General features: G+C 41.3%; 3 protein-coding genes across 16 annotated transcripts in view; 2 read left to right on the top strand and 1 right to left on the bottom strand.

The window, feature by feature from the left end:
• cngb1a (cyclic nucleotide gated channel subunit beta 1a) overlaps positions 1-19,657 on the top strand; it is a 24,855-nt gene extending 5,198 nt beyond the window's left edge. For 2 of the 6 annotated variants that reach the window (XM_053854584.1, XM_053854583.1), the window contains 27 exons: positions 1-9; positions 82-111; positions 1,640-1,700; positions 1,768-1,795; positions 3,230-3,312; positions 4,246-4,343; positions 4,703-4,840; positions 5,121-5,162; positions 5,856-5,951; positions 6,111-6,303; positions 6,861-6,891; positions 8,943-9,051; positions 9,280-9,369; positions 9,435-9,583; positions 9,652-9,864; positions 11,155-11,363; positions 11,436-11,486; positions 12,384-12,470; positions 12,544-12,608; positions 12,768-13,122; positions 13,296-13,455; positions 14,876-14,973; positions 15,061-15,144; positions 15,233-15,351; positions 15,815-15,961; positions 17,970-18,159; positions 18,559-19,657. The exon at positions 1-9 is cut by the window's left edge and continues 19 nt beyond it. In XM_053854584.1, coding sequence (XP_053710559.1) covers positions 1-9; positions 82-111; positions 1,640-1,700; positions 1,768-1,795; positions 3,230-3,312; positions 4,246-4,343; positions 4,703-4,840; positions 5,121-5,162; positions 5,856-5,951; positions 6,111-6,303; positions 6,861-6,891; positions 8,943-9,051; positions 9,280-9,369; positions 9,435-9,583; positions 9,652-9,864; positions 11,155-11,363; positions 11,436-11,486; positions 12,384-12,470; positions 12,544-12,608; positions 12,768-13,122; positions 13,296-13,455; positions 14,876-14,973; positions 15,061-15,144; positions 15,233-15,351; positions 15,815-15,961; positions 17,970-18,159; positions 18,559-18,765 — 3,142 coding nt within the window. In that variant the 3' untranslated portion in view covers positions 18,766-19,657. The other 4 variants (XM_053854586.1, XM_053854585.1, XM_053854588.1 and 1 more) reach the window with 4 other exon arrangements.
• An 830-nt stretch (positions 19,658-20,487) lies between these two features.
• On the top strand, positions 20,488-51,516 carry kifc3 (kinesin family member C3). Of its 8 annotated transcripts, none has more exons than XM_053854596.1 (24): positions 20,488-20,682; positions 38,386-38,506; positions 41,854-41,996; positions 42,360-42,395; positions 42,815-42,962; positions 43,332-43,408; positions 44,189-44,254; positions 44,468-44,617; positions 44,713-44,973; positions 45,042-45,215; positions 45,455-45,541; positions 46,281-46,428; positions 46,522-46,652; positions 46,730-46,841; positions 46,916-47,097; positions 47,421-47,525; positions 47,701-47,828; positions 48,525-48,648; positions 48,715-48,844; positions 48,905-49,134; positions 49,204-49,350; positions 49,444-49,573; positions 49,901-49,947; positions 51,003-51,516. In XM_053854596.1, exons 2-24 carry the CDS (start codon positions 38,425-38,427, stop codon positions 51,009-51,011), a joined length of 2,847 nt encoding a protein of 948 aa, XP_053710571.1. In that variant the 5' UTR covers positions 20,488-20,682; positions 38,386-38,424; the 3' UTR covers positions 51,012-51,516. The 8 variants fall into 8 exon arrangements, with proteins under 8 accessions (XP_053710571.1, XP_053710565.1, XP_053710567.1 ...); XM_053854590.1 differs by lacking the exon at positions 20,488-20,682 and adding an exon at positions 29,154-29,875; XM_053854595.1 differs by lacking the exon at positions 20,488-20,682 and adding an exon at positions 32,243-32,399.
• Positions 51,517-51,529: 13 nt separating this feature from the next.
• Positions 51,530-61,586, bottom strand: katnb1 (katanin p80 (WD repeat containing) subunit B 1). 2 transcript variants are annotated; one of them, XM_053854598.1, is made up of 20 exons: positions 61,439-61,586; positions 60,307-60,439; positions 59,423-59,553; positions 59,237-59,354; positions 58,977-59,077; positions 58,835-58,876; positions 58,272-58,355; positions 58,037-58,152; positions 57,507-57,578; positions 57,055-57,205; positions 56,768-56,958; positions 56,481-56,635; positions 56,355-56,405; positions 55,527-55,588; positions 55,251-55,460; positions 54,528-54,677; positions 54,378-54,454; positions 54,116-54,190; positions 53,929-54,045; positions 51,530-52,103 (listed from the first exon to the last, which is right to left on the bottom strand). In XM_053854598.1, exons 2-20 carry the CDS (start codon positions 60,344-60,346, stop codon positions 51,962-51,964), a joined length of 2,085 nt encoding a protein of 694 aa, XP_053710573.1. In that variant the 5' UTR covers positions 60,347-60,439; positions 61,439-61,586; the 3' UTR covers positions 51,530-51,961. The 2 variants fall into 2 exon arrangements, with proteins under 2 accessions (XP_053710573.1, XP_053710574.1); XM_053854599.1 differs by lacking the exon at positions 61,439-61,586 and adding an exon at positions 60,670-61,407.
• Positions 61,587-70,455: the final 8,869 nt, after the last annotated feature.

The raw sequence follows: 70,455 nt of genomic DNA, 5'->3' as shown, positions 1-70,455 counted from the left end.
GTTGGATAAGTAAGTTAAGAGACATTTAGGCACAGTTTGATTGATGTGTCATGAGCATGACCAGTTTTTATGGTCTCGCAGATCTTCCAAGGACCCAGAGCAACCGCCAAAGTAAGAACATCGTGGTTGTGTTTTTGTTTATGTTCTGTTTGACGCCTGTTGACCTTCTTAGACGCCTGCACTTGTGATGTGATTCACTTATTAGTTGAACTGTCATGAGTTTCTTTGTTCACTCATGTTGAACTTAAACTACATCACAGTTCAGCTACATAGCGTAACTATAATTTGCTGTAACTGCATTGGTATTTTGTGCTTCATCTGCCAACTGTTTTTGGGATCATTTTTAGTATCTAAATTGCTCAAGGTATAAACTAAAATTTTGGCCAGTAGCATGATTTATTTTAATTTATCTATTTATTTATTTTAAATGAAAAACATCAAATGTTCTTTCTGTATTCTACTGAAATGAAACAAGTGGTAAATGCAACAAGCACATCATGCGGACTAACATGGTTACTACCCATTCCCTCCCATATTGGAGCGTGTACATGATCGTAATATATGCTGTTAATGCATCTACAGACCGTTTATTTTTTCATAGGCTGTTATAATTTCCTTTACTGCTTTATATAAACTTTTTTTTTTTTCAATCATAGGTTAAATTAGTTGTTGTATTTGGCTGTCGTTTTACAATCTAGATTTCGCCAAGAACAGAAATGCAGCTTGCTCAATGTACTGCTTTCCCATCACTGCTGGTGAAGGCTCTCTGCCAAGTTTGGATCGGATCAAGAGATTCTTTGTTGTGACTCACAAGACAGTCATGCAGTTCAATATTGCATGGGTTTGAAATGTACTTAGCAGCAATATTGGAAATTTATTTAATTTCTTGTTTTCCTTTATCACCCAAATCCATCGTCACCCTCAGCAGCAGGATGACCTCATGACCTCATGTGCTTCCGTCTGTAGGTTATAAGGCCGGAAGGCTATGGAGGCTTCTTGCTGACCTCAGTGAATTCAATTCTGGAACAATTGGTGATCTTTTAAGCTGCTCTCTTTAACCTCCTTGTGAGGCACAAAGGCTGTTAGCATGTTCCAGGACATCAAACCTTTATTGCAACGTGGGCAAGAAGAAAAGAACACTTTGGTACCTCCAACCAGAGGACTGTGGCATTCTGGCTCCTAGAGTTCAACCTAATTTGACTTTCTCAATGAGTGAACCAAACCAGCAGAAACAAGACTGAAACATCCAGGTGTCTACATTAACGCTTCTCAGTCATGCACTGGTGTGTGAAGGAATCAAATCCATGTTGGCTGTAAGTTTACAGTCAATGGCAGTGTTTAAATATTTGTACTCTTGTAAGGATTCATCCGCTTCACCATAGAAAATTGGGGATAATCCATAATTCCCCGGTTCAATATAGCAATATCAAGCTTTGCCACCAATCATTAAAATAATCCTGTTGCTTCTTATCTCACGTCAGAATGATGCTAATACAAAATAAAGCACAATAAAATCAAGAAAGTATAATAATAATAATAATAATAATAATAATAACGCGTTATTTGTGTAGCATGCTGTTCACAATGTGCTTTTTATTGCTTATTGAACCACATTTTCTTCTTTCTGTTATTTCTGCAGAATGATGGGCTGGATTGTTAACGGAATGAGTCGACTTTTGCCTCAGCCTGTTCTTAAACCGGTGAGACAAGATTTGCTTTTCACAAATTATTTGAATATCACATCATGTATTTGCTCCGTCCCTGCAGGATTCACTGGGTGGTGAAGTGCAGACCAGTAAGTACTCTTTAATATCACACTGCATAGTATCCAGAACACATCACACTGCATAGTAAAACACATTGGAGTGCAGAAAAAAAGAGAATGATTTTACCTTATAATGACATCACCATCCGCATGACATCAACACCAAACCTCATATTTTAAGGACTCATGGCTCGGCTTTAGAGGCAAAACATGTTTGGTTTATATTGTCTCTGAAATAGAAAGGTGATTTTGAATTATAATAAAGTTTCCGAGATAATTTCAATGAAAAATACATCGATGTTGGTATTTATCGATTGGTTGGCGGGAGTGTCAGTCGTGAGACAGACTCTAACTGAGCTGCTCTTCTCCTTCTGTTTCAGGGGGGTAAAAGCTGCCAGAGCCCCTTAAACTAGAGAAGAGGAGAGCACAGGGCTGTCTTTCACACTGACACTCACCTGGATATATCTAATCCCCAGAACTCATCTAGCTCATGAAGTATTCAATCTGATTGTCTAATTCCACTCAGTCCCTTAAGAACCTGCTATTTTAACATTGCATGCTTTTGTAGAAACCATTGCCTTGTTTATTAATTGTTAAGCTTTTTCATGTGGCTTTCAAGTTCATATGGTATTTTTGCTTTAATTATGACAATAAAGTGGATTTTGAAAGAATATTTTTATTCTTTTTTGCATTCTGGTTAATGTCTGATGTTTTATTTCTTAATTATTTATTTTATTAAGTGCAATTCTCTTCTGTCACTAAAATGTTAACTTGATAGTGATGTGTTTAAAAAAAAAAATCTAAAAAACTGGAATAATGAAAAGCTGTACATGCAAAATCTATTGATGTTGAGTTGCTGAAAATAATACTATTAATAATACTAATTCTTATTTTTATTATTATTGAAAAATCATCTGCCTTTTCTTTGAAATTATATTGAGCCAAAACACAGTTATCTATGTCTCATATATGATTTACATGGGAAAAAGCAAGTGTTGTACAAATCAAGTCTTATTTTCAGATAATATGGTGTTTCTAAAAGTACATCGTAACTTGGGTACATGTAAATCCAATTCAAAAGACCAGTGTTCTGAATGATATCTAAAATCATGTTGTGTTGATAGTGGCTTGTGAAACTATAGTAGTCACACCATGGCAAGCTTGGTTACAGAATATTGTAGACCTTTGAATGGATGTGTACACACACTGAGCAGGTAAAGAGTGAAGACAATAGTACAAAATGATCACAATGTGAGCACTTGACCGTTATTCTAACTCCATCGTTTATTCCACCCACACATATCACTTATCAATATCTGTCTGTATTCCGATCTATATCTATATGCAATATGGATATTTGTTTTTGTCTGTGTTGAACCAAATCAACCAAAGAGCTCGCCTGCTTGGATTCACCATGTTGTGTGAGGGTCTTTTTCATATATCGGGATGTGGTTGTTCCTGCAGTTAATACTGGGCCGAGCAATACTGACCTTGTTCTGGAGGACGTTGAAGAGGATGTGTTCAAGGTCCATAATAATGAAGAGAAGGTACTTTTTGTTCATTAGTATTTAATCCAAAAATCATACAAATTACTTGTGACCAAGTTTTATTTTACTCTCTCTACGTTTTTTTTATTTTTATTTATTTATTTTTTGACGAGTGAGAGGCGCCAGAAAAACACTGCAACACATGACACATTAACTTGAAGAAACATATGAAGGAACCCAAGGAAGACAGGGCCATCATAACCTCTGCTGTACTTTGCTTTACTTTTTTTACTCTAACAAATCTCACATATTTGCAGAGTAGTTTCATGCCAAAGCGATGTTGGCAGTGTTTGCATTTCTCAAGTGTAATTTAGTTAAGGTTTGACAAAAGATTCAATTTCATAAAGGCATGCTAATAAGGCTGCCTCACCAAAAGTATATATCTGTGCATCAAGGACTGGTAGAGAATGAATGATGAACACATAGAAGAATAAGGTTTGGAGAAGCGTGTTCTGTTTGGTGATCACCCTGAATAAAGCTACTAGCAAGTAGCACAGAAAATGAGTTTAGGGAATTGTAGGCATTAATGTATCATGGTAGCGAGACTAAGATCACAAACACCAGGTGGTGATGTTTGTATGCGCATACCTTTGGAGTAAACAAAATAAATATGCAATTTAATCGTGCAAACTTACTTAACACTGTCTTCAACAGATGTTAAAAATATATGTGAATTTGCAATGCAAATTGCATGTATATAAACAAATAATAATACTAATAGATAAGACAAGACAATTGTGTGGGAATGGGTGATATCGTCCATTGTAGCCACGCAAATGTGTTGGTGGAGTTTTTCGTCAGCTTTGCCAGACAGACGAAAACAATCGAAGAAAACACGATGGAAAGCTATAGCTTAAGGTTAAGGGTAAGCTAGGTTTCTGATATAATCAATTTTGTGGATAGACATTGTTTGTTTTGGGTTTGTTTCTGCAGCCAGAGGGCGCAGAGACCGGCCTGGAACGATGGGGCCCAATGATGGAAAACATCCAAAAAGATGCGAACGAGGCAGTTCTAGCGATCATGGAGGAGCGGTCAGTATTTCCTGGCTTGCACACGAATGCACCTACAATAGTTGTGCTTGGTAAATTTAGTGTGGACAATGATGGCCAGTGACAGTTCAGTAAGACGTCAGCATGGATAAAAAAAAAATGCTAATTTTAAATGAGTAATAATCTGAGTAGCATTGTAGATTTGCTTTGCTCTTCTCAGTTAAACCCTCTACTTGAACTACCATAGTTAAACAGGCTTTGTATGCTAAAGCAGCTTTAGGTAAACAAACAACAGGTAAGATAAATGAGAAAAATGAAATTGGTGGAATGTTAAAAATTCATTTACATAAATGAATCTGTGTGCACGGAGAGATCTTCACTGATTTCCCATGTCCACACAGGTTGCAGCAGGAGTGTCTTGAGGCGGCCCGCGTGGCAGAGGAAATAGCCCGAAAGGCAGCAGAGGAGGCCATCCGACAACTGGAGGCGGAACAGTCAGCGAAAATTGATATAGATGCCATCCCAGAGTCGAATGAGCAGTGAGTCTGATTGATCTATCGCATACCTGCAAGTGCAATTGAACAGATGCGTTTGGCAACAAGGTGATAACACACCCTCATCAGGTTAGAGAGAAAATTAAAGATGAGTTCAAAGCTAACTTTCTAGATAAACTAGCTCCATTCAATGATTTGTTATGAAGACAATTTAAAAAGACTGTATCCTGGCCTATGGTTATCAGTAGCAACTACTTTTTTCTTGTATTCTTGGTATGTGAATGTCTCATTGTCGGAAAGTGTCCACATTTGTGTGTTTTTATAGCTTACCTAACATCCTGGAAGAGGAGAATGAGGATGAGCCAGAGTAAGACCCCAAACGTTGACGCTTGCTGCTGCCACAATTCTTTGAAGTGCTTCTACCTTGGCTTAGGAAAATCAATCATTTTACAATGATGTGTGAACTCAACAAAAAGGGGTCTTGTACTCTGGACATGAAATGAATCATGAATACATTTGACTCAAGATATTTTCACTGCTATGGAGAGACCTGATCCTTTTAACATTCAACATTGGACGGCAGTCTGGATCTGACATACATTTCTTTTAACTAAATACATTATACATTTCAAATTATGATCTACTTTCAGTTACTTCCACATCCCAGTTCAAGCACTGGGATGTTTCAAAGATAAAATTCAAAGACTGATCTGTTCTTTCCAGAATTGGAGGTCATTTTTGTTGCGAAATGAAACTCACTAAATTTAAGAAATGTTCTGTTATGCATTCTTCAGCAAATGTCTCATCCCCACAGCACCAGGCGCTGATATAAAATACTCAATGCTGCCTTTTAGATGTCAGTCATTGCTTGCTTTACATGACATTTAGCAATTCCTCTATCATCTTCTGTTATAGCAGCCTTTATTTTGCTGATGAATCATTCAAGAACACCATGTAGATGTGGGAACATAGACTCACTGTGGATTGTTCTTCATTTTTCTCGTTGCAAAGTGTGGCTAACAAAGTGCGCCATCTTGCCTTGTGTTTAAAACCTGTCCAGGTTGCAAAACCTGCAAGAAGACAGTGAGGAGAACACAGATATTATCGATCTTCAAGAAAGTAAAGTTGCTCTCGATGAGGAGACAAATCCCGATGAGTAAGCTCAACTTCATGCACACCTAATAATAGACAAATAGCTCAATTGTTGCAAGTAGTTCGAGCCAGTTGTAGTTGCCATGACTTGGTTCTGACTAACCGTAGTGGCAGATGGCTGGTTATTCTGCCTATTCTAATGTCATTCATGATTTCTCATCAGAACTGCGCTTCAGTATGGCGATGGTGCTGTGGCAAGAACCACGCTGGTGTGTCCTCCAATCGCAGAAGAAGCTGCTCCGTCTTCAACAGATGTTGAGCCTCCATCAGAGCGGAGGGACATGGATAGTCCAGGCCCACCAAATGAACAATCCAAATCACAGCCTGCTGATGCTCATGGTGACCCTCTCGATCAGGTGACACGTCTGACTGTCTTCTTTTTAAGGCTGTGCACAGCATTCCTGCTTTATATGCATTTTTAATATCATATTTTGCCAGAGGATAATTAATTTCCACATTACTTAAATTGTAAATATTTTATATTAGTAGTATTTCTCCTAGTCTACTCTATTATTTATTTAATTTAGCTTTTATGATAGCAATCATAAATATCACAGACCTGAGCCTTGGAGAAACACCAGTGGCTGTTCCATTGTGCCAAATGAATTTGCAGATGACCAAGATTATGATTAGAATGTGATTGAGCACATTGAATACACTGAATAAATTCAATTGGATTTTCACCGCCCTGCTCTCCAAATTCCAAATAAATGCTCCAAAATTGTGTATTCCTGGGGGAAATGTACGGTACAAAATGGCATATGTATTATTTAGCCCCGGAAAGACACGTGCTCACTTGCCTTGAAGTTCATAATAAAAGCAAACTTCACTAAATGATTATGTTACACACCAACCTTCTGAATCTTAAATAAATATCGCAGTGGTTTGATCATTTTCTTGTTGTACTTTTCAGTACCAGGAAAAAGCTTCTGAGGACGATGGAGGTGAGAGCTGGATTGGTTGTGATTATTGAAATAATGATAGACAGGTGGAAGTAAGACAACCATTCAGGTTAAAGTAACACTGCTGCTGTCATGGCAATGTGAAGCCATAGCTACTGCTAAAGCCTCTTATCTATTTCTATGTTGCAAGCATTACAGTAGGAGCTGTTCAATAGTTCCACTCCCAGCACAGTTCCAGCACAGTTCCAGCACAGTTCCAGCCGCTGGAGTGACCCTCCTGTTTTTAAGGGAGTGTCTTTGTAAACCTACTCATTGCCCTACGAGGTGTGAACTGAATGTGACGCTTTCTCTTCATACACAAAGCCCGGAGTGACTAGTGAGAGCTGGACTCAAACCAAATTCGGATGTGTTTTTAGACAACTCCAGAGTGTGATTAGAGCTCCACACGTCATCCCTCCACTCAGTAAAGAGTCCCATATCTCAGGAACAGGTTACTTGAGGAGCCCGTCGCACGTCTCTGGCAAGTTTGTGTTCATGAGACGACTGTATCTACTATGACTGTAAAACAAAGCCCCAACTAGATTGGAGTATGTAAGAATGTTGTCATATAGTGCATAGGTTTCATTTAGTAATTTATTTAAAAGCAGGCACTATCCAAAATGTTCCAACAGACGAATCCCCTCCATCTTTTGGGTTGGTGGTCTGACAGGTGACATCTGGACATTTGCTGTTAGGTTTTTGTCATTTTAGCCGAGAAAATGTTGAACTCACATCATCCGGTATTACATTATGCGTAGCAAATTCTTACTACTATGTCAGTTCTTCTGCAATTTCATAAAATATAATTTGCTGATTGAAGAAACATTAATGTCCCTATTCAATATGTTGGGTTTAGGTAGTGATGGGTCAGTGATGGGCACTGTTTCATCAACCCTGCAATACTGTTTCATGACACCTCATCTACACATTCTAGTGATGGGTTTAGGTTTGGTTCTATAACATTGTAAGACAGTTTGCTCCAGAGCACCTTGACAAAAATTATAATTATCCCTCTCTAGGAAACAAGCTACTGTGACTTGCTTGCCAAAGTAAAAAAGTATAAACAGCTTATGAGTGCTTGGTTTCTAAAGATGCATTGAGCTCTCTTTTTGTCCCTGTTTTAGGCATTTGCGTGCCACTTAAGAGCTTTCTGTTACGCATCCCGCATGCTGCCGAGATTCTGGAAGGCTGCAGGAAGCGGCTGCATGATAGCAACCTTCCTCGTCCCAAGCTGTGCATGCCTTGGCTGCTGCCAAAGATCGGCCAGATGACCCAGCCTCTGTCACAGCTGCCTAGACTGACAGGACGTTGCTACCTAGGCCTCGCCGCTTGCTTCACAAGCCTCACCTCCAACTCTCTACATCCTCACCAGCATTAGTCTCAGAGTAGAGCCTCCTGTAGCAACCTTTTATATAGAGACTGTGCATCTGATGCAGGTGCAATACCCTGAAATACATCTGTGATTTCATTCCATCATCTGTCATTACTTTGGTTTACTATATTAAGTCCAACTGCTGTAAAGCAGTTTTGTTATTGAAATGCATTTCAAGTTGTGACCCAGAAGTACAGAGAATTTTCTTTTAATGGAAGTTTTGACTCCCAATTTGGACCTTGACTGTGCCTGGAACGTCACATTTGATTAATTCTTGTGAGTCACAATTGTGTCATGGAATAAGTCCTTTTCCGGGGAGAGGAGCTATAGATAGGAGCTATAGATTATAGTCATTATTATCAATGACAAGTTACATGTTTCATTTAAAATGCCGGGAATTTCTTTTTATATTTTTGTGTCTATCAATTGAATTTGTACTATTCGCACTGTCAATAAATTTACATAAAACTTTTTCTTTTCCAATTTTCATAACGCCTGCTTTACTTTTGTTGCTATGCACCTTTTTTATTATGATCTATTGGTTTTTACTGTTTAGTTGACTAACTGTGATATCATGCTATTATTGTTTGGTGACTTATTCGAATTTAACATTTATGTCAGTGATTTTCCTTTGCAACTTTGCTATGTATTGTGTCACTTCCTTTTTGGTTATTTTGTGCAGTTCCAGTCCTGAAGATTGAAGATATCGATCAGCATCAAGGAACGGGTGTCAACATTCCTCAAATCATTACAACCCCGGAACCAAAGTCCACTCCGACCGTGCCAGTAAGGTAAGGTTATAATTTAACTGTAGTGTGTCAGTCTCAGCCACAGTAAAAAGTTCTCTGGTCGTAGGTTTTTCTTTTTTTTTGTCAACTGTTGCAAAAGGGAGAACAACACAGGTTCAAGCAAGTTTAACATGATATATCGGAGATGTGTGTTTCCTACTTCACGTCTCCATTTGACAACATGAAAACGGTGTCATTCCTTTGATTGGAAAATACATCTATCTTTCTAAGTGCTGTCCAAGATCTTCCTGTTGGTGACAAGGAGCTCCTGAGGTACACTCTGAAGGCATGGACCAGCCAGGGGGAGTTGCTGAGTCCAGAGTGAGAGGCTCTGCTTTTAATATTAATAATATCTACAATGTTAACAGTGGGTCTTTATTGAACAGGGCTCGTCCTTATTCAGCAGCAAGCGTCAGCAGCGTGGGCATCCAGGACCGCCTGAGTGAACTTGTCAGGCTGTTTCAAGGTCGTACCGAACAGAAAAAAGAGCGCCTGCTGGATCCAGATGAGTCTGAAGAGGACAGTCCTTCTGCATGTATGTTTTAGCCACATGAAATGACTCAAGAGAAGCATTGATTCTAACATACTTTAAATGGCCATCAGCTCCCAGCAAAGCCCCTCCTGCTCCTCCTCCCCCACCTCCACCTGAGGAAGAGAAAGACTCGCCTGCTGAGGCAGAAGAGGAAGGGTTGGAGTTGGAGTTTGAACTGCTGGGCCACCCGCTCAAGATTGGGCTGCCCAAACTCCCCCCGATGCCTGCATGGTTAAGAGTCATCTTCCAATACCGCTTTCCCTCCAGCATTGATCCATACACAGGTGCCACCCAAGTATTAATATAGTGTATAATGGTTTCTGGGTTACATCCATCCATCCAAACAATTTCAAATGGCAGGTTAGCACTGTAGCTGACTCTAAAGTGCCCTTATAGGTGGGCCTCTTTATTTATGGACACGTCATGACACATCATCTCCCGTCTGCGCACAAGAGCCGTCCTGAAGTACATTATGAAATACAGTTCGTGGTGAGAGCTGACTCACAGTAGTACACAGTACTACACAACAATATTCACAGATGATATACTGCTTGGTTTCCCGACAACCTATATCTGTCCTACCCCCTCTTGTGCAAGGATTGTGTGATAGCCATCAGTGCCAACCTAGAGCTCAAAGAATACATTATACGAGCGGAAATGAATGAATGTGTCAGTGTCCAGCCTCTGGTACTATCATAAGTGCCGTCATGTCCCCAAGTGAAGTGAAAGTGAAACATATGCATCTACAACTCTTTTGCCTTATACTGTAGCATTTGTTTTCTCATATTTATACCTCCAATGTATGTATGTATAGTACATATTTGTATTATAATGTGGTCATTAAATGTTGGTGTAGTACCACTATATGTTACAATTTTAGTTCGACCAACTTGTTTTTTTTCTAGCATAACTGTTACACTTTTTTTATTACTTGTGAAATTCTTGTTGCTTATTTTAATACCAATGAATATTCATACATACAATATTAAAAAATCCCCCCTAGTTTACTTGCTCAAGGTTCCTTCACAATAAAGACTATTGACAACCCCAAATATTTGTCATATCTGTTAGTATAGAAAAGAAGAAAAAAGATCCCTTATGAGAATTATCTATTATCAATTCAAACAAATGATATTACATTTTCTCTCATAGAAAACCCGTTTGAATGTTTGTTGTTGTTTTTTTCACAAAGGGGGACACTGATGATTTTGGATTCATATTTTAATAGTCTCCCTCGGTGATCTGTGGTGCGTGAAGGACAAAATACATCTGATATTTCGCTGTTGCAGCCGTCTATTTACAAGTCAATAACCATGCCTTAAAAAATGTCCCATGGGGAAAAATAGTTGCTAAACAGCCCCATCTAGTGTACAGCGTATTACAACGGGCAGCGTGAGGCAGGGATGGAAGAACGAGACTCTCACCCTCATGGAGGAAAATGCATTTGGAAATAACCATGATAACGATAATGATTCAAAACAATTTTTAATTTTACAAATGTTTGAAGAAAATATTGCGTTTCAAAGTCAGAATTCTGTGTTTGACCTTTAGTTATTGCCCTTTTCTGCCTGCAGATTTCATCTACGTCGTGTGGCTGTTCTTCGTGGTGGCTGCGTGGAACTGGAATGTGTGGTTGATCCCAGTGCGCTGGGCTTTTCCCTACCAAACACCTGAAAACATCCACCTGTGGCTGCTGGTCGACTACACCTGCGACCTCATATACATCGTTGACATGGTCGTCATCCAGACCAGGCTGCAGTTCGTCCGCGGTGGAGACATTGTTGTTAGTTCTCTGTTGTCCACAAATATTTGCAAAGCAGATTACATGCAGTGATCTGGAATTTTTTTCTTTCAGTGCGACAAAAAGGAAATGAGGGAAAATTATATGACAACAGAAAGATTCAAGGTAAGAAATCTGATAATGTTTTCCATGAAAGTGGTTAATCTTCAGCCCCCGGTCCTGTAAGACAACTTTTCTAATGACATTTTAATATTTCTTTCTTTTCTAATTTTTTCAAAGTTAGTGCTATAAAATAGACATGATTATTTGGTGTACATGTTGAATGAATGAATGAAATTCCTGAGTATATATGCAAATAAAAATACATACATCAACATATTTTTTATTTTAAATAGTTTTTATTTTAAATAGTTTTTCTTCAGAAAGGTAAATAACCTGATTTTAAAAATATTTATCACATAAGTCATTTTTAAATACATTGTGATGCCTTCTTATATTTGTCTTGTTGATAAAATCAATCAATTCATTTTCCCGAAATAATATTATTATTATTATTATTATTATTGCTGTTGTTGTTATTACTAGTAGCACAGCTACTACTAGACTCATATTTTTGTTTTTTCAAAGTTACTACTACAAAATATGATGTAGACACTGTTATTTGGTGTACACGTTGCAAGCTTCGAATGAAATTCCTGACTATATTATAATGATAATACATAAATTAATGTAAAAAATTAACGAACTTATTGTCATAATAATAATGAGAATTATAATCATTGTGATTGTAATAATTTAAAACTGATTTTTTATTTTAAATAGTTTTAGGTAAATAGCCTGTTTTTTTTTATATCACCCAAGTCATTCATGCCTACTTGTTAATATTTGTCCTGTTGATAAAATGATTTCATTTTTCCCAAATAATAATACTAACAACAATTATGAAATTGTAATTATTATAATTATTGAAAACAATACATATTATCTTTATTTTATTGATGATGTTTGGTCCTCCAAGAAGGTATAATCCACTGTAATGGCAGTCCTCTGTGTCATTGACAGATGGACGTCATCAGCCTTTTCCCCATGGAAGTTTTCTATTACTTCACAGGGGTGAACTCTCTGCTGAGATTCCCTCGCCTGCTGAAGGTCAGCAAGTGTCACCATTAGCAGACAGTGCCTGATAAAGGTCTAAATTAATACTGTTTCTCTTGACCTTCAGTACATGGTTTTCTTTGAATTTAACGACAGGATGGAGGCCGTGATGAAGAAAGCCTACATTTACAGGTTGGTTCATTCTTTGATCAAGTGTTTCACAAATGCTCTCGTGTTGACGCTAAACCTCAAGCTTAAGTTGCACACTTTGAGGCGCACCAGGAGGAGAAAATAGGACAGTTGACAGAGGCTCCCAGAAACTGTGAAGTCATTTGTGATTGTGACCCGCAGGGTGATCCGCACATCTAGCTACCTTCTTTACTCCCTGCACATCAACGCCTGTCTGTTCTACTGGGGCTCCGACTATGAGGGACTGGGCTCCACCAAGTGGGTCTACAATGGACAAGGAAACGCGTACGGGTCCCTCATGCATGCAAACAACCTTTCCTCCAGATGCTTAATCATGTTTGCAACCTCACAAAATGGTTCACATTTTCCATGCAGGTATATACGCTGCTACTACTTTGCAGTAAAAACCCTCATCACCATTGGCGGACTGCCAGACCCCACAACTGTCTTTGAGATCTGTTTTCAGCTCATCAACTACTTTGTGGGAGTCTTTGCTTTCTCCATCATGATCGGTCAGGTCCGTGATTTTCTGACATGTTACGCAGCCTAACCAAATGAAAAGCCCAATAACATGCAATGACTTTTTGCTTAATTCAAATGATAAAGATTTTTTTCACGCATACAGCAATAGAGCAGTATTGTCTGATGATATGAAGATCTGAGTGGTGGGCTTGTTTCTCTCGGTCTCAGATGAGAGACGTGGTCGGCGCAGCAACGGCCGGTGAGAGCTACTACCGGGCCTGCATGGACAGCACAGTCAAATACATGAACTCCTACAACATCCCCCGAGAGGTCCAGAACAGGATCAAGACCTGGTATGACTACACGTGGAAGAGCCAAGGCATGCTGGGTACGAAACAGCACTCTGGTATTTGTTTTCATTTCCTGTCTGAGGATCACATTTTTAATCAGGACATGAGTATTCCCACAGTGTTTCCCAGGGTTCATCAAAATACCTCTGTTTGGGTGGAATGTGCACAGTGCAGAGTGATGGAAGGAGGGGGGAATATTTGTAGGTCACAATGTGAACATTGTAGGTCAGGAAAGCATTGTTACTGAGGAAGACAGACACCGTGAAATAATCAAGAAGGACTTAGAAACGCTTCTGTTGCACCTGTGGAAGTAATTACAATCAGAAATTAAAAAAAAAAAAAAAAAGCCTGAGCATATTGCCATAGAAGAGTCCAGTAACTAAAAATGTCAATTGCTTTTCTTCGTGTTCCTGTTAAGAACATAAATTAACTCAAAATACTTAAGTATCGAAAGTAGTGATACTTTGGTTTGAGAATCGATTTTAGAGAATCAAGATCCGGTATCGGAGGTATCGATATTTCCTGATCGATTCGCACATCACTACCATCTGTTTGATTGATTTACTTCAACATCCTACCTCAGATTTTGCTTCAACGTTTCCACGGATTCTGTTCTCATTTCTTGCCTATTTTGGTGAAGTGCACCAGTCCTCCATCAGCTGAACAAGCCTCACTGTACTTCACTGCATGGATGTTGTTCCCCCTTTTTTCACTCAAACGTATCAATGATCGATACGGGAAACAGTATCTTTTTGACTTTGTTAGACTACTGTGTGGCTTCATGTTGCTGTACTCCACTTATTAAAAAGAAGTTTATTCAAGTGTACCGTACTATGAGTATGCAGTACCTATTTTCTACTGAAACTGAGGCCGTATACTTGAAGTTTACTTTCCAAACACTACATTTGAAATACTTAAAAGTAGCACACTGAATGATACTTAACAAAATTAGCTTGAACTATACTACTTAATGAACTTTGCAAAAGATCATGGGAGTGATTGAATGGTGGTAGAAATAAGACTTTAAGTTGTTATTGTTAGATACTTTAGACGTGATATTGTTTTGTTCTTATAGTATCTTAATGTTGAGTAGTTGATTAGTACTTTTGTTGAATAATTGTTTGTCACTATGGGTATGACCATTCGCTGTCAAACATTGGTGATAAGTATTGTGGATTATACTAGCTATATTAGCTATATCTATCTATCTATCTATATATTAGCTATATCTATATATCTATCTATCTATCTATCTATCTATATATATATATATATCTATCTATCTATCTATCTATCTATCTATCTATCTATATATATATATATATATATATATATATATATATATATATATATATATATAGATATATATATGCTTGGTTATGCTTGGTTAAGTAACTAAGCCATATATCTTACATTTTTTTGTTGGCAAAATCAGTAAGCACAGTAATATCCCCACAGATGAACAAGAGCTCTTGGTCCAACTTCCTGCAAAGATGAGACTGGACATTGCTGTGGATGTCAACTACGCCATCGTTAGTAAAGTCGCCCTCTTTCAGGTCAGAAAACAAGAGGAAAACATTTTGCAAGAGTAAAACCTCAACTAACAAACAGTACTGTTTAACTCATGTGCTGGTGTGTGGCAGGGCTGCGACAGACAAATGGTGTTTGACATGCTGACTCGCTTGAAATCTGTTGTTTACTTGCCTGGGGACTTTGTGTGCAAAAAGGTTCACAAAAACACACACGAACACACTGGCCATTGTCTGCTGAGGGACGATGCTGACCGTCGTTTTTTTGTTTTTACGTTACCTGCAGGGAGAGATCGGAAGAGAGATGTACATCATCAAACAAGGAGAGGTCCAGGTGGTTGGTGGTCCAGACCTACAGACTGTCTTTGTAACAATCAGAGCTGGTTCTGTCTTTGGAGAAATCAGGTACAAGCTGAAACTGACTGCCCTAGAGATTAAAAGTACTTAGTGTGTAAGTAAATAACTAAACAGAAGAAGAGGTGTGTGAGGGGAAGATGGATATTGACAAAGTAAACAGGAAAAACAGAGACAGTGCTCTGTAACTTAGAAAATGTAAATGAGGGTATATTAAAGTACAACACAGTAAGGTGAAGAAATGCTTTGACAAAACAAAAAAAAATATTAAACAATAAAAAATTAATCAAAAGAGAGAAGAAATCCATCATTTAGGGTTCTAAAATTTAACTTATGATATGAGTGAGATTGAGTGAGATTTTGTGTCATGTTGTGTCATTTTAATGGGAGGAATATACTGTATGACAGAAGGTTGGAATATAATGAGAAGTGAATTGTCCTGTTGAGTGAGTTCTGGAGTGTTGGATATGTTGACATTTGGTGATGTTGGAGTGTGATTTCTTTGACTTGCCAGTTTACTAGCGGGTGGAGGAGGAAACCGACGAACGGCCAATGTGAAGGCTCACGGATTCGCAAACCTGTTCATCTTGGATAAGAAAGACCTGGCAGAGATCCTGGTGCACTATCCCGAGTCTCAGAAACTACTACGGAAGAAAGCCAAGTAAGAGAACGCCAACTGACTGAATTTGTCTTAAAATCTATCTATCTATCTATCTATCTATCTATCTATCTATCTATCTATCTATCTATCTATCTATCTATCTATCTATCTATCTATCTATCTATCTGTCTGTCTGTCTGTCTATCTATCTATCTATCTATCTATCTATCTGTCTATCTATCTATCTATCTATCTACAGTGGTACCTCGGTTCTCGACCACAGTCCGTTCCAGACGGCCGTTTGAGAAGCGATTTGTTCGAAATCTGAATCGATTTTTCCCATTACAATGAATGGAAAAAGAAATAATGCGTTCCAAGCCTTAAAATAGTCTTTTGTAGGAGTGAATGTAGAGTGTCTGCTGCAGATGCGCTGTTCCTCTATGTGTGTGGCCGCTGCATGTGGGAGGGGTTGCTGAGTGAGTGACGTCTCTCCAGAAGTGAAGAGGTGCCCGGTGCGTGTCCAGCTCTGAATGTGCGCTTCTGTGCAGTTTGGCTGTGACAAAGTCATAAACCAAGTCACACTCTGTCCGAGACTCGCCTCATCCCTGTCTGAGCTCCAGCCCACAACAGGACATCAAACCCTGGAGTGAGCACTCCAGCCTCGGAGGTGTGGAGAGCGAGCACCTCCCCTGTGACAGGAAAGGTTTTACACCTCAATATGAAGAAGAAACAGTCAGTAAATGGAGCTAACGGGACACGTCTGCATACAGAGGCTGCGTTATACACAATAACAAAGTGCGTCGTGGGTCAGCTGATCAGTCCGCGCACGTTTTGTTTTTTCCGGCATTTTTTGGGGGTGTTCGAGTTCTGGATTTTTGTTCAAAATCCGAAGCAAAAAAATCTCGAAATTTTTGTTCGAATTCCGATTTGTTTGAAGTCTGGGATGTTCGAAAACCGAGGTACCACTGTATCCTTAGAGATTTGACAGCTACTTTCAAGTGATTGTTTTCTGGACGTGGTAAACAAATTAATATGATTTATAAATGCATATCCCCTGCTCACATTTCGGAAGTTTTGAATTAGGTTTTTATTTTATTTATTTATTTTCTTCTTCAATGAATGCTTGATTTGAAACATGATACAAGTTACCTTAAAATTTTCTCCAATTTTAAATTAGAAATAAATACTGGAAAAATAAACATGAATCATTGTATTCAGTTTCAAAGTTTTAAATTACTTCTTAGATTTTGTTTAAATGCTGAAAAAAGGAAAAGAAAAGAAAAAATAAAGAAAATAAAAGAAAACAATCACATGAAAGTCTCTAGAGACGTAGCTGTCACCCCATGGATCAGACTTGTCACTCACCTTTATTAAACTGAACTATGGACATGACTGGACTGTTTTGCAACAGCACCCACCTGACCTGATTTATTAAACAAGAGCAGCAAAGATCAAATGTTTGATGGGCATCTACTTGACAAGTCATCATTGAATTTTAAGATGATGTCAGGCACCAGTGTGCAATTGATCCCTTGGCAAGCTACCACTAATGAATAAGCCACTTAGCTTAGAATAATACCCATATACAAATGAGTTAAGGTAAAGTTATATCAATGAATCACTGCTTAACTTCAATGTTCTGTAGTTGCATATCAAAAGTGAAATAAAATTATATTCATTGTTTAGACGAGCCATGCAGGAACTGACGAACAGAAAAATGTATTTGGGTCACTTAAAAGCCCTCAAATGGGCGCTAAACTATTGGATCGATTAAATAGCTCTCGTCTGGTTGGTCAGCTTCTTAGATTGACACCATCACCATGTGAACGTCAGTGGCTTCTCGTCGTCTGAGCTCACCGGATTAGACTGTAATCTGCCCGGCCGTTCTGCTTCCTGGTGCAGACGGTGAGGGAACCGGGTCAAATCAGTGAGCAGGTGACCCTCCTGCACCTCAGTCAGGACATGGTGCAGCAGCAGGGTGGATGGATATGCTGCGTATGCTGGTATGACGCTTCGCTCACCGTGGCTGTGACATCGGAGTCCCAATTGTTGGCCTTTGTGTTCTCAGGAAAATGCTGACCAAGGACAAGAAGCCAGATGAAAAGGAAGGAGGCAAGGAGGCAGTGCAGGTCATTCCTGCCCGACCAGACACTCCTCAAATGTTCAAGGCTGCACTGAAAGTGACGGAGCAAGCAGGGATGGCGGGAACGTTTGCTAAACTGAAGAAAGCCTACAAACCGTCTGAAGTCGCAGCAGAGGTATGACAATATTGCTGGTTTATTCCACCGGTGAAAATGTGAAAAAAAAATTGAAGCTATGATTGTTGGGGTCCATTTTGAGGATCCAGTGTCCATCACATCAGAAAGAATGAAACTTGAGCCCCGGGTTCAAACGATTGTTGCCTGAGCTTGTGGTAATTTGTTTAGTAGTTGATTTCAAAGTCCTGGTGGTGACTTTCTCTGGAATTCTTTGTTTTATTTTGCTGATGGCGTAAGCAGATGATCATGAGAACTGCAGGAAAACTCTGCTGTAGTAGTAGACCTGAAAATGAGCATACAGATGTGACAGTTTGAAATAGACACACAAACATTTTGATGACTAGTCAGTAGTGTAGTAGTGTATATTTAAATTCTGTTCTGCCTTGTTGTTCCTGACAGGGTTCAGACTCTGTCTCTCCAATTCCTCCTCCCCCTCCCATGCACCGACGGTCACCAATCCCACACACACTTCCTCATGACGACGACGACACTGTGGCAGAGACTGCTGACAGTTCTCTGATCATCAGGATGACACCGCGGATAGAAGGAGAGGAGCTTCTCAGTGTGGAAGTTGCTACCGGCGACCAACAAGATGAAGACAAATAAGGGTGGCAGAAGAGTAATATAGGGGGAAGTTTCTATCCTTGGAGGATAAAAGGCATCAGAACTTGTTGAGAATTTGTGAACAGTACTCGACAGAGGGGCTCCAACTCTTGTTGCCACAAACTGTTTACTGTAGTGTGGTGTGTGTGTTTTACTAAGCACGGCGACTATACAACGTGTACATGCGCTGCCTCTACAGTGTCTTCAGGATTTGTGCACCATCTTTGTTTACACTTAGCTAACGTAGCATGTCAAACCATGAAGGTATAAGCCGTCTGTTTGTTTCTCTGCTGCAGCTTTCACAATGCCTTTCGCAACATCTATGTAAGCGCTGTTTCCCAAAAGTTTCATTTTCCAACATGCTCCAATGCTCTGATGATTAAACAAGCCAGTTGTTTGCTGAAGCCTAGTCTGGACTTAAGTAGCTCCCATGGGAAGAAGGTTTGCTCATGGAAAGATGAGAAACACCTTCAAAAAAATGCCGTCCTGCATTCCCACCTGTTAGTAAGATGTTCATAGTTATTTCTGTTGTATATCATGTGCAAAAATGTGATATTCCTCTTGACCTGCTTCATGACTGGAACAGAAGTCAGGGGAGTTTGGATCATTGGAGTTGCGGAACAGTGTGACAGGGGAATCGCTATAATGTGAATTACATGCCAAGATTTGTTTTGTTTTTGGTGGTAATAGATACATTTGTTACAATTTACATGACATTTGTTATTATCTAAGACAGTAATGTAAACAATGCTATCATATAATGCTTCTTTTCATTAATGAGTAATGCAAGAAGATTGACAATGAGCCATGTTATATAATAGCTATATATGTCATATGGTTTGTCATTTATGATGCATTAGAGAAGAACAAGTGATATAAATGGTCTTCGACTGCTTGTGCACAGTTGTATTTTCACTTTTACGATTCTGACACTTTGAAAATGATACATAAGACACTTCAGTAAACAAGCATCATATACAGTGCAATACTGATCGAAGAAGCCGTAAACTAAAGAAACATGAGTAAACAGCTTGATGATATTGGGGGACTGATGTGAGCCAACTAAACTGAAATGCTGGACAGTTTGGAGTTTGCCAGGAAAAGGAAGTGGGAAGCTCATTGTGTTACTTCAAACTAGAAGAAACAATGTGAAGCTGGAAGCATAGGAAGTGCTGCCACACTGCGTAATGAGACCGAAGTGTATATATGACACACTACTACAAGAGGCATTCGCTGACCAGTCTGTGTGGCTGATGCTGTGAATGATGGCGTTTTTCTTTAACAGGAGTGGAAATCAGAGCGTTATAATAACAAACTACTTTCTTCCCGATTTTATTTATATGAACTTTTCTCAAAATAGCAATTTACAAGGCGCTTAAATTAGGTCAAAAGCTCAAAAGTAAAAACTAAGTGTGAAAAAATACGATATGCACCTTTTATACTGGCATTTTGACGCACAACGAATGATACCTTCAGTGTCCACAAGTATACTTCGGATTTTCTTTTCCGCAGGGTTTAATCATAGAAACATAGCGATACATAAATATATTTCAAAGGTCATAAAGATTCAGTAATATGAAGCGTCGACTAAAACAAACAACAAACAAAAAGCATTTTTTGTGTAGTTGTTTCTTATCGCCCGGACTCCGCCCAAATATCTATAAATATACAGGGCATTCCCACAGTCACGCCTGATTTCCCACACGCCTGCTTGTACTTGAACGCATCGCAGCTTAATGACCGCCTTGAAGCTCCTCCGGAAAACTTGACTCAAACGCTGCTTCAAACTTCAATTTTAACGTCAGACTTGCGGCGTACCGGCTCTGGAGTGTCATAAGCGGAACAAAGCGCATCTTAAATCGAGGGGAAACTTCGAACTTCAACTCCAGGACGAGGGGAGAGGGGAACTTTGGACCTGAGGTAAGAAATGTTTGCTAAAACTCGACTTTCGCGGCATAACATGGGCGGTTTACGGCCACTTGGTACTCGGTTCTGGTCTTGATGGTGCCTGGTGGTGAACCAGCACAGAATGTAGTCACACAGCAGATTTTATTCTGCGGGGAGGCTTTTCATGCCACCGAAATGCAACTCCATCATTTGAAAGGCTTTTATTTTTGTGACAAAGGTTCACCTGCGCACGTGCCGCTGGTCTCCATGGCGACCAGGTTTCACAGCTGAGCTCAGCCATTTCTGTTTTGTAGACAAAAATGGTCAGCATCTCTTTTTTTTCAAAGAGTAGTTTGAGAGACACTTCACTTTTTACAATTTGAAGCATTTAAGTCACATAAAAAAATGACTTGATGAATTAATATGTGGAATTAGGCTTTTAATTCCGAACTCACGATCTCTGCCGAGATACCCTCTTAGCTACAAGATTATAATATCTGTTCGAAAGGTGGGTTGATAATACAGTAGGAATTGTTAGCGCCTAAATAAAACCACAAGGTTGTTGTCTGGAAAAATAATCAAGTGACTATTTGCTTGTGAATGTTAAATTGCCATGGATTAAAAAAATCATATTTGTAAAAAAAAAAAAAAAAAAAAAAAAAAAAAAAGTATTTTAGGAAATGTACTTTACAACTAGATTATTAAATTGAATGAATATTTTGCATACTGAAATCCTTTGACATCAAACATATTCTGATAATGAGCCTTTCTTCATGTTAAAACATGCAGTTTGAGGAGCTTTGTAGTTGTCGCCAAAAAGTCGCACGATCAGCAGTAAAAAAGATCAGTTTACCAGATGTTCAACATGTGGCGACCCTCAGCCACCTACTTTGAATCCTACAGTCTTGAAATCAAGGCTCAAATCTTAAATTAACTTCTTGTTCTGACACATGCAGCTGAAGCAGTCGTCTAATAACTTGAGGAGCTGTACGTTTTTAAAGACGTGGAGGATTTTCTTGTCCTTGAGGAGACATCTGGAATAGACACAGCCTCTGGTTTCCTGTGTGTGTTTATGTATGTGTGTGTTTGAGGTTTGTTGGGTGTGTCTTCAGTGACCGCTGTCACACAACTCCACCTATAAATACTTTGCTTGGTCTTTTATCAGTGAAGCTAACCAGCCCAGTTGTGTGACCTAATCGTCTGTTTTCATTGGTTTGTGTTTCTTTTTTGAAATCACCAATGAGTCCTTTGTACCATCTTTTTACAGCCCTGCTGTAACAATAAATGTCCTAACACAGTATAGTCTTGCTTTTCAAAATGTAAATGTTTGCAATGCAGGTTCTGATAGAAAAGTGCAATAACCCAACAATCGGGGTGTAAGTCGAGGTAGGTTATTGTCCACTGCTGAAGAAAATGCAGTGTTGGATGCATTATGGATAAGAACGTGTCCGATTGATCGGCATTGTCCGGTCATGTTTCCTTTTGGCAGTTGTGAACCGGAGGCACTACTGACACCCTGACTGGTTTGCAGTTGACCTGGAGTCAAATTCTAATTGATCATCTTAATAAATAGAGAGGTATTTTGAACGGCTGACTATTTTTAAATTAAAACAAAACAAAACCTTAAGGTAGGGGTGGCCTGATCCGAAATTGATGCTGCTCGCTGTCTCATTTCAGCCAAAAAAATGACTTTAAGAGAACAGAAACTCAGATATAAGAGCTCAGATATGCAGTTCAGCTCCCCCTTCCGCATATCCAGACAATGTCCACAAATGGTCAATGGCAAAATGGACAAACTTATATTGCTGCTGGGTTTTAGCTGTAGCCGAGGAGTAGCCAGCATGGCGTCTCTGAGCCAGCGTCCAGAGCCCGTGACGTGATTGTGAGGTAATTTATTTTCTTAAATTCTAGAATTCTGCAGATATTATGTCTAAGGTTAAGATTTTTTGAAACAATTGCTTCATAATACATGGGTTTGTCCTCATACCTACTCTTGCTGACTATTATTTCACTTAATCAAGCTTTTTTAAACTTTACTCTCACTCCAAAATAAGTGATAAAATTATGTATGATTTGTGCTCATATTGTATCGGATCAGTAGTTTGATCGGGGCATCCATACCTTAAGGAGAATCATTAAGGATGTACAATGCATTCTGCTTTTGTGGTCCCTGTCAAAATCCGATGCATTACAGCCTTGACCTCAAATCTGAGTCACTCCCTATGCTCGGACAAAGTCCTGGCGAGGACCTTCTATACAGAGATGTAAAATACAATCAGGGTTTCCTGTTCCTCCATTTTGCCCATGGCGACCACTGTGACTGCTGCCCACTTGCTTGACTAGGAAGGGATGCATTTCCCCCCGAATGGAAGCATTAACAGACCATGAGCTCCTGTTTTGTTATGAGTGGCAAATGTTATTTTAGAACCAAAATCTAGCAAGCAGCAGTTGAGATAAATATATATGATGATGGCTTGCAGTGTCTTGAATCATCCTCTTCGCTTCTCGTGCCGTTAAAACTTTCTAAATTATGATGGAGCTGAAGCTGACGCTGCACAATAATATTCCTCCATGGTTTTTGCCACTGGGTCCTTCTTTGTTGCTTGAGAGAGCATTGCAATATCATATACTACCCTGCGGCATATGCACTACATGTGCACCTCCGGAGCTCAACCACCACAGGGGCAACCGATATGTCACATGGAACAACTAAGGAACAACAATTGGTCCACTGGGTTCAACTATTGTTTACTGGTGGCAGCAGATGTGTATCAATCCTCCATTAACGTACATTTCCATAGACATACGCATTACGTGTAGCATATGCATCATCACATCATACATTACACAGATATAGTGGAGGAGCAGATTGAAGAACAGTTCCCCCTTCTCTGCGTATTTGTTCCAGATGTTTTAAACCTCTACCAGAAGGATATCACAGATGCGCTACTTGAGACTATCCCAAACACAGCACTGCAGTGATTTGGCTATATCAGTCTAAGTATTTGAGGAAACTTTTATTGTTTTTCATCTTACTGTGCTAAACTAGAAGGAATAGCGTAATAGTATCTAGGCTAGATTTTTTTCAGTAATAATTTAAGAAATTTTACTTCAGTATATTTCAGATTCAGATTTCCTTTTGGTCTTTCAATAGAATTGAAGGTGTTAGCAGAAGCTACTTTTAATGTATTAGCATAGTAACGTTCTAAGATTAAGTTGCAGTGATGTAGAGTGAGAGTTTGAGAAACCCACATTGTTCTCATAATGTTGTCATTATTCAACTACAGTTCTGTGGCCTGTAAGCTGCCAAACGGTGCGTTGTCATTTTATAATTTGGTTAATAGCATCTTAATTAGAGTTGACTTGGTTCACTTTCTTGTTTCTGGTCTCTTCTTGTCCCGTGTTCAGTTTTCTGTTCAAATGATTGTGTGTACTGGATGTCTAATTGCCTTTATTAGATTCCAGTATTTTTGTTCTGTTTCTGACATGAAAAGCGTGGAAAGGAAATGTCATTAGTCGCACTCTTGTCTCTGAATCTACAGCAGCAGTCTGGAGATGGTCAAAGCATGTCTTGTTACAGACACACATTCCAACAGAACGTCTTCATTCACTGAGCCAGTGAAGTCGACTAAGATTAACGGCAGTCTCTGACGGACTGTGTTACTGCGGTGGAAGCACAAAGCCTTCCCTTTTAAATCTTTGTTTTTGCTCAGATGTGGAACAAATTCTCATTTGGGGAAGGCATTGCAAATGAATCCAACCTTCCCACAGTGTTTTCGACATGTTTCAATACGCATATCGGGAGCTTAAAGGTTCAGCTAATGTGAGGAAACGTGATTCACTACAACATAATCAGATTTGTCTCTATGGAAGAGTTTCGGAGCAGGATTGAAGGAAAAAGATGCGGCAAAGGCTCCAAACTTGACATCACTTACTGACTGGGAAAATTCTTACCAATGGAAATAAATCAAATACATGTCTGTCTTTTTTTTGTGCAATGGACGGGTGTTAGTATTTGAACAATAGACCGTTTGTGTTCTTGGGTCTCTTTTCTTAAAGGGGCCGTTGAATGCAGAATATTCCTATTCAATATTTGCGTTTCAAACATTAGGTCTATAATCTCTTATATAGCAATGAAAAAATGGCAAAAAATAGAATAGACGCCCTAGTTTGAGTCCTATTGCTTCCTCCAATTTATTCCATGGTAACTTTGGTCAATGTGATTAGAATTGGCCAATTGAAGCATTCTGGGCTGTTACTTCACAATTTTAATAAGACTCTTAACAACTCAGATATCTTATCCCTTAACTGCCTAGACTCATCCTCAATTTCGCCAATCCATGTCCTTCAGGCAAATCAAGTTTCAGGCCGAGCCAGTCCCGAAGCTCTCCATTTCAGAAAGACTTTGTCTGTTTCTTTCTTTTTCTCTCTATAAATTATTATTAAAATGCATGTAAAACTTGATAGGCAACCAAGGAGGGACTGGGTTGAACTGCTTGACTCGCTTAACTGTCCTTCACACAGTTATGTTGTGGGTGTGATTTAACCGACTCTGCTTAGAAACCTCATGATGTGGCATTTACAACCATGTCTTGGAACATAAGTCAGAAAGTTGTTAATACATCAGTAGCAGGGCTGGGACGACATGCATTCAATATACAAAGCAGTTTATGTGTCATTACAAGGTGCCAAAACAGGTTCTGATAAATTGCCATATATATATATATATACATATATATATATTTTAATTTTGCAACATATTTAAGAATACATTTTTCCTATCCCTAATCAATAGCACATGGCTGTCAATTTCTGTAAAACAACTTTGAATTTGGGAACAAAAGTCAGGGACACATGAGTTTTAATAATAAAATAAAATCTGTATTTTTGTTTGTTTTTGTTTTTCTTCACTCTTTCACTTGTCTTCTTCACTTCTTTTATCCTTTCTCTTTACAGCATGGCTATTGACCCAATGGCTCTCCCTGATTTAGTGTTGTGTCATTGTTGCCATTGTGAGTCCACACAGTTGCTGAATACTCTGTGTCTGATGTTGTAATCGTGGATGTCTGCCTTTGTTGTTAGCGGAAACTTGAGTATGGATGAAATGTTTCACTTTGTGACCTGCAAACAGTTTTCTTCCTTCCCTAGCCTCCAGCAACAATACTCTTAAACTACATAGTAGACACCCAAGTCGTTCGCTTGAATATCAGAGCTTTTCTTATGGCAGTGCCTTCGTTCATGTATGACAGAGTTACTCTCTGGGTCTTGACATCACTTACTGGTTGTTCATTTGGAGTTAATCGGGAGTCTCTTCTGGTTGGCTGCTTGTATTCTTTTCTGTCTCCTAGGTCATTTGCCAGTTTGTCAGAATCGCTGCTGTCAGTGAAAACAGCTGCACAATTTGGGTGTGGTGTCTCAAAAGAGCCGTGCTGCTGCTGCTGCTGCACATGTGTGTTTTCTGTGTGGGAATGAGTTATGCAACAGTTTAATCAAAACCAGACTGCTCATTCTTGCGTGTGACCAGCAGGGGGAAGTGTTGAGCCTGTCATTGAACCCATTGTGTTCTGGATGAGATTAAATTATATATATATTGTCGTCGTCATTATACTTTTAGATTGTTTTCTTCACTATTTATGGTGTTACTAGAAGAGTGTTGATATTTACACGATAGACTTTCTGGAATTTTCCTTCCAATATTTTATGTACTTGGTTGTCAACTAAGTGGGAAAATTAAAATACAGTTGGAGAGGAGCAGTAACTTGTAGTGAAAGCAGAGGGAGGCCGCCATGATCTGGTTTTCTGGATGCCCTCTAAATCGTCTTTATAGTTTAACTTGAATCTCATACAGGACTTCTATATACTGTAGTAGGTAACTACATTTCAAAATAAGTTTTCAATTGCATTTTTCTTCTTCACTTCTTTTATCCTTTCTCTTTATAGCATGGCTATTCACCCAATGGCGCTCCCTGACTTGTGTCAGTGTTGTGTCATTGTTGCCATTGTGAGTCTGTCTGTCTATATATATATATATATATATATAAATATATATATATATATATATATATATATATATATTAGTTAGGTTGTGATTGATCGACTGAAAGCTCTGAAATGTTTGAAGCATTGTCTGCTAGCGATAGGGGCATTAATAGTTTCTGAAAGATCAACTTCTTCTTTATTTTTTGTGAATACGTCAAGGTGGAGAGGAGCAGATTTTGTCATGGTAACCACCTCAACGAGGTAGTTCTACGGGACACTTGGATCTCAGTGTTAATGCTTTATTGTGGCTGACTACAATGCACAGCAAACAAGTCAAAACTGTTGAAGCAACTTTTTTTGTGATATCATCATGAAAAGGCATTCATGGTCTTTTAAAACCCATACAGAAGTGATGTGGTGGATAACTGCGTTCATTAGCATCTTTTTTATCTGTTTTCTCCACATTCATAGTAGCAATTAAGTATAATAATAAAGCATTATTTTTATAGTACTTTTTAGGATGCTGGTCACAAAGTGCTTTACAGCCAAAACAGCAAAGAATGTTTGCACTAGCCCAACCACGAAGGTGGACGGCTGGGCCTTCACTGAGCGAGAACTATGGAAATGCTGGGAGGATATTACATACAGTATATTACATAAATGCAAGCCTATAAAAGTCAGTTTGGCTAGAGATTTAGAGGTGTTTGTGCATGTCATGTTTCAGATCTTCAGTTAAACTGTTCCACAGTTGATGAGGCCTGACAGAAAAGCCTCTGTCACCAAGCAGAGATGCAATTCAATTGTGTGTATAGCGTTTGGTCTCAGCTGCAATTGATATGTACAGTTGATCAGAATATTCTACAGGCTTCACATTTGGTGGATGCCCTGAGAAGATTTCCTACGTCTCTTTCTGTGGCTGAGTATATTGTGATATTGTTTGCTGAGATGCGTACCGCTAGCGTACACTCCATGCTTTTGTCAGTCTCAACAAATACAGTTAAATGCTGGGTGCAAAGTAGGTCACGTATTGTCCACAGTAGATCCCACTGCTTTTCTACTTCTGCAGCGTACTGTCTTTCACTCACAAGTGAAGTTATCAAAAGCTCCTTAAGCAAAGAGGGGAGCGAGATTTCTATAATCTGAATGGTCTGAGCCTCTTATCACTCACCTGAGCTACCCTCCTCTTAACCAGGAATTTAGCTCAACCATGGTCACCTAGTTATTTTGATGTTTTAACCCTCAAAACTGTATGAAGACTGGCCAAAATATACTCACAAAGCCAAATGCTCTCACAAGATCAGCGTCTTGTCAAAGATTGGTCCACAAAAGAATATTAATGCGCACACACACACACACACACACACACACACACACACACACACACACACACACACACACACACTGTAGTACGTGTGACCTTCTTTGAATGTTGGCTGACCATTTCAATTAAAATAACTCATTTGCATGCGATGATCAGAAGAAGTAAACTAATCCTACTCCTGCAAAGGAATAGTGTGATTAAGTGCCAGACAGTAGTAGTAAGTAACAGACTACGAACTTCATCATTTCAATATTCACACCCATTTTTTTTCATTGAATACATGGACGGTCATAAACATACATGTCGTTCTTTTGTGTTTTTCCTAACTGCTACATGAATGATTTGCGGTACTAACATGTCACAAATAAGTGAGATTGACTCAGTCAAACACTTTGTAACAGCCTCTTGTTTCTCGCCTTTCTTGGTAAAGACACCATCCAGAACCTATTTTAGTTTGTGGATGTGAAATATGGGACAGAGATGAAATTGGAGGATAGCTACATGACAGCATGCATGAATGTCCACACTTATTAACCTAAAAGGCTGTGTTCCTCACACGCCCTTTTGGAAATTAAGTTGCCCATCTTGCTCCATATTGTCTCTGAAGAAAATACATGTTCGGTTGGCAAACATCCCAACTCATTAGGACCCTGAAAAGGGCCAGCGGACTGGAAAGCGAAAGCCCCCCTTTTTTTTGTTCCTGTGGAGCAAACTACAGGACAGCGTCTTGGTCCTGGAACAAGCTGGTCGGCTCTCCCTCTGGTCATCCTGCTCAGTCACACTCACTGGCTATGATTCGACATGTCAGCTCCTAGTCAGACCAGCTCACTGGCTTCCTGACCAGTCACGTACAATTGGGCCCTAAGTTGTTGGACTCTGGGAACTAAGACCATGGTAAAGCAATTAGACCAATATTTTGTCAACATATGGGATACAAGAGGAATCGCGTCTTTTTGCCAAATAGTGTGCTCTGATTGATTTTGAAAGATATTTCTGCGTATTAATCTGACCAGGATTTATGTTTCCCAGTGATGTAAGAGGTTGAAGTGTCACCTGTCAGATTGGACATCATGAAGTATAATGTTGTTACATCATCACAGTTTCATCCTACAGCAGATGGTTGCAGTGGGGAGGAGGGGGAGGGAGGAGATGACCCGACCTGCTGCAGATTTAATCTTTCTGAATGTCGGAGGATGACGGAGCTATTCACCACCGGACAGTCTGGCTTGGCCAATCAGGATGCAAAATGAACAAACCATTGCAAACAAACCAAGAGGCGGCAGCTGAAGGCTGAGCATAGAGGAACACACTGTTTGGGGACTAGAAAACTTTAAAACATTTTTCTTTTTGGATACATTTTCAATGCAGTTTTCTTTTTTGCATTTGTAATGAGAAGACTTTTTCAGTGAGAAGGCGCACGGTGGTCATGGCTCAAGTCCAGTTTCTTGAGTTACCTTTGGAAACTGAACCAGCCTCCTGCGGGATCTGGTTTCCAGTGAAGTGACGGCAACAGTCAGGACAAAGTTCATAACTTTTTATCAGCTTTCGTGTAATGGTGCAGTTGCCTCTGAGAGGACAGGGTCCAGGTCATGAAAGTGAAAACTGAACGAGTGGACGACTGGAATCTTTATGTGCCGCACCTCACCTGAGCTCAGCCTACTTGGATATGCGTAGCACACAAACTTCAGTGTGGCTCCGTTAAACATTTCAGACGGGGTCATGTATGTGCTGTGCACTCTGGCCGTCTTGACCCTCCATAACTTGTTGAGGAACTTAAGTGGCAATACTTGGGTGCTGGACAAGACCCCTGAAGATTCTGAGCAGGTTGATGGGGCTTCCACCAGGAGAAAGTTGAGCAAGGCTTCTGCAAAGAGGCAAAGAGGAGATGGCTTGCAGAAATTACCTGACTGTCAGATGAGTGTACAGGTAAGTCAGTTATGCAGTGGATGGAAAATGTACAATATTCGTTCAGTGATGCAGAATCTGAAAAATCGCAATATTCGCAAGATGCAAAAGAAACATTGTGTGAACATGGAGAAGGAATTCAAGATCCACTAGTCTGACTGATGAATTTTCACTTACTTCACTATTTTCCACTTGCCTGTATTTTAACACCAACTTGTTGTGTTAAAAAGGTTTGTCAGTCTTCATTGTGGTACTAGGCAACTTAAGCAAGTCTTGGCGGTCATGTGGTCATAACAGGTCATGCACATCTAAATCTGTTTTCTTTATATTGACTTTTTATTACTTTATCACTCATTGCTCTGGCATTGTCGCTGGGATGGTCAGTTTTTATTTTAAAAGCTTCTGCAAGATGCGTCATGTTTTGCTCTCTGTAACCTTGGTGAGGTAATATAGCGATAAAATGAGACACTATGAGAGGTAATAAAATATGAGTTACAATACCTATACAACTTTCTTTTAATACACTGTATTCAGGACTGCAACGATTGTTTCCATCTAAATTTTATTAGGAATATAGATAGCCTTAGTATTGTGATCGCAGTCACTGTGAAGCAGAGGGATAGAAACCTTAAGTACTATTCACCGCCACTTATCTGAAGCTCTGCTTCATTAGTTCTCAGCACCGATCTAAAATGGAGTCATTCTTGAGTGATTGAGCAAGATACAGTGATTCATATGTAAGTGTGCTTGAGTCACTTTTGGAATTTTAGGGTGTGATTGATGGCATCTGATCGATTTGGGGGTAGTTTTAGTGTCGAGGCAGCTGTTTGTTGACCTTCAGATGTATTAAAGATGGAAAAAAATGACATTCATAAAATTTTGTTTTGTCATGAAATCAATAAGTTTCTTATCATCTTTGTGTGTTTCAGAATCTCTAATACATTCAGCTGCTTTCCATTTGAGAGAATACTTGAGTGACTACTAAATAGAGCTAAAAGAGAGAACTTGAGTCAACAGTTGACGCCATTGCAATCTGCTTTGTTTCAAGACTATAGCGCAGACTGTAGTTGCATTTCATTCTACAGAACTGTTGAGTGGAATACTGTTGCAGGCATAGTGTTCCCGCCTCACTGTCCTTCACTCTCGTTTCCTGCCACCAGCATCGGAATGTGAAGCGTCTGGTCACATGACCTGCCATCCACTGCTGCTGAACATCATTTCTCATATGTGCTGACCTCATGACTTGCTACGCAGAACACTGGGTTTCTGTCAGCCTTGTTATGCAACCCTGTTATTGTTCAATGTTAATCTGTGGATTTTAGGATTCTCAGACTTCCTTCAGGACATCTAAACATTGCTTATTGCCTACATTCACATTGAACAACGTGAAATGTGAACAAGAACTACAGTAATTGGTAGACTTGATTAAATGTTATGCATTATGAATCTAAAGACTTGCCAATAGTGCATAAAAATTTAATATGAAATGCCTGTTTTCTTTTAGCATCCATGATCAGTGTGATATCTAGCAAAATATTTGGTTCCATTGGCGTCCTTGACAACAATCCATAAGTGTTTAAAAGGATTAAAATAAAGAAAAGAATAAGTGTTCGCAGATGATTCGTTTTAAAATTTTGGAATATATAATAGATATATAGATCGTTCTCAGTGGTCAGTAGTTAGTACAAGTGGTCCTTGAAACAACATGATCATTTGCAATATCTTGCTCACATACTCTGATAATCATATTTGCTTAAAAAAAGCTAAATAAATAAATCGCTGATGTCCATTCACTCTAATCATTGTCCATTAGAAGAGTCAACAATTATGCATGTGACGGCAAAAGAATGGGTTATTCATTGCTCTCAGATTCAGTTTTGTCACGTGCTGTTGCTTTTGATGATAAAAGTGGGTCATTGTGGGACCAATCTGCACAGCCCAATACTCTACCAAGTGTGATGCATTGTTTTCCCTGGCCCCTTTTTTTGGCTGTTAGGACGCAGGCCAAGTTATCTGGTCCTAATGATGCCTCCACTTGTCACTACTGTTATAAATACATTTCTTTTGCGCACTTTGTAGCTGTGATTCTTGTGGAATGTATTTGAAATCTTAATGTGCTAAATATGTGCACTTACCCAAAACTACGAGGGTGACATTTTTTAAAACTGTTTTTTGCTTCCACTTATGATGGTGTCACTTGTTTTGTTTTCTCCAGTGAATTCCGTCACGGCTGCCCAGCCTGCCCAACTGGTCTCCCTGTACTCATGCTTACACACAAAAGGCTGTTGAATCTTTCAAAAGGAGGAGGGGCTCACCACGCTCCGCTTGAGGCTGAAATATTTATTTGTCGATGAGACAGCGGGGGAATGAGGCAGGGGCGGAGCTAGAAGAGGCGTGATGCTGGCCGGCTGTTGCTAGGGGAACAGAGAGGAGGGAAGCAGCGCGTTGTTGGAGGGTTTGCTGGCTGATCCTGCTGCTGCGCGTCACTGTGAATCTGCAGCAATGATGCAGGGATAATGTTGGGCTGGAGGCCGTCGAGTTGGAGGTAAGAGCAGAACAAAGATGGAGGCAGAGGATGTGGGGGGTTGAAACCTGATGCAGAGCAGCGACCTGTAAACGCATGGCTTTAGATTTCCTCCATATCATCCCTGCCGCTTCACAGATGATCTCATAATTGAGCTGTGTTTGAGACATGCGCGCGTGTGTGTGTGTGTGTGTGTGCGTGCGTGTGTGTGTATATATATATATATCTCTCAATATATATTTCTTTACCTGTTATTGCTGTGGAACAAGCATTCACGGCTACATAGCTTAGCTGTATATGATAAAACACAGGAAGTCGCCTTTTCTGAAATCTCCATCATTGCATGTAGCAGGTGAATTATAGACTCAAAATGGCCATTTCCCCCCACCCCCAACAGCTCACATTTATGACACGTGCATGGATTCCTCTCTGGTTCATTCTCTGTGATGTTGCAGATTTGGCTTCCGTTTTCATCCTCGCCTTTTTGTGTGCTAGGTCTTTACCTATTGCGTTTACCATCAGAATGTTGAGAATGATATCTTTACGCCACTGTCTACATGGATGCTTTCCTTGCTTTTCTGAAGAGACCTAGCTGTAGAAGATTTTGTGTATATTTTATATCTGTTTTTTTTGTGGAGCTCAGTCTTCTGATTAACATAATTTTTTTAGCAAAGACGTTTCAAACCACTTCACATGGGATTATTGCCATCCACCGTAATTCTGCCCTTGCCTTCATGGTGATGCAGCTAAACCTCTTTCAAGTTTGCGCCCACTTAGGTGTTCAGGCACTGACTGCTGTAAAATGTTTGGACTTGAACTACTTATTCAATGAAACCTCACATCATTTCTAAACCAAGAGCGCCATCTAGCGGCCTCTGTACCGACACTGTTTCATGATACCTCATTTACCATGTACCAGTGTTCAGAATTGTTCTATGCTCACGCTAATGAAAGAGTAGCCAATGATTTAGCATGAATGTTTCAGCTGTTGTGCATCCCTCTGTGGTGTGTATTTTCTTTATTGAATTCAGATTTTTGAGTCAACAAGGGTTGAATGAAGTGTTCTTTTTTCACTGTGTCTGCTAAATGGCATCAGAGAACAATGACAAAAATTGTTTTCCGACCTGGTGCTGATGTGTGAAAGTTATGCGCACACTCTGCTTTGCTACATTATTGCTTTAGTGCAATGATCCAGGGGTCAAAAACACAGATTGAGTGCAATTTAGCCCCCAAATAAAAGTCGCAGAACATAATCAGTGACCTTAGAAACCTTATGAGATTCTACACCACGTCCACCCTCCCATCCCAAAGTCTAGGGATTTTCAGTGGTACACGGACTGTTTCCTTCAAGCTTAATCTGCCCTTCTATGGCTTTTTTAGTCGCTGACTTTGATGTGTGTTTATATCTTGTTGGTGCACTACTTATGATGCTCTACTTTCATTAGTTGTGAATTTTGTCTGTGTGCTGTGTTCCAGTCCATTTTGTCGCTGCACCTGTCACATATCTGTTGGTGCTGCGCTTCACGCCAACATTTGCCTCTTTGTTGTCTTTGTGAGGACGTGTGAAAGTAGAACTGTCCAGTCTGCAGATATGTCACGTTCCATTTGAAATGGCCCAATGTTTTCTGTATGTATGAGACAAAAGAAAGTTCTGCTGAATCATCTTTTATTTAAAATACCACCTCTGACCCAAAGCTTTATTTCAAATGACTTCAGCATGTTTGATGCTATTGTGCAACACGGTGTCTTTTACTCTTACATCTTGCTACAAACTCACGACAGGGTGATTCTCAGCATGTGCAGAGGGATTTGACCTAGTTTTTATTTTAGTAGGAACATTAATGATGAATAAAGAAGTTGGGGATGTGGAGGCTTTGTGTGAGGTGAAAATGCGTTCTGTGATTCTATACTTGGATATTCTAAGCTATCTGAAGTTTATTTATACATTCAAATGAATCTTTTATCAATGGATTCTAAAAAAGTAAAACTTTGCACTAAAATTTTCTTATCAAAGCCTCCAAAAACCAGGCTGAAATGTGCTACTGACACCAAGAAATAATACTATTTTGGCATTAACATTCAGACTTCTCTTTATATTGAACTTTGAGTTTAGGAAAAATGCCGGAATTCGAATTATTGCCCTGAGTTATCATGTATATTTTGATGTGACCCTGGCGAAAAACAAGATTGTTATTGCAATCATTGTTTTCTGATTTTAATGAGGCTTCAAATATTGTTGCCTAAATCTTGACCTACAGGTTTCATGTAGAGGTCAATGTGAAAGGTCTGCTGGCAGACAAAAGCTCTTGAGTTATAGTCTTTTATTTGTATGCTTCCCTGTAAGGAACTGTATTTCACTTGGACTGCTGTTGAGATGTGGTGTTTCCATCAGTGTGGCTTTTCCATATATGCACACTACTTCTGCGCAATTATGGTTTTAGGGTGTTTCTAATTTTGGCTTTCCTCAGCAGGAAAATGATGAGCAGTTTTTTGTTTTGTTTGGGGAGGCGGGAAACGTCCCACTGTTTTGATGAAGAGTGTGGTTTTGCTTATCTTTGTGTTGAACCTCAGACTGTGCGTGTGTGTCTGCGTGCGGCTGAATGGAAAAATCAAACTGTTCCACATGGTGTCGACTCTGTGCTAGTGTTTGTGTTCCTGAAACTGTGATCTACATGTCGGTCATCGCCTTACTACATTCATATGCTGTCACTTGCTGTTGCATTTTTTTGGTGGGTGTCAGAGACTACCCCTTTGCCTGGCATCATTTCATATGAAAGTCCTGTGGAATCAGATTGAAGATGGTGCATGTCCTCTGAATGTAAGCCATATAATTAGGAGCATTGTTTTGGGGGCAGGAAGACACACGTTTTTCGCTTCATTTGACATTTTTATTTCACTATCCAAAACAAAACTATTCTTGTAAATATTCCCTTTTTATTTTAAGTGTTTATTTAATAGTTAAACATGACATGGCACATTATATTGTAGTTATAATGTTAAAAGATTTGATATTTTCCAATTGGAAAGAGTATTATGTTTCTTGGAAGACTCCAAATGAGTAAATAAACCTCAAATCTCATCATCATTGGATATTCATATTGTCGGTCAATACGTGGACAAAGGCGTCAGGGTTTCCGCCACACATTAACCAGCATGATGCACCGCCATTGCTTAAATCAGAGCTGCCACATCATCAGAAAAAGTATCTCTTTTTAAAGATGAACTGTCACCTGATCAAATGTATTAAAATGAAGTGGAAACTTCAAAACAAATGGAGAGCACATAACACATCATGGAGGTGGACATGAACATGGCAGTTTTCGCCCTCTTATTTGTGGGAGAATCATGAAAGAAACCTCATAATGACTGGAGTCCGATGCTCACGGAACTCAAATTGCGCATTCCAGCCGGATTTTGAAATGACGGACAGCGTGAGGACTGCTTGGATTGGAGGCAGATTTACTTCTAATGATTACAAACTGGCGTTTTTCCTGTCACCAATTCAGTAAATGACAAAACCTTCCCTCTGTTTCTTTATCCCCTTAGTGTTTTAAATAATCCTGGCAGAAATTCTATGGTTATGGTTTTATTGTTGAGCTGTATTAACTGCTTAACAATTAAGTCCTAGTAATGGAAGCTGCATTTATGATAGTCTTAGTCTTTGGGCTACAGATACTCATGCTATGGTCCTTTATCACATTATGAATGTTCAGTCATCTCTATTAATGCCTTGTCATTGCACTTATGTGTGAGTAATAACTAGGTTCAACTCATGCTGGATCTTAATCGTGAAAAGGCCTCCTCCGTGTTCAGACTGTTTTGACAAATTATGTACTGCTGTACTAGTAGTGCAGTTTAATTTGAACCAGGATTATCGAGGGCGTCTGCTGGTAAGAAGAGGAAAGAAAGTCAGGAGAGAGGGACACAAAGGGGGGCATCCATTTTTAATAGTTGGGATCAAGTGTACCTGCAACGGAGCGCATGTAAAAGAAGACTGGAAGGTGGTCACTAGTTGTACCACATTGTTTTGGGCCACATGACATTGTAAGGCACGACTGGCAAGATGGTTTTCAGTGTGATCATCAGGTAGGACACCAAAATAAAACACTGACACCTTATGCAGCTGACGGGTCCCAAATAAAGGTGAGTCATGGCGATATTGTGAGTGACCCAATAGACTAACACTTGAGTGTTTGAGCGTACAGGCAATGCCTGTTGATGAAAAAGAAAACTGGCAGCAGGTAAAGGTGTCTGTCTGTCAGTGGTGATGGTTAAGTGGGACACTCCTGTGTGGGTTAAGAGGGACATCTGCTCCAAGGATTACCAGATTAGTGAGTTTGTTCTGACCGGACAGGTCTGTCTTCAGCTGCTCTCAGATCAGGTGTTGGAAGTGGTCCAATGGTGGCGCTACAGGCGAGTGGTGAGGCTGACTTGCCCTTACCTGCTTCACTGGTGGACCACTGGGCTCTTCTTGCGAATGGCACTGCATTAAACGTGTGATGCAGCATGCTGGGATGGGTGGGAACCCTGATCAACAAAAGCTGGCTGGACAGAGAGCATGGCTTGGAACGCAAAGCGCGCCGTGGCCGTGGTCTGGTGAGCTGTCTTATCAAATGTGGTCAGTGAGAGCCTGTAACTGTGCCGATTGTGAAGATGTATGGTTCAAGTTTGTGTCTTAATGTAAAGTTTGTTTTTAATTGTTTACTGATGTGTTGTTGTTAAGCATATTTGTGCATTTTGCACAAAGCAAATGGCCTAAAGATGAATGGCCTGCTCTACACTGCCCAAGTTGGCTGGTGAGATAAGTGTCTCCCATCAGTTGCCAACAGTACTGTTATTCTTGATGTGCGACTTCACCACTTCAAATATTTTCTTGTTAGATTTAGGAGTGTCAATTTCACCGTCTGCTGTCTTTCATAAAAACACTGCTGCCAGTGGGGAAGTGTGAACTTTAGCTCTACCTTAACTTAAAACTATAATTTTAGACTTGCCTTTCACGGGTCCTTCGATTGTCTTTCAAACACATGCGTGAAATGACTGATTTCTTAAATGAGTTGTTCACTTTGGCGCACAGTTTTTTTCAGGATGGGTGTACTAAAAAATCGATTCACTCAAATATTGCAATACTTGATTCTGCAATATTGTCTTGATATTTTGAGTTGTTTATATAAAAATTCAACACATACTAAGTTGCTGCATTTGTGATGCTTGTATTATTAATGTTTTCTTTTTGCGCACTGGTGTTATTTTGTTGATTAAGGGACTGATTCATTCCTCTAGAGCAGGGGTGGCCAACCAGTCAGAGGCTAAGAGCCACATTGTTTTACTTTGTTGCTGAAAAGAGCCACATCCTACAAATATGTAAGGACAATGAATAACAGGTGAAACACATGCCATACGTTTAGTTTAGGGAATGACAAAGTTTGGTGAAGAGCCGCATGAAACTGGGAAAAGAGCCGCATGTGGCTCGGGAGCCACGGGTTGGCCAGGCCTGCTCTAGAGTGTCATGTAACTAGTGGAATTTCAGATTTTGGCGTGATGTGTAGCCGTTCTCCTCTCGGATGACCAATCATTCACGACATGGACAACATAAGACAAAAATTATTACATAACACACCTTGGAAAATTGAATTGAACGTCGACTTGGCAAGCCTTTGATGTCTGCTTACCTTTTATGAAATGCAGTTATGGAGGCAGTCTTCTATTGTTTAGTTAAGTTACTGAGCTTTTTCCCCAAAGTATCCTCGCAGTTACTTGACTTCAGTGTTTTAAAATTGGATTTCCTTCTTCTCTTCTCTTCAGATGAAGATCAAGGGAGCTGTAAATCTTGTTTTAGTCGTCTAACTATGGGGTGTGTGTTCTGCTGTGCATTGATTTCCTTTCTTTTCAGGTGCTACTGTTCTTGTTTGAACTGCATTGGTCTGTCCATAGTGACTTGTTACTGTTGTTTCATTTCCAGTTTTGGATCATTTGCTCATTTGTGTTCCCCTCTTTTGTCTTTGCCTAGCCGGTCCAGCGGTCCAGTGCGCTGCTCAGCCCGACGGTCATGTTTGGCACAAGAAAGACCTGGGACCTCAACCACGCCCCCTGTATGCAGGAGCTTTGGAAGAAAGAAGTGTCATTGGATGGTAGGTCTGAAGGTGTTTCCACCCGCCACGAGGAGGGGCTTCAGGCCGGCTGAGCGCCAGATTGGCTGCATTTTTGTTTTGTCTATGCACACGTGTAAGTCAGAGCTGTGAGTAATGAATGAGGTTCTCAGAGGAAACCTGAGCTCAGAAGAACCAGCAGGTGAGCAGCGGTTGTTACTTGTAGGTAGATTTAAAGGCTTGGTTCTCCTGCTGTGCTTTTCCTGGACTATCTAGTTTCTGTCCCTAGAGTGAACCAGCTGATCAGGATCAGGTGAACCAACCTGGCAACTTTTGTTGTTGTTTTCTAGTTGAACGTCCTCTGAACGTTTAGCTGTGCTATTTAAAAGTATGCAATTTATCTATGATTCTCAAACTCTTGAATTGAGTTTTTTTCTTTTTATCCCAGGGATTTTTAGTGTGAGCTTTGCTGAGCTGTCATGATTTGTGAGTGGTTTTGGAACCGCAGGTCAGTGGTCAGCATTGGTGCCATCAATGTCTTGACATGTCTTATTATGGCAGTGGCATACTGTGGCAGCTTTGAGTTGTGTTGAGCTGTTAACAATTAAGTTACTCATTTGGGGATAATCTGCTTAATTCAATCCCTACAAGACTTTTCAGGCTTTCATTTGTAACATTTTCATCATTTTATTTATACTCTTAACCTTCATTATTGAGAGTTACATTTTTATCATGCATTTTTTATTCTTGAAATTCTGATGACAATAATGAGAGAAGGGGAGCTTCACACAAGCAGCAATGACATCAACAGCTGCTGTGTTCTGTGTTAAGAAGCTAGAGGTCTTGTCCAGACTGAAGTCTGAAAAGTAAATGGAATGAACACAGAGTACTGAGCAAATAACAAATGTGTCAAAGTGAGAGCAAAATAGATCTGCATAGCTGAGAAGCGTGGTTAACATGGTTAAACACAGTGATTCATATGTAATGGAAGTCTGTACTTCATTACAATTCTTTATTAATGACTTGTGTTTACAGTAGTAGTATTTGCTACATGCTGAACTGAGATGCCGAGCCGTTGAACAAGTTTAATTGAATAATTGGGTGCTAGTAATTTAATAACGTGGCGAAAAGAAACTGGCTGCAGTTTGAGCTCATTGGGTTCCAATCCTGAGCAACGTTCAGCTACTGTCGTTGGATGTTCAGTCAGAAAATCCGCCTTCTCCACCTGGACCTATCTTGTGCATCCTCCCCAGACACAGATGTTCGTGTCCTACTTTATCTCACCCATGAGCCTTAATGGTTGTCTTCTACTTTTTCTTTCCCCCTGGTATATCTATCTCCTACATGCTCCCTATGTCTCCTCTCCACGTGTCTTCATCCTCCCAGGATGGCCTCCCCTCCTTGGTCTCCAAAACGACTGATTCTTTCTACAATATTGATAGCCTTAACATTTGCTACCCTGAGACTAATAAGTTAAAAACTAGAAATTGTTTATATGAACATGTCTTCTCAGCCTGACTAAAAGGTCATATGCCTCATCTGTGTTGTTCAGAGTGAAGTCACTTGACAGAATACCAGTGTGATTTGTTGCATTGATCAGCTTCATGTTAAATTTTAAATCAATCTCCGCACCTTTATTGAGGGAGATAAACATTCCTTGCACGACAGATAGTTCTCCAAAACATGTGACACAAATCCACCTCTCCCATCTGTGTTTGATCTGAAACTGCGGTACGCATCCTGCAGCTATAACAACCAGGTCTTTTTTCATTTTGTTTTTTCACTTTTTCAATGTTCTTATTCAAGTACTAACTTGTCATTGAGTTCAAATATAACTCCACAACCACTGTCTTGCCATTCTGGCCGTCCTGGCTCTCACAGGCACCTCAGCAAACCAAATGAAATGATTATCCTCCTTTAGATGAATGTCATGTATTTGTATTTCACATTTCTGTCAATTCATGGTGAAGCTAACTACTACATGACAAATCCTGTCAAAGTTTCTAATTACATAATCGTCAAACATGATGGTTTTTCACAGGTGTGGAATAATAAATTCAGACGATTATGTTCTGATTCTTTACATCTGATATTGTTTATTGATCATCAAGCTCAGCCAAGATTTGTCTGCTTGTTTTTAGTCATGTTCAAGATGGTTTTTTTTTTCTCTGATTCAAACTAGTACACAAGTGTTCGGTTACTGGCCCGGAAAATGTTTATTTTACGATACTATGTGTTGTGTTAAGGAGAGTCCGTGGTTTGTTGGAGCTCTCAGGACGAACCTGTTTTTTGTTGATCTGTCGGCAGTCAAACGTTGACTCATGTCTGACATGCGGTGGGGAAACAGCCTTAAACAAACTCTTTTCCTTCTGACAAACCCATTAGAATGTGACATTCAGAACTACAAGAAGTGATGTGTTGCTTTGCAGTGATGAAGACGTATTTAAAGAAGATACTTGTTAATTTAGAATTGAAAACCTTTTTGCATCGCTGAAAATTATTTATGAAAAAAATGAAAAGAATACAATGTGTATAAATGTGTTTCTTTTAACTTGAATTTCCAGTGACATCATTAATAAGAAGTGAAAATTAAAAGATCAGGGTTCCAATTTGCTTTGCAAAGTGGCCAATAAGAATGTTTTTTAAATATTTACAGTGACCTGAAATTCTGCATTTTTTTTTTTGTCTCAACACACTTATTTCATATACGGTATTTATTTTTTTTTATCTTTCGGTTCCACAAATCTAAAACTGCAGGTCGTATATGTGTCTGTTCCAATTTTCAAGTTAGGGAGCTTAACATAAAGACCTTTTTTTTTTAACCTCAGTTTTTGATTAATGGAAAAGGATTGTGGACAGTGAAGCAGTCTGCAGTCAGAGTACAGTGTTTCTTTGTGTGTGTTGGTGGGCAGTATATGAGCCGTTGTTCAGTGGAGATGGTTCTCAGGTTGATCGTATTTCTGGCCTTGGAGTGACACACACACTGCTGCAGCTGGGTTAATGTGTCTGCGACTCTTATCATGTGTTATCTGGTCCCTCTGGTTTCCTTGGTGATCTGCTCTACAGCTGGTTTGTCAGGGGGGGAACTATAGGGAAACCTTGTGGTGCTACAAACTAGTACAACCTGATTAGCCAAATCTGCTTACACATTCCACAGTCCTGGCAGGAATTTTGGATCTGAAGTGATTTAGTCTTATATTTTGATTGGTTTGACGACGACCATGATGTCAGTCTCCCTGAAGATTTGTCAGCATGTAACCCGATTGTTGCTGGTTTTAGTTTAGTGTTTCTGTTCGTCAGTGGGAATTCCAGGCTTTCTAACACGTACTCCTGAATAAATAGGTTCATTTGGGTCTAATCTGATTTTCCTTGTTTGCCCTTGTTTGTAGCGAGCTCAGTGGACTTTCTGATGAGTGATGGTGACGACGACGGCTCCTTCCTGTCTCTGCCCAGCTCAGGCTTCTCACAGCGGCCGTCTCTGACCGCCGAGCTCGTCGACGCTAACGCTTCGAACCAGCAGCTGCTGATCCAGGTGACACAAGGGAACACGGTTGAGGGCACACAACTGTTCAGCAAATGCACATGTGTTAGATACTTAGATTAAACTGAAATAAACACACTGAATTGCAGATTAAGAGCAAACAAAAATGTGAAAAAAATGATCATGAATCAAATTTATTTTTAGAAGAAACAATACTGATGTGAATTATTCCATTAAATAACATGTTAAATCTAAAAAGAAAATGTTTAAAACTTTTTATCTTTTACAAACAATGTCCAAGCTAAAAAGTATGATTTATTCATATGTCCCCATCCACTTGTCAGATGTATGTCAAACTTTTCATTTCATCCTCTGTTCTTTCTCCCTTCCATCGTCATCACGGCCCGGCACCAGAGGGTCACCTGGTCCTTCCTGTCCACTTTCACTCATGTACATGACCATTCTGGCTGTTATTTTCCGGCATCCAACTCTAGTGCTGCTTTTTCACACATAGTCGACCGACAGGTCGAGCTGGTAGCAGTAGTCATCCGCCTGCAACCGTCTTTGGTTTGCTACATTAGTTTCGCATTTATTTTGTGTTTTTGTATTTTCATTCTTTATTTGTGGTCATTTGTGTTAGAAATTGATTGGTAACATCAATATGATTTGTCAAGCTGCAGCCCATTTTCACAACCAAAATGTTGTAAGACAGTAGTTTATTCCAAGTTTCCCCCGTCCTACCTTGCTTTAGAGCCACCTCACTGATGCCCATGTAGTGACCCTGTGAGAGCTCTTTGCAATATCAATGAATCTGAAATCCAGTCCAAAGATCTGACTATTGTACTACTGTTATTTTCATGTGTGTTCAGACTCTACAGGAGAAAGTGTGTGAATTCCAGACTCGACTTCACACTGAGGAAGTGGCTCGTCAGCTGCTGCTGCGACAGTTGCAGCAGCAGAGCATCCAGGAGAGGACGTGTGGTGAAGTCTCTCAGGAGGAGATTGTGCTAGACAGAAGTAAGTTGGTGGTGTGACAGTTAGTGACCAGTCCTCCCAAAGAAATCTGCTTCTTTATGTTTACCATTGATGAGTATTTGAGGTTTCATGAAACAGTGTCCTGGTTATCAGAGGCCACCAGATGGCACTGTCTGCTGTAGAATGTTTGGGCTTTAACAACTAATTCAGTGAAAGCTTACAGCATTTCTAAACCAAGAGCGCCATCTAGTGGCCCCTGAAAATAAGCGCTAATCAACCCTGCAATACTGTTTCATGAAACCTCAGCTACGCATCACTAGTGCTAAGCCTTGATGATCCTGTTTATTCTTGTCCACCTGTCCTGTTTTATGATCCAAAGTTGTGATGTCAAGTTTGCTTCTGTGATTGCAGGTGTGAGAGCAGAGTCGTCTCATTCTGGTCATTGTCACGGTCGGGAGGAGCAGCTGGTTTCTCGGCTGCGCACACAGGTACATCTATAGAAATTCTGAGTGATGTAGCCATTCAGTTTAGGTAATGCTAAGGATTTTACTAGTTAAATTTGCTTCAAACACAACAGCTTTACTGACACTTCTACTTTTATGCTACGTGTCTGTAGCTTGCATTTTGGTGTTGACTGCATGATGTTTGAGAGATGCAGCATCGCTGCTCACTGAAACTGTCATCAGAAACGATCAAAACTTCAGGGTGTGTCTCAGAATTTAACTGTCTGAGCTGGAAAGTGATCTAGCAGGTTCCCCTCTTACAAAGATCCGTTTTGACAAGATGTAATGCATTCGTGTGAGAACGCTGTCAAGCTAATCTGATCCACTGAGTCACTGGACCAAATAAGGAGTTGAATCAAATCATCAATCTGAGCAAATGTCTGATGGTTATTTATAATCCGATCTATCCATTAAATGGTTTGATACCCGAATTTGGCACAGAATCATTCGGCTTTCTTATTACTTTTCACCATATTCTTATATAAAAAGCATATTGTTGTTACTAATCCCCCAAATATGGTGTAATGTTTGCTACTCTTCATTCACATACAATAGTCAAAATTGTCTTAAATTCACTTTTCAATCTCCATAGGAGTCATAAATAACACATACTAGGTCTTAAAAAAAAAACTTTTTTCCCTAATAGTGCTACCTTTAGCAAGCCCAAAAGTACCCCTTTGTTTCACTTCCAAAATTAAAGTCATGCAAGACAGGGTTAATATACAAAGTGTCGCATTGTTCATGATGTGATTGTGATGTTCCCAGGTGGAGGAGCTGGAGGAGAAGTTGTTGGATCAGACCCAGGAGGTGGAGAGACTTCGCTCTGAGCTGGTGAGACTTTGCCCAACTGCATTCCTTACGAGCCACAAGGAGGAAATTCGACCTAATTACCAATAAAAGACACACGTCGGGACTAAACCTAATTCTCTGGAACTAGATCTGTGCCAGACACTGCGACAGGAAATTGGACTAAAGTCTGAAGATGAGTGTATCAGGCGGGGGGGAGTATAGGAGATAAAGGTGTGTGGTGTTGCTCTCCTTTAGGGGGCGACGGACCTGGAGAAGCAGCTTGAGCTGCTTGAGGTGGAAAACCAGCGACTGAAGCAGGAGCTGAAGACCTTCAGGTGCTCTGAGCTGCACACCTCTGATGCTGCTGCTGAGCTCGGTGGCTGCAGCCACTGCACACACAGTCAGGTATGAATACTCTCACACAGTTACGCGCAGAGGAACACAAAGATGCACAACCCAAAGCAGGAATTTCAAACCTTCTCGGGCTATGTGTCTGCTAGGATGTGGAGTCACTGCGGCGTGAAGTGTCTCGCTGTGAGAACGTGGCGTGGAATCGGGAACGGCGGCTGGTGGAGCTGGAGCGAGAACTGATGGAGAAAACCTCCAAAGTGGAAATGCTCCAGCGTCAGCTGGAAGATTCGGGCCGGCAGCTGGATGAGACCAAGAGAAGACAGTCAGAAGTGGAGGAGAAACTCGCTGGTCGCCTCCAGGAGTGTGAAGAAGAGCTCGCCCGCCAGGTGGCCACGCCCCCCAGGGTCAAGGTGAGCAGCGTATACACAAATTCAGAGCATGGACCAAAACCTAAAACCCTCCTCTTGTGTCTCTTCAGTACGTGACACAGACGGTGGAGGTGGAGTCCACCGACTCTCAGAAAGCTCTGGCCGACATGCAGGTCCGGAACGCTGCTCTGCAGGAGCAGGTGTCGGTACAGCGGCAGCTCCTGAAGGAGCTGGAGACACAGCTGCACGAGTCGCAGCGAACAAGCGCTCAGTTGAGGACGCAGGTAACAACTTGCTCCTGTTTGTGAGAGAACAGAAGATTTGGAAATGACTTTTCATCGTCTAGTTTTAAATAGATAGTGAAGCCCAGAAACTATGTCATATTCATTTGAAGAATCATTTTGGGGGAACTGTATTAAAGTTAAGTAGTTAAAACTGAAACCTGGAAAAACAAAAACAATTGCCATCCTCTCCACCATGTCTGGTCTTAACACTTCTCTCTCCTAATGCATTCGTGTGTCAGCTGCTTGCTGGCCACGCCCACTTGTGCGACCTCTTGTCTACGGCCGCTGACAGGAGCAGCTCCCAGGTCATTCGCAGGTCATCAAAGGTCGGCCAAGCTCCCTAGTCAGTGATGTCACAGAAGTGTAGAGAATCTCAGGTTGAATGGTTCCAAAAATGTTCCCGAAACTTTTATATTTGAGAAAATTTGAAAAGAAAAATGTTTTGAACTCATGAATAAAAGTGTAGCTGTTATTGTTTGTCTTTGTCTGCAGTTGGAAACCGATGAACTTTTGTGACCTCTGTTTTTAGAATGTATGTAGAATGTTGAGCGCCTGTTCTAAATTACTTGTCTTTAAGCTATTACGGCCTTAATTTCCATTCTGAGCTGAAATCCAATGACCTGCTTTAAACTTTGGAACCTTTCACTCAGAGATGACTTATTAGTCTCCCCGTCCTCCCAACATGTTCCTTCTAGATATCATATTTATTTAGATGAGGACAAATGACATAATGTTGTCCCGAAATATCACTCAACTGTGGACTAAGAAACAGAGATGTTAGTGTTGCTGTTCACCTTGTGAAAGCTTAAAAGTGAAACTAAAACCCTGGAACCGCTCAACATGGTGACACCAGCAGTGGCCTGGATGGGTTTCACCAAATCTGGAAATGTGCCTGCTGGCTTTCATTGAATACAGAATACAAAAGATTTTACAGTCCTAATTTGTCATCATTATTGGTTCATACAGCGCCCTCTTGTGTCACTATGACACTGAATTCTGGAATGAACCTTTAAAATAGTATCAATTGTTAAGCAGTTGTGTGTGTGGTTACCTGTGTGTGTCCAGATCCTGGTGTACGAAGGTGAGATGCAGCGAGCTCAGAGTCATCTGGAGGCTGAGATGCAGAACCTGGAGGAGGAGAAGAACCGAGTGATTGAGGAGGCATTCATCCGAGCGGAGAGTGAAATGAAGGCTGTGCACGAGAACCTGGCAGGTGGGGCGACACTTCTCCTCAGCGGTGGCTCCACGTCGTACTGTTGATGCTTTCCAAAGTCTTGCTGAGCTGCGGACACTGGTGTGGTTTCAGGGGTGCGTACCAACCTGCTGAGCCTGCAGCCGGCCCTGCGGACCCTCACTTGTGACTACAACTCTCTGAAGAAGCAGGTCCAGGACTTTCCCTTTATGCTGGACAAGGCCATCTCAGAGGCCAAGCAGGAGGTCAGTAGCTCCAGGAGGCTCCAGGAAGCACGAGGTGTGATTGAACTGGACGAATAGCAAAATGCATTTGTGTTCAGATCTGCCAGGTGATCAGTCAGGTGAGCAGCACCAACCAAGAGCTGCTGCAGAAATACAAGAGAGAGATGAACCTGAGGAAGAAATGTCACAACGAGCTGGTGCGACTAAAAGGTGTGACTCAAAATGATGTCAAAGTCATCATGAATCAACAATGACTACATTCTATTTTTGTTTCAAACCATCAGGCAACATCCGAGTCTTCTGCCGGGTCCGACCGGTCAGCCAAGAGGAGCAGGACTCCGCCGACGCCAAAACCATGCTGAGCTTCGACTCAGACGACGACACCATCCTCTACCTCACCAACAAGGGCAAGATCATGACCTTTGACTTGGACAAGGTGTTCACCCCGCAGGCCACGCAGGAGGCGGTAAGTGCCGTACCCATGTTGTAGTGATGGGTTGATGAAACGGTGTCCTAATTTTCAGAGGCCACTAGATGGCGCTCTTGGCTTAGAAATGATGTGAGGTTTCATTGAACTTGTTGAAGTCCAAACATTTTACAGTAGACAGTGCCATCTGGTGGCCTCTGAAAATCGGGATATTGTTTCATGAAACCTCATCGATCCATCACCACCGTGTTGTAAATGAAGGCATAGTCCAACTTTCTTTTTTTTTTTAAACCTTACCTGGAATAGTGACCCTCATACCATCCACCACTGTGTCTCTCTCTCTTCTCTTATTGGTGTCTCAGGTGTTCCAGGAAGTTCAGTCTCTGGTCACTTCCTGTATCGACGGCTTCAACGTCTGCATCTTTGCGTATGGCCAGACAGGTTCTGGAAAGACTTACACTATGGAGGTAAAGATACACAGCACTTGGTGTCACTGCATGGTGAATGCTTGTTTTTAGCAGGCTGTTTTTTACATTGATTCGTCAATATAGTGGTTATGAAAGCGTTTGACTCCTGAATTATGTTTGGCTGTTTAAACCCTCCATATTTTTCTCACCTATTTTGAACCTGACTCGTGTCCAGGGCGTGGCCAGTGACCCGGGAATCAACCAGCGTGCTCTCCGCCTGCTGTTTTCAGAGGTGACTGAGAAAACTGACTGGGAGTACAAGATCTCTGTCAGCATGGTGGAGATCTACAATGAGACGCTGCGGTGAGAGGACCGACATTTACACTCCTGCATGGCAACCTCTTCCCAGACTCCCGTATCACTCTGCAATACAGCAGGGTTGATGAAACAGTGTCATCTGGTGGCCTCTGAAAATCAGGTCACTGTTTCATGAAACCTCATCGACCCTTCACTAACACTGGTAGTTGATCTTTGATGACAGGTTTGTCTGCTTGAGCCATAGTCAACACCGTCATGTTTTTGTGCTCATATTTGTTGATTTATATTCACATATTTTATTGAAGTCTGAAAACACAATTCACAAGTGTACGGCCTGTGTGATGTGAGCTACGTGAGGTATCTGCTGTAGGGATGAGTCAGCATAAATGCGACAGGCAGATCATGAAATAATCCCGATCCCCTACTCGTGCTCCAGATGTTATGCAACTGAGAATGATCGGAACAGATGGTTCAGAGCTCTGGATGGTGGTCGATCAGGACATTTATATATAGCACGTTCATGGTCACGTTTCCTGCTGTAATGTCAACGTGACGTCACAGATCACCCCAATATCAGGTCTGAGCTCTCACTGACATAAGGGTTTCTGCTTCGCTGGCGATGAAACCGCACTAATCCAGACCAACAACTATACAATGTAACTTCACAGCTGCACCTGACGTTTCTGCAGCTGCTGTCCCATCACTCTCGGGTCTCACCACGTGGTCTTCTCCCCTCACCAGGAATCTGCTGGGTGAGAATCCCACAGACAAGCTGGACATCAAGATGAACCCGGATGGCAGCGGTCAGCTCTATGTTCCCGGTCTGACTGAGTTCACGGTCCAGAGTCCTGAAGACATCAACAGAGTGAGACACCTCGCTGGGAAACTTGACCGATGATTGGATTCTAAACCCTGTTGCTGTGACCCACAGGTGTTTGAGTTGGGCCACGTGAACCGAGCGACGGCGTGCACCAACCTGAACGAGCACAGCTCACGCTCGCACGGCCTGCTCATCATCAACGTGTCGGGGTACAACTGCACCACAGGAAGCAGCACTCAAGGTAAGCAGAGCGCCACCGCTGTGGTGAGACAGGAGCCTCAGCCTTTCCATCGCGCTGCAGGTAAGCTGAACCTGGTGGACCTGGCCGGGTCGGAGCGGATCGGGAAGTCCGGGGCGGAGGGCAGCCGTCTCCGAGAGGCCCAGTGCATCAACAAGTCTCTGTCGGCGCTCGGAGATGTCATTAATGCCCTGCGGAGCAAGCACTCTCACGTGCCCTTCAGGAACTCCCGCCTCACCTACCTGCTGCAGGACAGTCTGAGTGGAGACAGCAAGACCCTCATGATGGTGCAGGTCAGCCATCTTGGACGCCACGCCACACCACAAACCCTTGCCATGCTCACAGCCGTCCTGCTTCCCCAGGTGTCTCCGCTGGCCAGCAACATGAGCGAGTCGGTCTGCTCCCTCAAGTTCGCCCAGCGCGTCCGAAGCATCGAGTTGAGCTCATCCACCTCCAGGAGACACGAAAACTCCTCCACCTCGTCCTCCCCGACACATGACAGTGTCGAGGTAAACCTGGAGCGTCCCGCTGTCTTTACATACCAGCCACTGGAGGTGTTTTTTTGTAATTTTATCTAATTTATGGTGTTTGTTTCTCCACAGCTGGACTCGCCCCCAGTGACCCCGGTGCCGCTCCCCATCTCTCGGGCCAGCAGTGCCGGGTCCACGCTCTCCTCCGCTTCTCGGACGCCCAGCAGCTCACGCAGGAGGTCCCAGTCCCAACTATCCACAGGTACTCACACACTGCTCTGCCTTCTGTCGCTAACCTGTGTAGTAGCTGACACAGCGGCGTCAAACTCAGTCACACCAGGGGCCCGATACCTTATATAAGGTCCACTTTGTCTGCAGCTGACTCGGTCTGCTAGAACTCTTCATGGGTCCTGTAGCCACGTGACCCTCCTTTCTGAATGTATTGCTCTTGAGGGCAGCATAACATGTCAACCCTTTTTAGAAACCTTGTTCCTCTCATGTTGTGCTCCAACTCAAGTGATTTCATGTGCAGCTGCTACGGCCTCCTCAAGTCTGTCCTCATTCTGTGATCTGATTGGTTGATTTGCAGACAGACAGGTAGACAGAAGTAGCCCATTGGTGGGTGACGGTGGGCAGGTAGGTGGGGGAGTCTGCAGACGGGTGGGTAGCTCGGCATGGAGGCGCGCCGCATGGAACTGCACCCCCTCCCTCCCCTCTAACACGCCTAACCACCGAGCGGCTGCAGCTTCTGTCCGTGCCTGCAGGGCGGCGACCTCAGCCCACTCACTCTGGTTTGAGCTGTTTAAAGGAAGTGGACGTCACCATGGCAACAGCAGCCAGGCGTCTGGTCACACTAGATCCACCTGTTTGCCACATTGATTTTGTTTTGGAGTTTTGGATTCTGAATATTTTGCTATTAAATCCAATGAGTTGGACCCACTTCCTTTAACAAAACTCTATCAAACCTGGACGACTGATCACGACACCATCATCTATGGGATGTGTGCAGCGTAGCTCAGCTTCAACGCCGTTTGTCTGCTTGTTGATGACATCACCTCGATTTCTCTGAATCCGTGCGGCGATTTCTGTTCCGAATGAGACGGCCGTAACATCGGCTGTTATGATTCTTCATGCCACGTCACAAAAAAAGAGTTATTAGGTTTGAATCCAAGAGTCGGCCTCGCTCATCTCACTGCAGAGTTTCTGCCATGCTCTGACCATCAGCTCTGTCCCCTGATGTTCTTTGCTTTTCCTCATGCTGAGCTCGACTAACACATCCTGGACACAAACACACCACAGTCAACTGCTTCTGCGTCTGTGTGCGGCTGCCAGTGAATGTGCTGTTGTGTTGCCAAGCCTCGTGCCTGCTGCTCTTGAGCCAAGCGTTCTACCTTCTACACATGAACGTTGTTGACTTGGACAGTCGGAGCTCATGGTGTTTTAACTGGTGGCATCACTGAAGACCTGTTCCAACAGCATGGCGTTTGTTTTTAAAAACTTTTCACTCAGGAATGTGGCTCTTTCACAGCTCTCTTCTTTACAAGTGCTGAGGCAATGTTACATTTTTTTGTTCTTTAAAATAAGTAAATCGTTGCATACACTGACCACATGATGGCGCCGATGCGCAGTCCTGTTGATCTGGAGCGTGTGAGCCGGCCTGCCATGTGACCTCTCTCTGCTCCCCCCTGCAGGACGGCTAAAGATGACGGCGTGAGCAGCAGTTCTGGGTCGCCACATCCACGTCCGGAACCTCTCCGCCCGTCGGAGAAGAACAGTTTGGATTACCGTGTTGTGTTGCCGTAGCCACTTTTCTTTGCGACTGAACTGAACTTTTTAAAGCAGTATTTGCGCTCCACTCACAGTATTTTTTTTTCAATGTAAAGTTGCACTTTAAAGGTCGAGATTATTTTCGAAGGCACAGCCCTGACTGTGATGAGCTCTAATATATGCATCATTATGATTTATGTGTTTGTTTGACATGAACGTTTGGGTTTTTAGATCAACCTCGTGATCAGGGTACGTCACTGAGAGCAATAGTTGTGAAGCAACACGGGGACGTGTGTCGTAGTCGATGACAAGGCTTTAGAAACCCATGAAGCTCCTGTGTGTCCTTGACCTGCAGGTCAACGTGTCTGCTTGCTGTGTGTCTGCTCTGTAGATTTCTACAGTTTGGTTTTTGTATTCCCTTTTTAATAAACAAACACTCAAAAGTTCATCTCAGAAACTCCTGATTTATTCACAACAAAGGCTTTATTTCAGTGGGTTGTGCGCCAGTTAGCGGCACACATACTTTAAAACAAATAACTTCATGTTGCTTGTTGGAGCAACAGAACTTTAAAACCCTGGTTCATAAGTGGAGTCTGAAGTGAGGAGACAAGTCCCAGGAGGCCTTGCCAAAGTCCTTCTGCCAAAGACTTGTTCCAAATGAAAGATGGAATGTTCAGTGTGCAGGATCAGATTCTAAACCTGTTCAGCTTTCAGTTTTGCAAACTGGCCCAGCAGTTGAATCTTCTGAGCCCAGAGTCCACCAGGCGTTTCTCAAAGTGCCAGTGTGCGAGGTGTAAAGTCTTGAAATGCGAGTTGCTGAGTCCAGCGCCTCAAGAGGACTTGGGTCGCACGTACAAACTCCCACTCCATCTTTGGAGCTTCATCAGTGCAGGTCATCGAGCGGAGCCAGCAGCAGCTGCAATTCCTTGAAGGTGCTGCCGTGACGCCCGACTTGGTCGGCCCGGTTCTTCACCGTATTGCTGAGGTTCTTCAGCAGCTTGCAGCACTTGCTGCACTTCTGATGTCTGCAACAGAGACCAAATCCTGGTTAGAGAAGCAGCCTTACGTGTCCACAGAGAGTGTGTCCAACAACCCGAGGCATTTAAAAGTTGACCCATCAAACGCTTGAGGAAATCAACCAATGACAACAGCCTGAGAGCTCAGTGTTAGGGGTAGCAAACCTGCTCACAGGCAGGTTCACTGAGCAAGTTGCCTGGGAGTGTGGCCAACTGCATGTTTTCTGTTATGCTGCTGCCATTGGTAACACACAGGAGTGGTTGAGTGTAAAGAACCATTTGCTGTGATGACAAAAGCAAACGTAAGAAATCTAACTGTTCTTCCTACTAAAACATATATAAAATGTAATTCATAAAATCTACTTAAATATTGAGGACATACTTTCCATCTGCTCCTGCAAACTGTCTCTCCACTACTGCAACCGACACGTGTACAAATGATACAGAAATGACCTTAAATAAACAGCAGACTTTAGATAGTCTTCATGAACAGTCTTCCTTCAAGTCTCAAACTTGACCTGACCCAAAGGTTTATGTAGAAACAAAGAGCCACAGCTACACTCAGCCTCTGCGGGCACAAGTGGATCATCATCAGGTGGTTCTGATGTAGTCAGCGGTGATGTCACATTTCAAGCATCTTTAAGACATTGTTCACAAGCTCCTTAAGAGAAGGAGTCACTCCCTCCTCTACTTGAGTGCTCCTTCTGCTGTCTCTCCAGAATTGGATGTTGAAGACCAGGAGAGCCTGGCTGCTTCACCTCACTGAAGGGTTGAGTGTGGCTGATAGTTGTTATGCACGTATCCACTTCCAAATCATCCTCAGAACCTCTCCAGCATGCAGCTATCACAGCTGCTGCCACTCACAACGCTGCATGTGTGTCTGCTCCTGTCAAGTACTGACACTGATAATGATGCTGGCGTTGTACAGAGGTAGTGTGGCACTGAATGGTGGGTAACATTAGCGCCCCCTACTCCATCTTGCTGACAGTGGCAGAGATGCATGGAGCCGCGTAACCATAGTTAGCATCTCTAACTATGGCCCTAAAGCTACATGTGGAAAAAGAAAAGAAAAAAACAACAACAACTAGTGCAAACAAGAAAGGACCTAGTGAGCAGTAGAGAGTAGATGGACATTTGCAGCGTGATGGCATCGGTTTACTCACAAGACAGCATGACAAATGAAATGTCACTGTCTTTCTCAATAACATTTTCAGTTGCTAGTCTCCTCTGACCATCTTTGGACACCCAGCATATTTCTCAACTGCCTCCGTGTAGCAACCACCCACAACTTTGGGGTCAAAGCTTGTGGTATAAGCATTCACCCATGTTATATTGAGCGAAACTCCATCTATGGACCCATAAATACTGATCTCAAATGGCTTCAGTTGAACATGGTGGTGTCCCTCTCTGAGCAACGTTGCAGTGTCCTTGTTCTGCAGTCCCAGTTCAGAATACAGCGTTATTAATTCAGTAACCATATTTCTGTCTTGGAGAAAACACGTCAAAACTGTGCACATTGGTCACTCCTCTCTCTTACTCTGACGTTAGCCACTTCACTATATGTAGTGCGCACTACATATTTACATATATACATTTTACTCAAGTCCCTATAGGGGCTCCGTACTAAACACACATCAAAAAAATCAATCACATCAAATTCCACGTTAAATAGTAGACTCCATTCTAAGCAGCCAATTCAGTGATTGGTCCGCTCAGGCCGGTGACTGACCGATCACCTGGCCCTGGGTCATGTCTAACCCTGCTTCGATGCCACAGTCAGGCCACAGCAAGCTGCTGATGCAGTGCAAAGACAGTGTGTGTGGTCCTGGCTCACCGTTCCTCTCGTGTGATGTCCACTCCCACAGACTGCGGGGCGTTGAGTGTGTCGGAGATCAAGGTCCAGAAATGCTTCATGATGAGCTTCAGGGACTTGTACCCCGTCTGTATGTAGCTGAGGCAGGAGAGCATTGCTCGACTGAATCCACACATGACAGTAGTCGGTGCACTCTTCACCCACTCACCTCTCGTAGGCTGTCTGCAGCAGCTCGTCGATCTGAGGGAGGATTTTCATGCACACATCCAGCTTCCACAGTGACCTGTGCCAGGACACAGGCATCATTCAGTGGCTGAGCTACACTTGTTCTTTAGAAGTCCTCAGTTCTCGACGTACGTATCTGTGAACCAGTTTCTAAGCCTTTTTAAAGAGTATAATACTCTGGAAAAAGGATGGTTCCAGGAAAGCTATGAAGCGCATTCTTATTCAATATTTGAGGCTAAACTCACGGCTGCAGGTTGATGATGTTCAAGATGTCGACGACGATTGAGAGGTCTTTCATGGCCACAGCAGCATCCACAGCGTTCTGCAGAGAGACAAAGTGATGCCATGAGCCACATGGGAACACAAAGACAGCCAGCCTCTCAGAAGGCTTGTACCGTCAGCTCTCCTTTGCTCCACACCGAGTGGACCTTCTCCAGTTTCTTGCGTCTACTACTCATCATCAAGTACATGGTCTCGGATCCTTGCATCATCTGGGACAGAGCCTCCTCCATGCTCAGGTCGCCCTTCCGGTTTTTGTGGGCAACCTAAAGTGAAAAAGGCCTGGTGATTAAAATGAAATACCGGAACTTCTACTTTTTTCTCACAGTATGAACACTGTTTACAGGCTAAAGATGCTGCCAAAATGTTGAGCCTTGTCACATCAAACCGATGAAATCACGCTGACAATGCGCTGTTTTCACCCTCGTGTCCACAGCTCCACCCACAGAGCCGATCTCCTGGAGGAGTGGCGATGACAAGCAGCAGCTGAGACCGGCTGTGATGTCAGAACTTTGGACTTGCAAGTGAAAACAGTGCCTTTTGAGCGCTATAATGTGAATAACAGATGTGAGGAGTTCATGATTCTAGTTCAGAATATTGCTGAGTTTGTTTCATGAGTCGGTCTACATGCTGGACTCAAAACTGGTGAGCCTCATGCATTTTTAAGCACCACTGAACTTTCTACAGCACAGACAGCACCACTGCACCTGCGGCTTATGTATGGACAAGATCTATTTTCCTTCTTAAACTGGGTGGCGCTAATATTCCACTGCGCTTTATAGTCCACAAATGATGGTACATCCAATATATTGTTTAAGCACCCGAGTTGGACTACTCACGGAGAGGAAGTCGGAGATGTTCAGTCCAATGGGCTCCTCTCTGTTGTTGAGAACAATCTTAGGTTGTGGTTTGGTCGTGGCAGCAGGCGCAGGAGGTTCAGGGTTGCTGGTTGGCGGTCCGATCACCGGTAGAGCAGGACGCTTTGCCCCAGAAACCACTGTTGGAACCACCCTCTGGACAGGAGTGACTACTGGGAGTGGGGGAGGAGCCTGTCGAGCACACGTGAGCGCGGTCAGACTGTCTCGCAGACGCAGACAGTATTAGCATCTACTGACCATCTGTGTGACGGGGAAGTGACACATGTCGTTGAGTTGCTTGCTGATGTCCAGGATGGTGACTGAGAAGGCAAAGCCAAAACAGTCATCACAGTATACTTTACACACAAGTCTAACATTAACATTGTAAAAAAACAAAGCGAAAAACGGAGAATCATTGTTCAACTGACAAATTCTTTTCAGTGCCGTGTAGAAAACAAAGTTAACAGCCATATCAACAAAGCAACTTCCATAATTCAAGTATCATGTTGGCGCATGGCTACAACAAAGGTCCATGCTGGGATTTGGACATGCACCCCTTGTGTTGTCAAACGAACAGCGATAACACACGTAAGTCACCACAGTCACATGAAGGTTGATATTTTATCCATTTATGAAGTCAAAGTGTCCTGTTATCTCTAGCTCAGCCCATGAGCAGCAGCAGTGAGAAGCATACAAGTGAATGAGAAACCCATGTGAACCTTCTTAAATCCACATTGAAGTACTGTGCTGAAGACCACCAAATTCCAAGTTAGCCTACTTGTAACACGAAAACCCGCCCACAACTCAGTTAAGCTGTCGAGGCTCATTTTCACCACTTTTACAGACCACTATTTCTTTCAAATGACAGTTCCATTTTCTGTGACATTATTGAAAAGATTAATTCCTATTCAAAGTAGTTGTTTGGTTCTGAACTTGTTAGTGGCAAATGAAAAACACTACATGAGACACAAGTTTCCAAATCACAGTTATTAAATTAAGCAGAATAGCAGTTTCTGTGGCACATAAATTGAGAATGTTGTGATATAGTCCAGCTCAAATAAACACAGTATTGCAGAGATAACTCACCGTCCTCTGAAGGAGCTGGGAGCGGCTCGGCCTTCTCGGGTGGTGTCCGACCTGGGAATTGTTAGAAGCTACTTGTAAACAAGACAAATGAGAGAACAATGGTGTGCGATGTCTTGGTCCACCCACAGATGGCCTTCTTGGGCTGGAAGATCTCTTCGTAGTCGTCGGTGACAGGGATCTCCACTGGAGGCGCCTTCTCTACCGCATTCTCCTCCTCTTCACTCGGGCTCCGACGCTCACCTTCTGGACTCTGTCTCTCACTGTCTGCACTTGACTTGGCTCTGCAAACAAGCCATGAATTAGGTCAACACAGCTCAGTTGAAAAAAGAAGAAAGAAGCCAAATCCATTATTTGTAGAAGAATATTATGGGTAGTGACATATCAGCTGTAAAGTGGCTTCAAGGAGTTGTCACCTCTGGGTGATAAATGTGGTCATGGGTCGCTCGTAGCTCTTGCGCAGCGTCACAGCCTTCACATCCTGAGGCTCTTTCAGTGGCTTGTTATCCTGGACGATCCCTTGGATCACAGATCCTAAATTCTTTTTCACCTTCTTTAAATCCACCACATAGGAGGAGACGACCGACAAATGGTGAGAAGCACTGACCTAAGGAAAACACAAGGGAAAAAAAAAGCATGATTTAATAAACTTCTCTTCTTTAATAAAGCGCGACATCTTTGTCCACTAGATGGCGGTACACACAAGCTGATCGTTCCAGAGAGCCATGTCAGCCACTTCTCCCCACCCAACAGCCACTGTGTCAAAGCAGCAGTCCGGCTCCCAGCCAAACACTCGCAGCATGTCGCTGGATCCACTGTACAGGCAGTCGCCGGCCGGGCTGAAGGAGATGCATCTGTGGATGGAGATGACCTTTACAAAAGAGCAGTCTCGGCAGCGGTGTAGGACTCAAGACGTCTGCACCAGTGAAAATAAATCTGATACATGTCTGCAACATTATTAAGTTTTATGACCACATAAATTATCTTCATGTAGAAGATAAGTTTCATTAAACCAACCATGCTTGAAGAACAGACAGGCTTTAGAATAAAGATTAAAAAAACAAAAGATCAGGCCAATAAAGTGTGAAGAATAACGACTCCACAGTACAACGGGCGAAAGAGGGCTTAAAAAAATGAAGACAAATAAATATTCACCTGACTGGACTTGTGTGTCCCTCCAAAGAACCGACTGGAGTGAACTTCTCCAGATCCCAAAGTTTGACAGTCCTGCAGCACAGAAGTCACAGCATCACTTGTAAAAACAGATCTGTGCTCTGGTTAACACTGCGAAGCAGCGACTCTCTTATATGCAACGAATAGCAAGGTAATTGAATAGAGTGAAGAGACTTGAAGCCGACATAAATGCGATCAGCCTGCCTCATAAACAGGGTCGTACCAAGTTAATGGAGGAGGAATGTCTCAGTAAGAAAGCCTGACATAAAAAGATGATCTCTTTCTGGATGAGCAGTTCTGTGTCCACACCCTGACACAGTCCCTCATTTGATCTAGTACCCATGGTAGGTTCAGAGGAGCAAAAGACGATCGGCTCAATTCACACACAGAGTAATGAAAACTGAATGAAGTTAAGTCCCATTTTTAAAAGACAGTTCAACAGAGAACTATCCAGATTCATGGAGAGCTGCAACACAACTAGATCAGCGGGAAGCGTTCAATTGTCGCCTCACTTGTCTGAGCTGCCCGATGCTAGCAGGTACTCATTGGGATGGAACTGGACAACGTTGACCGCTGCTGTGTGGGTTTTAAACTCTGTGATCATCTTGGACTGGAAAAGATCCCACAGCTGTTTGAGAGAAGAGGCAGATGTGAGAATGGAGCACAAAGTTGAACTTATGGACCTATCTTCTTCATAGTTGTGTCAGACTTATTATTAGTAAGGAAATTACTGCACGGTTTATTTACCTTGATGGTGCCGTCATCACTGGATGAAGCTAACCACTTCCCGTCAGGACTAAAGGCAACGCTCCTCACGGCTTGAGTGTGACCCTGAAAAAAAAAATACATTACTAGTCTTGCAGCAGACTGAGCTTCATGAGACATCCATTGTCAAACTAATCCCCTCACTGTGAAACGATTATCACAAAAATGGGTGCAAAAAAAGTCTACATATAAGAACACACCAATTTACTCTTTGCTGTAAACCCTAAACACCAGTGGACTCTATTGACAGTTGTGTTTTGAAAGGCACATGAAAAACGGCGACATGAACGACTGTCATGAGTTATATTACTGTTAACAGCAATTTGAGGACTAAATATCCACCAGCACCGATGCAGAAAGACCTTTAGGAATCACTTGACAAGTTGTTTCGACTGCAGTCAGCATCTTTTGTTACTGGTTTGACTCAAAATCTGCTCTAATGTAATGACTTATAAAACTATAGTATCTGTCTTTATGCATCAAAATACAAATCCAGCACCCTTGATCAACCCATCATCTAACTGGCAAATCACATAATGTCTTACCTGGAATTTGACCACACAACCGCTCCTCCTCATGTCCCACAGCTGGGATGGAAATGAGAGGATGAAAGGGAAAGAACAGAAATAAAATGAGTGATATCATTAATTACATACATTGTAAAAACAGATGCATAGAAATACTGACTTTGATATCTTTGTCGACAGCACTTGATGCCAAAAAAACTTCGTTCGAGTACAGATCCAGACTTGTGATGTTGGATTTATGTCCTGGCAGGGTTTTTATACCTGAATAGAAGAACAATGAGACATTACTACGAGCACAACGTTTAATTTCAACAGAAAGTCATCTAAACGACAGCCAGCGAAATACCAAGAGAAATGTACACAAGTGTCAGACTGATTGATTTCTCCAGACAGGCTGAAAACAAGTTAATTGGCTCTCACTCTTTGCAGTCTCCAGGTCCCACAGTCTTATTGATCCAGACTGTGAACCAGCAATGACTTTGTCCTCCGAGGGGCTGAGCAGGACACACTCTACTGGCTTGTTGTGACCAGCCATACTCTAGAGACACACAAATAAGGATCCAGGTCAGAATAATCGAGGCGCACAAATCTTTATGCTGCTCTCACCATGATGCAGTTGGGCTTGCTAACACACCACACATTGACCCGGCAATCCTCCCCCCCAGTGGCCAGCAGGCGGAGAGTTTTCTTCCCCAAGGACAAACAGGAAACGCTGCTGGAGTGAGCCTCAAACTGGCCTGCCAAACAAAGAATACAGTGAGAGTAGATCTTCATACATTTTTAGCTCAGTAATGATAACCTGTACTATTGGCTTTTAAAACAATTTCACAACGTTAATGATGGAGTGGATTGATGTCGCAATCAAAAATGCAACATTGGTTAACTTTTTGTGGTGCAATAAATCCCATAAAACATAAAATAGACATTAACAGACATTACATAAATTTCCATACATTTGTTTCTTTGGTATTAAGATGCATTTCTTATACAGACTGTGGTGGGTTTAGGGTGAAATGGCAGATAATTGGTGAGCTGGGGTTCATAATGTTTTCCAATAAATTACAGCCCATATTAGATTCATTCTAATGGTAATATGATGTAGATTTAGTCTATAATGTTCAAACATCCCTAAAGCTTTTTTTTTTTAAGTCCTGCATTTGACTCGCCCTGACATTTAAGTCCTATTTGGTTTGACAACATAAGAAGATGCGGCAAGAATTGAAATTATTCATATGATCATTTTCACGTACAGTAATATTATTTCTAAATGCAACAACATCAAGACATGTCTGAATTGCAATCTTACGCTCAATCAATAGACATTTCACACATTTGATATGACCTATCCTATTTCACAGGGCCATCTAAAAAGTGTAATTTAAATAACGCTTTGTTATTATTATTAGCTATTAACAAATAGACATATTGCTACGGGCAGCTCTAAAACAGAAAATGAAAAGGAAAAATTGAAATCTTCCATGTCCACTCACTCAGACGCCATGAGATCTTGGTGCTGCTGGCAGACGCCATCCTGTCTGCTCACAGTGTCACAACCCAATCAGGGATTAATTCATGAATTCAGTCTGGATTGGAGGCCGTGCAGACATCCGCTGGTTGAACCAACTGCAGGCGGACAACAACAAGACCAACATAACTACAGCATGATAAACATCATATTTGTCCAGATGCTCATACCGATAAAGCAGAAAAAAGAAATAAAGTATGTCATAAGAAGGAACTAAGCGGTAATCTGTATATAATAAAAATTAAAATCTAAAACTTATATATAGTAAAAAAATATGTATTAAAAATCTACATATCACAGAGCAAATGGAATGTCCTTAAGAACTTACGAATTTGAGGAGCGATTACTTTCTTTAATAGGCATAGTGAAGACCAAGAAATATGTGGCCTTAATCCATCCTGAAGCTCAGAAGGTTGTAGGTATAATCATTAAAGAGATACTTCATCTGGGTCCTGTAGGCTTCTCATTTTTCGATACATTCTTTAATCAAACGTGATTCATAAAGACACAAACACTGGCTTATTATACAATACAACGTTTCTTGTTCAATACAACACATGCACGGGCGAAAACCTGTTGATGTGCGTTTGTAAACGTTCCACTGGTCAGTCGAAAACGTTACACGTATAATTCGACTTCTGCTATGTTCACAAAGCCTCTTTACACCAAGGTCTGACTTAGTGACGAACCTGTGTCACTTGTAAATATATTACGTCAGTATGAATCGTTGACGAAAATGGAGCACGTACGTCGCATGAGGTTTAGCATTGTGGACATCAGAAACACAAGACTCTCGCGGTCACTGTGTCTGGTGTTTGCGCTGTGAAACATTACTACCGCAAGCTAGTAATGAAGTTCTCAAAAAGTGACGCACTTGTCCAGAGAGTAAAAAAAAGTTGGACAATTACAGATAAGTCGACCCTCGCAGTGCCAAAAGTTTACGTCGAAGCTTGAAAAACCACTTTACGAATCCATTTAAAGTGTAACACTTCAGCTGATTAATACGGAGTCACAGCTGGAGCTAATACAGTTAGCAAGGCGCGCTATTAAAATGCTCCTCGTAGCGAAACACTTATTCAGAGAAGCAGCCGCATTACCTTAGTATGGTGGACTGAAAGAGGAGCAAACGTCTGTCGACATTTAGCGCCTCAAAAGCGAGAATAACAGTTATAAACACAAGCGACGATGACTTGTTGACAGTCCGACAGCAGCGTGTAGCGTAGCAACTGCACTTCTCCTTCTATGGTAAAACAAAAAACTGGTCTAAGACTATCTACTGCCCCCCACAGGTCGCAATCAGATTTGGGCTAAAATCTTTCTCACAGTAAATTATTTACTTCTCTTCAGATGGAAGAAATAAAAGTGGAGACAATTTATTTATTAAACGGGGGCAAGACATTTCCTAGCGCATTATGATAATGTTTAACTATAATGGTTATATTCACTTTTAGACATCAAAACGTTCAGTATTCCAAGTTTGACGCCAGGTGGCAGCAGATGTCAAACTTATTTAGCTTCTAAACTTTTCTACTTTCAAGTATTGCACAACATTTTTATCCCGCTGAAGTGCGTTTATGGGCTGCAGCTTTTAATGGGAAACAGTTTACTACTTAAATGAAACGGATCAATTCAACAATCAGTTTGAATTTTCGTTTTCTGTGTCACGTAAAATGTAAATTTAATTTAAAAGGACATTCATTTCATAATAAGGTAAGACCTTCCTCTGAAGGTTTCCACACATTTTTAGTTTTCCAGACGTCATTCATTCCTAGTCAGAGTAAGACAATGAATAGAAAGCACTCCGCTCTAAGAGGGTGTTGTCAGAACTTGACTCCAGGGAGAAGGCAGCATCATCTGCTTAAGTAAGGCAGCTGGTACCAAATGTACTCAAGCGAAAACAAGACGGCTGCATAAAAAATAGCGAAGCCGGTGAAATAACTTGTGGCTCCCTAGGTTTTTCTTTGACTGCAGGTGTGACCACTCAGGGATGGAGGACTGAAAGACAGACATTAAAATGAACGATGATCCAATACACAGTAAATTGGTCGTTCCGTGTCGTATTCTCCTCGCCACTACCGTCGCTTTGCACACTTTGTTTGCTAAACTTGGCTCCGGAGCTCATTTCTTCTCTCAGTAAAGATGAGCCTCCCAGCTCCTGCAAGAACAAAGAGGCAATATTTGTACAAGCCAGCAGCATCAAACATCCGTCAGCAAGACAGTGTGACCCCATCTATCCTTTGTAGGTTCCGCTATAGCGAGCAGACATTTGTTTTCATCAGATGACATGCTATTTTTATTTATTTACTTACCACAAAAAAAACAGTGATGCACTGCACTTCTGATTTCCAAGGACACAAGCAACATCACTGGACTTCAATCAAAGAAAAAAAGTGTGATTCTTCTTTGTGATGGAGGGAAAATGCAATTTAAATCAATGGAAGAATGGAAGGAAGATTTTATCCAGAAGAGTGATCTATCATGTTTTCAATGTTGTGTTTGTGCATGTTGTTGAACATTTTCTGAGCCTCTGAGGTTATTCTAAAGACTGTTCTTGGCAGTGTCTGTCATGTTGGGCTGTTGGAGTAAACAGGTGTTTGCATGAGGAAAGGAGTAATGGCCTCTCTTTTGTTGATAACATCTTCCTTTAAAGTTACATTTAGACCAGACACAAAATGTGCCATTAATTTGCCATTAAGTTAACTCTGCTTCAGTGCGATTATTTGCGATTATTACGATTTTATTATTTAAATGTTTTTCATTATTTGTTTTAGATTACACGTTGGCCAAATGGCAGATACATACTGAAGTGTATTTCTAGTGGTGGGCAGATGAGGCATCAACAGTGTCCTTTAGATTGGTGCTCTTGGTTTAGAAATGAGGTGAGGTTTCATTGAATTACTGGTTCAAGTCCTAACAACTTATAGCAGACAGTGCCATCTATTGGCCTCTGAAGATCAGGACGATGTGTCATAGAACCTCATCGACGCATCAATAGTGTTTACCATCATGGTGGCTCAGACCAAAAAACAAGAAGAACCAAACCCCTAGTTGTTTTTATTTAATGGTAAAAGTTTGTGTACTGAACTCATCCCATCTTTATGGGGCAACAACAGAAACCAGCCTTGGAACTCCTAAAATGAGGAGACTGAGGGAGCAGCACGTCGGTTGTTTGATGCTGAATCTAGTGGCTTGACTGGGGTATATTCTTCAACTACATCTTGGATGTCCACCGATCCAGATCCTTCAGTGGCCCGGCAGCGTGCCACATTAGAACCCTAGTCTTCAAATGGATTCTAGTAGTGAAGGGAGTGTAGAGATGGAGAATTTTTGCAAGTTGAGGACCAGATGAGGTGCTGCATTTTGGGAGCAGTGGTCTGATGCTAGAAGCAGGCAGGGCAGCCAGGAAGGAGTAATTACCAGCGCTTGGACCTGATTTGTTTATTTATTTTTGAATTTTAATTTAATGTACTTTTCTTTTTATCCAAGGAATAATAGATTTGGCCAGGTGAATTTCAAAATTAAATATTTACTGACTAAACCTTGTGTATGTTCAGTTATTATTCCCTTGTCAGGGTTATGACGTCTGCGGTTTATTCCATCCACTTGGGCAACAGAGCAAGAGCCTACCTGAACAGGTCCATCACAGGACACATTTAGGACAAGTAAACATGCACACACACTCCCATCTTTCCCGAGTGTCGGGTGGAAACCCATATAAACCGAGAGGCAACTTTCACACTAAGGACCGGTGATTTACTTTTTGTTTGTTGCCAAAATTGTTTTCAATTTGGTTTAGTATTAGGTTGCGGCGTCATGTGTTTTCAGAACGTATGAGACAATAATCTGCTTCCGGAGCTGTGAGTGAAGAGTCACTACAAGTACATGAAGAAGGGACAATTTTATATCTGTTGGAATGGCCCTAACGCTTGATATTCCTCATGTAGGTATAAGCATTAATGCCCCCTCCAGGGTTCTCCAGCAGAATGATTTCTGGTCAATCCATCTAAAAGGCTCGTAATTTAGAGGACATCACTTCATCACGGCACATAAAACAGCCTAACCTTGTAAGAATTAAAGAGCCAAAAGAGGACGATATCATGCTGGAGAACATAAAATATAAATGAGCGAACCTCTCTGAATTAAATAGCGGCATCCGGCCATTAAGAATCCCTTCAAGTCTCTGAGATGAGTTGACCGTCATCTTCATAAAATACGGCACTCGCCCGTACACCAACGTCACATTCATCAGTGTCACACTGACACGTTTGGTTTCGCTCAGTCAGCTGAGTACTAACTCAGCCTTCCGAGATGAGACACTGTCCGTCAGCGTGAGTTTAAAAATATCTGTCAGTCGCCAAAACATGCAACTCAACTGTTGTCAGGGAAAACCTGACGCTAAAATGACAAGCTGAATGTGTATTGGGTCCTGTATGTACGTCATTATAAATCATGTATTTACATGAAATCATTTTTTACCTTCTCAAAACATCCACAGTTAAGATGAAATAATTCCCAATATAAAATGTGATGAACTCATTTCATCTCTTCAAAATAATTTGACTAAAGTGAGGGTTGAGATATTTACAACCTCCTATTGTCTTCCCCTTATTCTTCCCATCACTACTTTCCAATTTGTTTCTTTTTACCTACTCTGGTATTTAGAATGATATTTTTACAGCATAATTATACCGTTTCTACATTTATTTATTGTAAAAATAAAACCACCAATTTTCCATACAAGTATTTCTGATGAATAACGTCATTTTATAAAATCATTATATTACAAACTCACTCTCCACTTTATTCTTTTCTCCAGACCATTTTTGTGTAAACCCAAGGGACGGTTGTGCGTGACCATCCTGGTACATCAGCAGTTTTTGAAATACTTGCATCGTCTGGCACATTCAAAGTCAAATAAATCCTGTTCCTTTCTGATGCTCAGTCAGTAGACATTCAGTTTTCACCACATCGAGAGGTTGCTGCCTTGTGATTGGCTGATTTGAAATTTGTGATTCTAAGCAACTGAACTCGGTTAAACCTAATAAAGTGGGTGAGTGGCACATGCACCTTTTGCTTCCATATTATTGCAGTGGACACTTTATACTGTATTATGATACATGTACTGTGTAACCCCCTCCAAAACAGTGACATAACTAGAGCTTGTGTTTAGTAGCAGCAGTTCTCAAAATTATTTTCAAGACTGATATAGATAGATATAGATTATGAGTCCAGTTCATGATGGACAAAGTTCATGTGCGGTAAAAGCTTATTGATCACTTGAGTAGGTCAGAAGGTGACCGTCACCGTGCCTCTCACTGTATTTTGGAAGGAAGGAAAGAAGGAAACATTGTGCTGTTATTATGTTTACTCAGGACACAGAAACAGAAAAATAGAAAAGTTTGAACCCATTTTGAGGTCACTGCGGGTTCGACACACACTGTAGTGCTTATTCACACAATAAGCAGGCGGTAAGGAAAGATTGAAAGAATTAGAGGATTGATATATATATATATAATTTGTTTTAGAATAGACGTCCTTTATTTGCTACATGACAATAAATATACATGAACATAATGTATGCTATTTAATCACAAAAACGAATAGGGTGAACACTTGAAAAAACGAATATACTAACAATTCTTACATCCCAACTTGACCTGAGGAAAGGAGTAGGTAGAAGATCATTTCTTATCATTTCAGACCGTTTTTGTAAAATGTTTTTTTCTTTCCTCAGATTTCTTAGTTTCTTCATAAAGTCCATTTCCTGTAATTGAACTTAAATATAAATAGTTTGGTGCAGTAAGAGCACAAATGCTCTTGTTGAGTGAGTTGGTGCGTGATACAAAATAAAGAAATTAATGAATTAATAATAATAATAAAAATAGTTTCAAACATTGCGATCAAGTGTTGCGTAACATAGTGAGACCAGTGGAAGGTTGAAAAAAAAAAAAAAAAAAAAAGAAATCTGTGTTCTCTTTCTCCCTCACGCCGCGGGTAACGATTCTGCTGACAGAGTGAAATATTGATGTAGAATAAATTCTCGTCTCATTAGAGGAGCTGAATTAATCGTGAAGCGTTTAATTAGCAGAGTTCTCTTTCCCGACCAGGGGAGGTTCTGATCCGAGCCATATGGCTGCTCCCTCTGATGTTCTGCAGTTCGCAGCCTCTTAAATATCAACTTCTTTTGTTGGAAGCTTTAAAAACGTCTCCTGATGAGGAAAAAAGACTCTGGTAAAAATAGAGAAGACGTGTGATGCTGCATGTTGCCAAGGGCTTTTTAGAATATTTCATCTTCTGCTGAATCAGCAAATCATTTGCTTTGCCATATCAAGCAACATCATTTGGTTTTCTGATCGTGATCATTCCTCCTCTCTCCGTATCGACGTGACCGACCATGTAATTTGTCAAGTCATTCATACATTAGTTGGTTTTGATAGTCAAGAATAATTTATGTTTCCACCAGGAAACCCAACAGTGACATAAACTCGCCATGGATAAATAAATGTGCTGCTTGACTCAGCCTTTGAAGAAGTGTCCCGTGTTGTCTCCAACAATCCAAGTGGCATATTGTGCATCATAACTAATGACAGCTTCAATATATTTAGGATCTTCCACCTCTTTTGCTTGTTTTTCAACAATATTTCATGGCAAGAACGAAAGCTTTATCATGTAATATTTTCTGCAGATATGAATTGTAATAGAAATATGAAAGCGTTTCAAAGGATCTTCTCAAATAGTCTGACTTTGATTCATAATACATAAATGATGTACTTCATACTCTATTCATGCCCCCCCACTTTGTTTACTGAGTTCTGTATTTAGTTTGATGCTGAGCAGCCATTTAAGTGAAGGGTTATTCCATGCTTAGGCAGGACTGAAAGATCATGAGAGGACAACCACACCCACTCTAATCGTCTTCCTGTTTTTGTTTTGTGTGACTGACTTCTGAAGCGCTAGTGCCTCCAGCTGTCTGACTGAGCTCACTGCTATCAATGATATTTGAAATGGTAAATGATAATGGATAGTACAAATGCAAAAAGTTTATATTGGGTTAAAACATGATCACTATTTCGGTGTGTATGAGTGTTGAGTGCATCTGTTTATGTAGCGGTGTTGTGGTTTGAATATTTATCTCTAATTTGTGTTTTGGAATTTGGAATGCATTTCCTGCTGAAGTTAGGATCTCATTTTAAGTTCATCTAAATCAGTCTGTTGACACTGAGCTACTGTCCCAAAAGGCCAACATTTCAGCTACCAAAGTGGCTTGGTTCCAAAACACAACGTATGACTTGGATGATCGTGGTTGGTGGTCGTCCTCCAGCTGATCCAAAGGTCACAGCACCTCCCGTCCACATGTATTAATGAGTTGCTTTCAGGTAGGTGTGGGGCCGTGTTGAGCGTTTCAATAACAGACAGTGAGTTATCAGAGCGGCTCAGCTCACTCGTCAAACATGTTTGCTTGTTGTTGGGCTCTGCTTGTTTGTGGTGGAAGGTCATCACTTGTTCACATAGATAACCTTTATCTTCATTTCAGAGGACGCAAAAGTCAACTTCCTATTCACTCATTTGCATTTTAATGAAATCTGAAAACACAATAACAACAACAACAACAACAACAACAACAACAACAATAATAATAATAATAATAAACATTTTTTTTAACCTCAGTCAGTTTTGTCACAGGGTGCTAGCTGACCTACAAAATCAGAATCAGAATCAGAATAGAATTTATTGGGGTTCCCACCAAATAGGAAAGTGCTTCGAAATAAAGTGCTGTTAAAAAAAACAACAAAAAAAAACAACAACAACCCACAAACAATAAAGGCTGCTGGCTGTGGGGAAGACGATGTTCCTGGCAGTGGAAATACCTGTTGACAAGGGTCTCGTCTAGAGAAGGTTGAGAGTAGAAGCAAGACAGAATTATTTTGAAAATTAGAGTGATACAGCAGGCAGTTGAGTTGTTGTGACCAAGATGAGTTCAAGTATTATTAGCACATATCATGGCTACACTAGAGCTCAGAAAAACAAATTATTGCATTAGTCTGGTTAAGTTTGTACGTTCGAAATACATGTGAAGTTAGTCCGACTACTGGACAGAAATTTGTCTCATTCGGACTACATGCCCTGGATAGTGAGGCTAATAGCTTGACTAGCTAGCTTGTAGCCGAGTAGCTCGACTATGACGGTGTAGGTGCTAAATCTGTCCCCTTACCAAATGTGTCCTACCTGCCGCGGGATGACGACATCACATCCAGCATCTACGATATATGTTTCTTAAACTGAAATGAAGGATTTGATGGCACTTCCTGCCACATGCGCAACATTCATATCTTAAAATACGATGTTTGTCCGACAACAAAACAAATCATGATTGGCCGACATCTACGGAGCATTGTTTTTATTTGACAACGCACAAAAGTGCGGGACCTGGCCTGCTACTGTACGACAGACATCCAGCCAGCGTGTCTTATGTGGGAGGACTGCTGGTTCTGGAGTGTCCTGGCCCCGGTACATGTGGAATTCCTCAGAAATACGTTGGGATATGTTGACCAGTTAGCCACTTTCCATTGCCGTTTCACTGCCATTTATGGTCACTTGAAATGAACCTGAACAGTTCCCATGATGCTTTGCAGCCCAGTCAACCGATGCAGGCAAGATCAAGGCTTGTTTAATGAAATTAGCTGACAAAACCAAAAAACAAAGACTGTTTTTGTTTTTTGGTTTTAATTTATCATCTAAAACTGTTTAGCTTTTAGTTTTTCACTTATAAATCATTCAATTTTTTAAGTGTGTGGACACATATCTGTGTGGAATTTTGAGATATTATTATTATTATTATTATTATTTCACCTCAAATTATCATCCTCGGTTCATATCTGTGGTACATCATACATCATACAGTCGCTGGCTTATGTTGACCTGTCATCTCTTTACACAGCGTCATTTGGCCTTCCACCCGAAAGGCAGAGCTGTGAATAATATTCAGTTTTGCTATTAATTGATGATCGCTATGGAAACAAATACACCAACTGGGAAGAGAAATTCCAGGCTGTTGATAGGTTAATAAATGCAGATACCGCTCCATCCTCACTGTGGCTCTTTCAATTGGAGGGATGCCTGTTATTAAGTTTCCAATGGAATGGCTGAAATGCATGGACTGGTTTGACTATCTGCCAGTGGGTAAAGATGTTTTTATATTTTTCTGGAATTAGTCAACTCTCACAAGCTCATTTGAGCAAAGGTGCATTGGTGTTTGAGACCTAGAGCGTGGTATCATGGACTGCTCCTCTGGGCGATTCATTTGAAGTAACTCCACTGAGGAGAATCTCCCTGAGACTCGCAAGAGAAATGGCGAGCAGCGATGTAATCAAACAGGGTCAGTGAAGGGCTATACATTTGGAGGCTGAATGGAGTCTGTCGCCGGTGGACTAATGGACCCAGCGCTGTTTGGAAAGGTTGAAGAGACTGATGGAAGACAGAGTAGCTACTTCCAGCTCTCATCCCAGTGAAATCTTTGTCGTGGCAATTGGGGATCAGTTGTTGTCGCAGACCACATGTGAAGGATGGGCATCACCGTCGCTATGAATCAGCAGCTATTACGCACCTTCAGCCACCTATGCTATGTTAGTGTTTCTTAAATTATTGAGAACAGTATATTTTGAAGGCACTTGACAAAAGCTGGTGAGCTGAAAAATATTCTGGTGCTGTTGAACTGAAGAAAAATGGGGTCAGGCTGAGGTTCGGACCAGTGAAGCCCAAAATTAAAGCACAAGGTGGAACAGTGAGGGGGATTATTTCAAGGCTGCTAGTTCCAACTTCCCACTGTGTGCGTGTGTGTGTGTGTGTGTGCCACAGACTATTTGATGATCTAATAACGTTTTCTGCTGCGTCCTTCATGTGTACATGGGTTCAACTTAGTGTGTGATGATTTGATCACGCTCTGTGTGTGTGTCTGCGAAGGGCTGTCTGACTTTCTGATGACTCAATTCAACTCTGCTTTCATGCCGACTGGATCACTAGGTTTGTGAAGTTCAACAAGCTTTCCTCATTCTCACTCTGCTCTGCCGAGTGCACAGGAGTGGGCGGGTCATGTAATGACTTTAAGGTATAGCAC

The sequence above is a fragment of the Synchiropus splendidus genome, chromosome 1 (genome assembly GCF_027744825.2).
Source record: "Synchiropus splendidus isolate RoL2022-P1 chromosome 1, RoL_Sspl_1.0, whole genome shotgun sequence".
NCBI classification, from domain to species: Eukaryota; Metazoa; Chordata; class Actinopteri; order Syngnathiformes; family Callionymidae; genus Synchiropus; species Synchiropus splendidus.
The sequence above is the reverse complement of the archived record's forward strand: the minus strand, read 5'-3'. Positions and strand labels throughout refer to the sequence as shown.

What these genes read in the sequence shown, in the direction of transcription:
- kifc3 (XM_053854590.1), top strand. Translation starts at nt 29,669, where the DNA reads ATGTATGTGCTGTGCACTCTGGCCGTCTTGACCCTCCATAACTTGTTG. An exon ending in GAAAGAAGTGTCATTGGATG is followed by an intron (nt 38,507 to 41,853) that starts GTAGGTCTGAAG and finishes CCTTGTTTGTAG; the next exon opens with CGAGCTCAGTGGACTTTCTG. An exon ending in GGAGATTGTGCTAGACAGAA is followed by an intron (nt 42,963 to 43,331) that starts GTAAGTTGGTGG and finishes CTGTGATTGCAG; the next exon opens with GTGTGAGAGCAGAGTCGTCT.
- katnb1 (XM_053854598.1), bottom strand. Translation starts at nt 60,346, where the DNA reads ATGGCGTCTGCCAGCAGCACCAAGATCTCATGGCGTCTGA. An exon ending in CCCAGCTCCTTCAGAGGACG is followed by an intron (nt 55,589 to 56,354) that starts GTGAGTTATCTC and finishes TTGCCTTCTCAG; the next exon opens with TCACCATCCTGGACATCAGC. An exon ending in ACTTCCCCGTCACACAGATG is followed by an intron (nt 55,461 to 55,526) that starts GTCAGTAGATGC and finishes TGTGCTCGACAG; the next exon opens with GCTCCTCCCCCACTCCCAGT.